Source organism: Parus major, chromosome 6, assembly GCF_001522545.3.
Source record: "Parus major isolate Abel chromosome 6, Parus_major1.1, whole genome shotgun sequence".
In the NCBI taxonomy this organism is placed as follows: domain Eukaryota; kingdom Metazoa; phylum Chordata; class Aves; order Passeriformes; family Paridae; genus Parus; species Parus major.
Genome location: NC_031775.1, coordinates 6,596,895 through 6,668,983, shown reverse-complemented (window position 1 = coordinate 6,668,983; position 72,089 = coordinate 6,596,895).

Here is a 72,089-nt window from a genome sequence, read left to right as displayed (position 1 = left end):
CCTTAGCAGTATCGACGTGTTCTCCCTATGCATCTCAAGCAGTTTAATAAACAAGTGAAGAGTTAAGAGCCTGTTCTGCATGCTGTGATGTATTCCTGCCTTACTCGTTCTGGATAAACACAGTGACACTTCATTGTACGCTGAGATTTATGATGGAACTACAGTGTGGGAGAGAAGGGGAAAGAGGCTTCTGCTGAGATGTATGGATAAAAGAGCAGGGCTTGACAGAGAAATGGGAGTAACATGTGCTCAGCAGAAGATCAGGTAGCTGACAATGACCTGACATGTGCTAAGTAGGAATCACTTTCAATTCCTTCTGTCTCATCACTGGGATTCTCAATGACTTTGAGTAATTCTGAGAACAAACATCAGTATACTCAAGGAAAAAGAGGAAAAAAAGAAGAAAAAAAAAGCAGATTCATGAAACTTGTTCTTTTTGATGTGTATTTTTATGTAATCATAATTAAGAGCACATGCTTGAATCATGTCAAAGTATAGTTCTGTGTGTTATGAGGTCCTTGACTATGCTGTGGCACTCTTTAATTATTAAAAAGACCCAAAACAAATAAAAAAAAAAAAAACCCGAGGAAACAATGGAGTCACCCAGAAGCCCAATTTCTGATAGTGTATAAAGTGACTTAGAGGTCTCCTTTCCTCCCCTTTCCAAGATATTGAATATCCATGGTTTTAATTATTTCTTGGCCAGCAGCCCCCATCCAGAAGTACGAGCCAAAGAGATTCCCATGAGGCTCTTAGGGCATTTTCTGGAACAGTATCCCTGTGAAAAGTGCAGGTTGAGGAAATGATGCTACAAGTTGAGCTGTCACTGCCCAAGGTTTTTGTTGGAACAGGAAGGGTTGGACATCTCTGCCTGGGGGCATTGCAGCCCAGCTGGCAGGTGTGGGGAGGGTGACGTGCAGCCCCTGGGAGCAGAGACATTGTGGGTCAGTGCCACTCACCAGCTGACTCTCACAGCAGTGCCAGGACCTCTGCCAGGCAGCAAAGTCCTGTGATGTCAGCCAGAAATCTGTGAGGAGCGAGAGAACAACCTGCTCTTCATTACCTGTCGTCTCCTGGGTGAATCAGGAAACAGATGTGACAAGCACAGCGCAGGACACTGGGCTCCTCCACCCTGCAGCTGGCTGGAGGTGCAGCCAAACTTTCCAGCTCTAATCAGCAGAGAACAGGCACCAGCTCTGAAGATGTCTAAAACAGGAGGTATGGAAAAAAAGTCCTTCCCAGGAAACGTGAAGCATTTCACCGAGCCTCTGTCTAAGCGGTAGGACCTGAGTCTGCAGGTCCCCAGTGGGTAGCAGCCTTTGTGAGTGGATTCCCTCCACTGAACAGCCATGAAGAGGGTGCCCAGATGCCATCTGGAACACCTGCCTGTTCCAGTGCCTGTGCACCAAGCATCCTGGAGCTTGACAAGCCACCAAAGGGCTTGGCAGCCTCGTGTTTCCTAATTCGTAACATATGTAGAACTCGGCTATGACACAATCAGTTTAAGCCATTAGTGGGAGCTGGATCTGGGCCTCTGCAGAGCTGAATGGACTATATTTTGTGTTTTAGGAATGCAGCCTATTCTGCTGCTTCTGAACAGAGGCTGCAAAGGTGCCTTTGGGTGTACCTCCTCAGGCAGCTGTAAGCAGCCCTGCTGCTGGGTGAAGTAGCCAACATTCTCACGACTCTGCGCGTGTGGATCACTCAGGAGTCAGAACTGTGCAGGCACAAGTGCCCTGAAACATTCCACATAGGGAGGTATTTCCAAGCAGACTGGGCTGGAGCACATTCCTTTATCTCATTCATCTCTTTTCCCCTTTTTAAGCATGTTCATTCAGGTCCCATGCAGAGACCTTTTAAATGACCTCCAGTTAATTTCTCTATCGTGAATGTGACTGTATTTGCACCAAGTTTTCCACATGCATCTTCACAAAATCATGGCCACTAAAATCAGCAATTGGAGATTTAAACAATCCCCATGTATGCTAAAGAATTTCAGTTCAATTTAAGATTTTGAATAATATTTTATACTCTAATTAACAGATATAAATAATTTTTGAAGTATATCCTCCTGAGTTTTAGACTTCTTAGCTGGTTTTATTTTACTGTCTTAATCTGTAGAAATATATATAGATATTAGATGTATTTATAGAATAAGTAGCTCTTACACCTGAGTAATTTATACAGATTTTCTACTTTAGATGTCATTAGAAAATCATAATTTTCTTTACCACGTCTGTGTCTTACTTTTATGTAACTATACATACTGAGTTGGAACTAAAAAAGAGAAGAACAACAAAACCCCTCTGTGAGTATCTCAATTTTTATTCAATCTATACTGATTAGTTGTGTTTGGTCAGATGTGTAATATGACATTGTTCTTCTGCTGTGACTGTATGAATGCACAGATAATCATGATATGAATCATTACATTTGCAAAGCAAAATCCATTTTCTACCATAATGCTCCCTTGACCATATTTTATAGAGATGAATTGCTGAAAGATACTATTTTTGAGTATCTTGGCCATTTTTAGCTGTCTCCCTTGAACAGCTTTAGCAATTATTTGCGCTTGATTTCCAATGGAGCAAAGGAACTGGGGCTGGGAATAGGTGTTGCTTGTCTGAGTTGAAGGAATGGAAGGTGATGAGGTGGGAGGAGAGGGCCCACCTGTCCCATCCCATCCCCTCCTACAGCCTGGGCACCAACCTGCTCCAGAGGGGCTCCCAAATTGTGCAGGGAAAGCTGTTGCTGTAACAATGCTTATTCTGTGCTAAGTGGAAACACAGCATAGGAAGTGATTTCCTACTGACTTCCTCATGGAGGGGGATGCTGGGACTGAATACTCCTATTTCATCAGAGCTTTCTGCCTGAATTGTCTTCAGTTTAGAGGCTTTCTGTCCTATTTTTGGGGATAAGTTTACCCTGAGCAGACGAGCTTGATGGCCTGAGCAAACTAAACTTGAACAAGTTTGCAGGACAGAAGGACACAGAAATCAGAGGGGTAGATGGACTTGTAGCTACTGGAGCTCACAAACCTGTTTCAGATGCTGTCTCTGGTTTCTTGGGTTACACCAGGCATGCTGGGGAGAGCTTCCCTCCTCTCAGCCTGCCTTGTACGTCTGTCTGTCTGTTCATCTGCATGGTCAGAGGTGCACTGTAATAGAAATTACTGCAGCAGAGCATCTGGTGCAATTGGGACCTGATATCACAAGGTGTGGTTAATCTCCACAGCTGTGCATGGATGTCCAAAACAAAGCACCAGTTAATGCAGGGACAGGGACACACATAGAATTATAGTGCTGACAGCCCTGTGCTGGTAGAGATTAATATCTCATAAGCCTCACTGAAAGCAGAGAGAAATTCTAGCTCTTGTAAATTATTTGTAATTCCAATGGCATCTTATTGCTATATTTAAAGAAAAAAAAAAAAAAGAGATGATAATTAGTTGCTATATAATGTCATAAATAATAGATGAAAACTTTGAGGTTTTATGGTGCCTGGAGGAAAGAGATGTGAAAGGGTTTTTCTGTGATTACACACAGTGGTGAAGTCATCACCTCATGGCTCACCCCAAAGAACAACGTCAGGAAACCAAGAACTTGAATTAAGACCACAGGAGTGGATTAAGGCTTTTGGAGATCTCAAAGAGAGTCAGATGCCTTAACCACCTATGGATTTAATGCCAAGTGAAGAACTTGTGGGTTTATAAAAGAATCCTTCTCTGATCGGGAAACTGGAGAGAGAGCGCACAGTGAGAATTCTCAGCAACCCAAGCTCTGCACAGCAGGAGAGTTTCTCTGGGTGGAGAATGTCCTGGCTGAGAGCAGACCAACACAAAGGAGTTCAAGACACTGATTAGAAGACTCTTCCTCAGACTTTCATGAGGAACAACCAAAGGAAAAAAATAATTTAAAAAGCTCTAGTTCTTGAGGTAGCAAATTAAATTACTGTTGGAAAAGAATAGTCGCTGGTAGAAGTGTGAAGTGTTGATCTTATGTATTTTTTGCACATTGTAGAGATCCTTAAAGGCTGTCAGCATTTTAATTAAATATGACAGCTTGACAAAAGGAGCAGCTAGGTGTGAAATGCATATACTGCTGGAGGGGAGCTTTCTGCGCAACAGTGACCTGGAATCGGGAAGTCACTGACTGTGACCTTCGCTGTGCTTTGAGGAGCAGCCAGAGCTGCAGGCAGGGTTGTCAGCTGTGCAGTCCCCAAAAGTGACACACCACATTCATTACTGCATGAGTCAGGCGTGGTGAGAGCACTGCCCCTTGCTGCTACTCCTGCTTGCTGGCTCAAGCAGAGAAAAGAGCTGACCCTTCCCCTTGAATGCAAGCTTGGTTTCCTCTTTATGTAATGGACCAGCTTGGAAAAGTGATGAGAAACTGCATTTTTCCACCTTCTTTCTGCTGGGGGAAAAAATCAATCTTAGTTCCAGGATTCTGACACTTATTTTTATCACCAGAGACCAGCCATGACTGTAGACTGTAAGAGTTCTTCCCACCATTACACGGCTTTTCCATTAACTGCTCCCTCTAGTGAAAGGCTCTCCAGCTCAGTAACACTTTGTTGCATTTCAGGCATCTCTATTATTCATTAATTTGCTCTTTGCTGTAATAGATCCCATCACAATTAATTTATTTAGCACAATATGGGTATTTCATGTCTTCTGATTATGCGTCCTTGACCGTCTTAAGGATTTCCAGGGCACCCTCTGACATCCTGACGCAGCAGATCCTGGCCTGTATTCTATCAGCAGCTTCTGATCTTTAAAGGCCCCCTCCAATGCAACCTATTCTATGAAGTTTTGTGACTCTTCCAGCTTCCCAGCTGCAAAATCCACAGCCAGGCATTCTCTGCCTCAATGAAACTCCTGTGCTCCAGTTTTCAGACCTGTATAGCCAGTGCTGTAACTTTCTTGAGCAGTAGGTTAAATCTACTTTCATGATATATTACACCGTAGAAATGTTATCTTTCATGTAATTTATGAAGAAAAATTTGATTTAAATTCTGAGAAAGATCTGGATTGTTCAAGAATAGTAGGTTGCACATTAACTTGTAGCTCAGGTTGGTCACTACTGTGAAAACTATTTTAGGTAAGAACTTCTATTCAGAGAGGAGTGCACATTCATTTACATCCTGAAAAGGAAGGAGGGGGAGATCCTGTACAGGAAAATTTAACAGTCATTGTACTTAGGTGAATATAAATTGAGGTCTACATCATGGTGCATGCCTTGGAGAAGCTGAAGAGTTCAACAAATTCTTCACAACCACACAGTAATTGATCATTCATTATTATCCCAGTGGATTTCTAGCACTCATTCTGCCATAATTTGTCACTCTCATATCCTTGAGCATAAACAGTCATCGATGCACAAAGACTTAAACAAACAGCCTTTGAAAGGAGCAAATTAAACATTAGGTATCAGTAACATTATGATTCAGTGATTATTACTGAGCAGTAAGTATGTTGTTTTGTTCCCCTACATAAACATATAAACAGGGTGATTAATGACAAAATCAAAAGTTTCCATTCTATTCATGCACTAATACTCATAACTACAGCAGCTTATGATTTGTTGCTAAAACTCAAAAAGCTGTGCAACAGAAACAGCTCCTGCTGTGATGTTGGTGCCGTGGAGATGAGGTGGATGGGGATGAGAAATGCACTGGGAGCTCTGCCAGTGGAGTTCAAGGTAAGCTGTGAACTGCACTGGTTGTGGAGACCCTGAAGAGGCTGGGCCAGTGCCACTGAAATCAGCAGGAACACTCACACAAAGCCTCAGAACTGTTGATTCAGCCCATAAAGCCTCACAACCATTTCAGAAGCTTGTACAGAAGTGAGTAATACTATAAACCCAGCATGGGTAGAATCAAAACAAAAAGTGTGTGCAGCAGGGTGACCAATAAATGTGCTGCAACAGGGCTTGGACAGCTTAGCTGGTCATTTTCTGACTTCTTACCTTGGAGAGAATTTTGGGGGGGAAAAAGCCCCACAAAATATCTCTTTTCCTAAACTGAAAGTAGACTCAAACTTCTAGTAAAAAAATGAGCTATTTCAACCATGTCAGCTTTCAAACAGCTGTAGGTTATGAATTTACCAGGCTCATTGCATTTTATTTTATTTCCTATGGGTGATTTTGTTGTATACTTCATGCATTTGTTTAAGGTGGCTGTGCAATTGAACAGCCAACCATTATCTAGTACTGTTAGGCTATGTAAAATAAATACTATTTACTGCCAATTGTTGTCATGAGCACAGCTATGGTGTGAGTTACAACTGCTGTTCCCTGTGGTAAAAGGGACCCCAGAAATCAATCACAGGCTGACATGAACTCTAAAAGCCAAAAATGCATCCCCATTTGTGTTTTACTCTCCTGCATCCTGTATTTACTAGGGTTAAACATAGATCACCATGGTTTGCGGGGTGGGACTTCCATTCTGTGGGGAGAGAGAAGTGGGAGTGGTTATATCCTCAGACTGAAACTTGACACATTCCCTTCAACTTTCAACTTCTAATGGTCATTTCTGTTCATTTCTGTTCATTTCTACTCTAGAAGCACAATTGAGCCTCTTAAGAAAGTGTATTTATAAAAAATATTGTCATTGGAACAGTAATATTTGAAAATAGAATCTATCCACTTTATCAGAAATCAAAAGAGCTCCTGAAGTGTTGACATGTGTATGTAGACATCTGAAAATACTGCCCTTCTGTTTTCTGCTTTCTTCTTAGAAAAAAACTAAATGGTGGAAAGGAACCCAATATGCTGTTTACAAAAGAAGAATTGTATCTCTTCAGATATAATTAAAAGCTACTGTGCTGTTGGTTTTATTGACTGTTGCTTCTGACCCAGAACACAACATATAAAGCACATAGGAGAGCTGTTATACCTGCCAGACTTTACCACAGGATTATTTGCAATAAGCTCTCCTTTGCCTCCCAGATTTCTCCCATATAGGTTTTCATTTAACTGGGCATGCTAAAGCATACATTCCTAGATGAACTCTTAGCAGTAAAGGTTTGGAAAAAATCCAAATAATTTTATACAGTTTAGAAAGGTATTTTAAAGCAATTAATTAATCAGAAATTGCATTACTTGCAAATTTTTTCATACTGCTCAAGATGATAATTTTTTCTTTCTAATTTAATAGTTTTCTGTCAATTAAAAAAAAAAATATCCCAAAAGATTCAGTGATGGGAATGCATTAGATTCAATAAAACTTTGATTTTTTGTTTGGACTTTTTTTTGGTTTCCCATTTTGTTAAGTCTAAACTGGCTTCTACCACGCATTTATTGGTCTAATTAATTCAGGGATTTTTGATACCTACAGCATGTTTGTTTCCTTTTCTATGTCTTTCTGAGCCACAATTTACCTTCCCAAGCCACCCATCTTCCATTACTCTGAAACTGGATCATTAAAGATCATAAAGAATAAAAGTAACTCCCTTGATTCCCTCATTAAGAGCATCCTCTGTCCTCCCCAAATAACTCGGTGAGGCAGGAGTGAGCCAGCACTACAGCTCAGTCTTTCCCCAAGCCCTGGGGAAGTGTATGGGGAAAGAATCCTATTCCTGCCATTCCATACAAGCTGTGGTTTGGACCTTCACCTTGTAGGTCAGCAGAAAGGATGGACACACCTGTAAAAAAACCCAAAAGTGTTTAGCAGTGCCCCAAGGGTGAGGGTCACTGTCCTCTGAACAGTGAGTCCTTGGTGAGCACAGCAGCAACTTAATTGTTGCTGCTGCTCTGGGCCCTGGAATTCAGACAGGAGAACATCCTCTGGAAGTGATTTGCAAGCCTGATGAAGTGCTACTTAGAGAGAAACCCCTGGCTTCTATCCTGATCTTGCCCAAAGCCTCTGTGCATAGCATGGTGGGCAAGGTGTTTCCAGGAGGCTGAGCAGAGAGCAGGGTCTGAATAATTTTCAAGGCCAAGGAGGGAAAAATTTCAGATCTGTATGCCCTTGATGAGTGAACTCAACCCTGTGTGATTTGAATTTGAGTTCTTGGTGAGGCCAGAAATAATTTTCTCTTAGAATATCAGCCAGAGATCACGTGAAATTGGGAATGATGGGTTAGAGCCCACCTCCGTCCATGTGAGCTCTGAGGAGTGCACCTGTGGTGCAGCACATCTCCTGACCTCGACCTCCTGACCTGGACTGCAAGCCCTGAACACCCTTCCTCAGTGAAATTCCAGCAGGGAACAGCTTCTGCTTTGTCTCTTGGTGACAGGCTTCTAGGAAAACTGGGTGCTAAACTTGAGCAGCCCTGCAAATGCGCTCCCCAGCAGCCCAGCCTGGCTGCAGCAACTTCTCCCTGCACAGAGGAAAGTTGCAGGATTTATCAGTGTGGTTTCACCGTGTCCCATTGTTCTTCCCACGTACAACAGAGTAATTACAACCTCACACAAAAATTGAACAGACCAGAGCTTTTGTCCTTATCTCTTCCTGCCTCCCTGTTGTTTCTCTTCCTACTCAATTGTGTTTGAAAAAGGGCCTTCCTTTAAACATTTCAAAAGCCTCCCCATCTTCTCCCTGAATTTTTTTAAAACATTATTTTATGAGAATCACCACAAATAATGTTGGTGGGTTTTTTACCCCCTGAAAGATACTCAGATTCAAAAAGAGAGGTCCATTCTGAAAAAATGAAAAAAATAAACCCTCTAGTGTTTGAAATTTCTGTTCAAATCTGCTTTTAGTGCCTGCAGTTCTCTCCCAAGTCAGGACAATGTTTACCCCTGAGACAGCAATTAAAGATGGAAACTTTAAGTGGAATTAAATTTAGTTCTCAGGAGAAGTCTGACTCTCTGAGTAATTCCCCATACTACTGGACAAGTGATTTCACAAACACCATTATTCTGGGTTGTTTTTCACAGTGATTGTATGTCTTTTTGCTAAAGTTACCATAGTGTTGCTCATTCAACATTCATTGTTTTCATCTCTCTAAGAACCACTTCTCTCTGTCAAACATCCAGTCACTGCAGGGAGGGGGTTGGGGAAAGTTTTACTGAGTGCTGTGCAAAGCAGGATGGAAACACATCTCCAAAAAACACCTTTACAGCAGAGGATCTGAAAACACTTCTGGGTAGCTCAGCCACTTTATAAACAGAAAAATAAGAGGCCACTATTGTTGTGGTCTAACCCCAGGCAGCAACTAGTACCAAAGTGGCTTTTTCTCTCTCATCCTCCACCAAATGCATCATCAAATGCTGGGCACTGCACACCCAATGTGCAATTATTTGTTTGGATCCCAAAGAAACCCAAGCTGTTTGAGATGCAATGTCCACAGATGTCAGAGGGAAGTAAAAAAAAGGAAAAGAAAATCCCTCCCTCATAGATGGTGAGATCCTGCCAAGGAGCTTGTGGCAGCACTAATTCAGTGCAGGTGTTCCCATACAGCCAAGCAGGGATGCTGTGACAGGATGCACAACTCAGAGTCTGCCCAGTGCTCTGTAGATGGATCCAGGCTGCTCCTTTTTCACTTATTTCAGCCTCTGTCCAGGCAATGACACCGATTTCCTCCCTGTAGACTTCAGAATAGTCTATGGTCTATCATTCCTCCTCAACCCTTAACGTATTCCTTCTTAAAGCCTAGTCTAAAATTATAAGGTCAGAGTTTTTACAAGAAACACTGCAGTTTCTGAGTTTTCTTTTGTTCCTTTTCACCGCTGCACTTCTTTAAATTGTGCATACAGTAAATATAAATGTCATCTTCTAGGCTTCAAGCAGAGACAAAGCTTAGTGCAGAGTATTTGGGCTTGCTTTCAGTTGAGTGGGCTAAAGAAAAAGCAATCAGCATCTATATCTGACTACTGCTCCTAAGCAAAAGCAAGCCTTTTAGGGGCTTCAGAGTTGTTAGGTAAAAGACAAGAGGTTTTCTGTGTTCTCTGGTTCTGCACACATCTACGTTTTCAGAAATCGAAATATCAAAATTCCTTACATGAATTCTCACCTGTCTAAAATCAGCAGCTTGAGATTCAGCTGCTGGACAGACAGTAACACAATTTTTGTCTGCAAACACAGCTCTCTGCTTTCCAGAGACAAGGAGACTGTGTGAGCTCAATAGCTATCCGGAGTTTTAGATGTTTATTCAGAAAGGTGCCTTTGAAATTCATCAGCTGCTATTTAGGATATGAGAGAGACTCCTGCTCTGTAAATTATGATGCCATACAGACAGACTTAAAAGCTTTCTTAAAAATCAAATACCAGAAACTTAGAAACATCATGAGGGAAAAGGGAAACCTAGGTGGAAGTATCTTTTACATCTTTAATTGCATCCCCTGCAAGAATTTGTTCCCATAATTAAAGGGCACATGATAATTAGCATGAAGAGGCAAACTACAAATGAAAAGTCAATGGAGTTTTGTTAAAGAAGCATATAAGGTTTTTGCAGATGCAGTTGGAAAGTCCTTTTTTTGAAGCATTTATTACAGAGCTGTAAAAAATAATCCATAAAAGAAAGCAATTTTACCAGGAAAATTATGCCTTAAAAACTGTTTCCCACTTTACAATCCAATGCTTTTCTTTTTTCATAATAAAAATGTTCAGCATCTTTTGGGGTCCATACTTATTTATCCCTTCCAAGAGTTAGGAAAGGTCAGTAGTACTCAGAAGGAGATGGAAATGTCAGCAGTGCCATTCTCAGCAGCCACTACACATTTGAATAAGTAATAATTTTTGATACCTCATCATAGAGACAAACTGGTATGTGAGCCCCTGCAAATAACCTGGGGGAGATTTTTACAGTCACCAATACCAAAATTCACACACCCATAAAACATCTCAATTTTTGACCACTAAATGTTATTAAAATCAGCCTTTTCCTTTTTTCCAAACAGATGGGGAAATACCAAAATGTTAAGTACCTTCATTTTCACCACGGGGTTCTTTCAAAGGCTTTAAAGTTTTGGGTGACAGCCAGATTTTCAGTTGGGTTTTTGTGCCTGTGTTCAGGCCTGGCAGCTCTGAAGGCATGAGAAAGGAGTTACCTTTAGCTTGCCCTGCTTGCATCTCTGCTGCTTGCTTAGTAGACTTTGCTCAAAGCAGGTTAATGTTCAATGCACAGCAGGTTCCAAAACCAAAGCTTGATTTTGACTTTTGTTTTTTTTGAAGGTTGTCATTCGTCCAAGGACTTATTCCATCTCTCTGTTTACCCACCACAGGACATTTTAAAATCAAAGTCCCAGGCACTATTTCTAGAATTCAGAGGAGTTACTTCAATCAACCATTTTGTTTTCCTGCAGTGACAATTGGGATTTATCTAATTGCTAAATAAGGCTTTGCTCGTGCGAATTTGCATGGGGAGTCATCCAAGAAAAACAGGAGGCAGTGGGACTTGCATCAGAAGGCAGGTGTATTTTTGGGTAGCTCTCCCTTAGCATCTCGCCCTCACCATTACACTTGTCTAAACTTTTCAGGCTCTGAAGACTTTGGCCTGGGCCCTGGATCAAGCCTTCTGTGATGGAAATTAAGGCAGGCAGGGGTCTGTCTGTGGTAAAGAGAGAGGGGAACACAGTGTGGAGGAGGCTGTTGGTGTGTGTATATAGGGTGGAGATATATATATGTGCATGTATAAATATATAAGGGTGTGTATACGCCCTTTCCTTCTTGCCTCTGAAGTTAGAGATACGTAATGCCCCCTTTCCTTTCCCTATGCAAATGTGATTCCATGCAGACAGGTTCCCTGGCATCCTGCTGGAACCACAGAACAGAATCCTGGAATCATAGAATGTCATGGCTTGGAAGGGACCTTAAAGAACATCTAGTCCCAACACCCAAATCCGTGCAGGTTTTGTTGCATGTGCTTTCTGTTACTTGCCAAAGCCACCTGTGCCCCCAGCAAGCATTTGTGACCTTCAGTAGTCTCTAAGAAGTATGCATAGAAGCTAATAACTGGATTTTGGGAAGACAGGACTGTGTCTCAAACTTATCTTTAAGGGGTAGGCTCATTTGTCAAGAAAGGGAGGAAATAACCAGTGCAAAGTGCTCTCCACAGTGTGTCAGGAGTTAGAAATGGAAAACTATTAATGCAAGTGTGTGGCCTGGAGGAATAAATATATTATATGAGCTCCTAAAGTATGATTTAAACTTTAACTTCTAACTTGGAAGGGGGAGAAGGGAGTTTATATTGCTTATGTTGCTTCAAGGTATTCATCTGATAATGATAAGTATTTCTCTTTCGGTGTCATTGTAGTGAAGAATAACAGGAAGTTTCTTCACCTGGGATAAGAAGGGACTTGATACTTCACATTTTAATATCTCTGCACTTATGAAATATGTTACAACTTGGGATGCTTCTCCCGAGAAGCTCTAGAAAGCAGCAGGATTGCTTTCAAAGGCAGGATGAGAGTCAAAAGTACCAGTATTAAAATAGCAATCTGTGTAAGCTGTTTTACAACTTCAGAGTTATGCAAAGCCGTAACTTCCCCTGGCCTCATGCCCCAGACCGCCTGTCCGTAAAGCACTGCAAGCCTGCCTTGACACATTTTATAGGACACTTCAGCTTGCAGGGGAATCAAGGAGTTGTTAAAATGCTCCTGCAATCCTGTGCTCTGTCCTCTGCCTGTGGACAAGCAGAGGGGCAGGCTGAGCTGTGTGTGCACAGCGAGAAGTCCTGCGGGCTGTGCTCCGTGGGCTTGTACCGTGAGCGAGGGACAGCCAGCTGTGGTGATGTGTAGGGTACAGTGCCCGTGGGCTCCCACTGCCTGGGAGGCAGCTGCCCAGGTCATTATTACAGATCTTTCTGGAACTGCTGCACTGTCTGCTACATTTTCTAATCATAAGTAGCAATAGTTGTATTATAACCATGATACCTTCAGCTTGGAAAGTGTGCTTGTTTAAGATGAGGTAATCAGGTTTAGAGGCAAAAATGGGACCTAAATCCTAATTCTTGTGAGTAACAATGAATAGCTGATGCCGCACATGCTGCGCAGTTTGCAGTATCTTAATTCTGAGCCTAAATCAGGACTCATTCAAATATCTGTAATTTTATGCATACAAAACCCTCCCAGGAGGATCCCACGGGTGCAGAACCCTGAAGCTGTGCAGGAGACAGGCAGCAAACCGTGCTGAGAGCCATCATGTGCAGGCACTTCCCTGGAGACACCTTGTCCTGCCCCCCATCCTCAGGGGTCTGCAGGTGGGAACCTCCCACAGCACTTCTGCGCTTTTATGTCTGATCCCAGATGGATCCCACATTACACGAGGAGGAGGGAAAATGGAAAACTAATGAGCAGAGGATCTCAAAAGCAAACTGCTTTTTATCTATAAAGGGCTTGATCCGCATTGCACTGACATGTTTCTTGCAATGCAAAGGAGGAGCTGATGTGTGAATTAGAGCAATTTATGCACATTTAAAGAACTTTACGATGCTGTAATTAGATGGGCATCTCTACAGAAAGTACATGTCAGCAGCCTAAATAGAAGAGATGAGAAAACTGTTTTTATGTTGCTCTCTCTGTGTCACTTTTAGGTCCAGTGCACTGTCCAGCTAAATGCTTCTTTGGTTTTTGTCCCTGTAAGACGTTCTTCATCCCACCAAGATGGCCTTTTAATTTTTATTTTGAGGTGTTTGTGTGCACTGGAATAATGCCACTCTATATATAGAATGCTTTTTTCTTTGATTTTAAAATAATTTTATGCTTTTAATGAAATAGTTTTAGAATAGTTTCTTGCTTTCAAAAGCGCAAAATACAGCTGCTACTAGAATCTGATTAATGCTTGTTATTTCATGATAACTGTAATTAAATCCAGCTAATTACTGCAATATTTATGGAAAACAAGGAACAAAAGCAGTATTTCAACACTTATGCTGCAGAGTATGGGGGCACAGGAGTGATCTGAAAAAAGCTGTAGGGCAGAGTGGTGACTCTGGGGAGACCTCAGGGAGCCCAGACCTTCCCTTTGCATCCCACTGGGTGATGTGGAGCCAGCACATGCACACCCCTCCCTCAAAACATCTTCTTCTTGCTTGCATTTCTCTTCTTTGCTATGAAGGATGTGTCAGCAGAGCAAATCAGTCTCCGGACTGTGTCACAGAAAGGTTTGCTTTGAACTGTGCCTCAGCTTCAGCTCTGTGGAGATGTCCCTCTGACTGGACAGCACCAGCAGGATTTACAGCCACCTTTGTCTGCCTTCAGTCTAAGATTTAAGGGAAGAACAGGAAACATCATTTCCCTGGAAACTCCTCTCTGGTGACAGCTTCTGAAATACCAAGCTCTGACAGATGGATGTGATGGCAGTTCATGGATATGTTAGTGGTTACAGCAGGGCCATTGCTCTCAGCTCATCACACAGACCTAAAGCAATGACAAAAATGTCTCCAGAACTGATTGTGGGGTTTTTTTGGTTTGGCTGTTGTTTTGGTTTTTTTCCAATGTAGCTCTACCTGTCCAAAATGATCACAGGAATTGCTGCAACCAGCTTTCCAAATCATTGCCTAAACCCACCTACCTGTCCTCATGACAACTGTTCTGCTAAAACTTTTTCCACTTTATATGCCCCCCCAAATGGTGGCATGGTCTGCACAATGGCAGACAGGTAGTCCCCAGCTAATGTGGCTGGAGGAGCACAGCCTGGGGGAGGCTGACTGCAGGCAGGTGGACAAAAGCGCTTGGACATCACAAGTGACTCAACCCTGGTCCTGCTGGCAGTGTTTGTTGGACTGAACACCAAGCACAAAACTGCCTATCTTGAGCAACAGGTCTGCTGCTCAGAGAACAAATACTGCAACAGACTATTAGAGCAGGACAACAGAGCACTAACTTTACAATTTGGATAAATTTAAACAGTGCCCTCTGCTCCACTGTAAGCAGCTGTGCCACCACACACCACCACATTTCCCAAGCTCAGAGCTCCAGGGTGTGATTTGTGAGCAAGCCTTTGACCTGGTCTCACCCAAAATACAATTTTTGTCTGTTCTATGAATGGTGGATGCAGCTTGAGGCACAAGCCGGAGAGATGCTTATCCTAAAATCAAGGGTGTGCTCATAGGCACACAGAGGAACAGCACATCCTGCTGGTTTCATGCTGGGGGAATATCTTGTCCTGCAGCAGCAGAGATGCCAGGGAGTGTGGTACTTGTGTTTCAGTAAGAGGGAATGGAGGACACACAGTGCAAAGAGAAAGCCTGGATTGTCACCGTCTGCCTGCCGCCAGTTCTTTCTCCGTGCTTCAGAGGAGATGGCTCAGTGCTTCAAATGCATCTTCAGCCTTGGGACATCTTGGATAACTTTGAGTCTTGCAGTAGATTTGTGGTACCAGTTGTCCTGGTTGGTGCAGCAGTTGATGTAGTATGGGGATTAAACACTAACAACATTTCACTAGGCAATTTCCTTATTGACAGAAACATCCTTTCTAGAGGAGAAAAAAATAACCCTACCACCAAATATTTTTGATAAATGTGACAGGATTAGAATAGAATATTTCAATTCTTAGTTTCAGTACAAGATGCTTTTTTTCAGTGCCCTACTTTTTTAGCCTTTTTTCTAATGTTATTTTGTGTGGCTAAGAGACAAGAGCTTTCTTGTCTTCCTCAAGTTATTTAGAGCTTTTCATTGACTAATGCCTTTTGTCACAAGTGACAGTGAAGGACCTGCTTGGTAATAGAGATCAATGGAGATGAAGGTGACATTTCAGAGCAGAGTTTTAAAACTAATGCTTTGCTATTTGTCTGACCAGGGCACCTAGGAACACTGTCTCTCAGTCTGAGCACCACAGCACTCACTGCAACTTCTGTCCCTGCCCTCCTAAAAATGCATTATTTCCTGTTTCTTTCACTCTCCTCCAACCCAGCTTTTCACATTTCTTGCCTATTTTAGAAAACTCTTTGTCAGTCTCCGGTCCCATGAAATTTTTATCAACAGACTTCTCACTCTCTCAGTACCTGTTGGCTGAAGTCGGGCTTTGTCAGCAAGTGATGGGTGACCTGTTTCCCCTGGGGAGCTGCACCCTGTGGTTTTTGCAGGGACAGAGCCTTTAGTGCTGGGGAGGTCCAAGGGCATGAAGGGTGTTACTTCCTTACTCCCTACTGAGAAAAGTGTGGTGTTGGCACTGAGCAAGTTAAGGAAGTGTGATTTCATGCTTTAGCTCTCTCTCTCCAATTCCAAATGCGCTAGATGCGTGTGAGAAGTGCTAAAGTGGCAGACAGTGGGGAACTTAAAGCCTCTTTCTGCTTGGAGAAGTACAGTAGGAGCTAATGGTCACCCTACATTATATACTGGAGTGATCAGCTTTGTGTGTCCAGTTCAATTCCAGAAAGCATTTAGAATTTAGTCCACACCTTCTTTGCCAAGAAATCCAGGCAGCTTTCAATCCTGCAGTGATCTGAGACCACCATACACTCACTCAAACATGTTTCGAAGTAGTGGTCACATTAAAGCCCTACTAATGTTGACTGGGTTTGAGTGAATATTTACCACTTTGATTCCAACTGCTCCTCTCTCCCTACTTCTCTCTCCCTGTAAGCTTTGCCACCTGCATCCAGAAATACTGGCTTTCCTGGCCTGTTTGCTTGACATCCTCCCCACTTAAATCTAGAATAAGAAGGTCAATTTAGATAAAGCCTAATGCAATTACGTCTCAAACACAATCTCACTAACTTCTGTACATAAATGAAATGAAAACACATTAATAATCTCGCATGCATCCTGCCTGGCTGTCTCTCCCAGTGTCATGGCAATGCATTTAGTACAGACCAAGTAAGAGAAAGACAGATTGCTTTCCCAGAATTCGCTCAGTTAATGGAGAAAAATCCACCCTGATCTAAGCTGGCTCTAGCAGTTTCTCAGAAATATTAATGTCTCAAGCTCTCATGGCCTTAATAAAGTAAAATAAAATCTATTTCAATAGAAAACAAATTCCCCATTTCTTTTCTCCTGGCACTTGGTGCAGCTGATAGCTACAGTGTTGGTTTCAAGCAGAGCATGCTGAGCTAATTATATTTCTTCTAAACATTGTTGATTTCTTGATTGCTAATGTGGTATTTGAGAGTCAGTGATTCTTAAATGTCAGCTTAAGAATCCATCTTTACCATTCTGAAACCCCTAAATGCAGATCTTGTTTAACCAATATTCCCAGTAAAGAATTACTCTACTGCTTGTCTGGCAAGTGAGACAAATAAAAATTTCCAAAGGCTGTATGTTTTTTTCTGCACCACATTTAATTGGTGGGAGCATGGAGGCACAGAAACATTTTCATTAATGCTTCATTATTAATCAGTAAAAGATGGATGTAACACTTGAGGGAAGCACTGACTGGTGAATTCCCTAATCAATTTACTGTAGCTTCCTTTGCCCTATTAAGGGTGAATGTTGTAACAGCACACTGTGAATATGCTCCTCCCTTAATGTGCTCTTTATGAAAAAGGAAAAAAATCCCTGTAACTGAATAAATCTAAACTGCTTGGTAAACAAACACAAATGATATTATTTTTCTTGATATTTCTAGGGTTCTGGTGGGCACAGCATTCTTACAGTTTTGGGATGATGAGTCATATAAATATTGCCTCTGTATTTTTGGTAAGTTTCTCTTTTTATTTATTTTGCTTGTGTAAGACTTTATATGTTATTTCTTTTTACATGTTACAGTATTGCAACATAACAGTAACTAAGCCTGGGTTTTGACTGGGGTACAGATATACTCAGATGTCCTGTAGAGAGGTTCTCCCATCATGAATCCTCCCAGGAGGAGAGCTTTCCTAAACTGAGGCAGGCAGCTGAGCAGAGTGCAAGGTCTCGAGCCCAATAGCTGGGACTGTGAGGTTCAAAGCCATATTTCTGTGGGAAAAATGGAGAGAGTGGAGACCGGTCCCCGATGGCTGGCATCAAAGAACTTAAAAAAAGGTTTGAAATTTGACTACGCAAATTCTTATCCAGTCCTTGCTAGAAATCTTCCTATCTGGGAGTCTGCAAAGATTAGCTGTGGGAGCAATACGTGAGTTCAGTTGCTCTTGCATGCAGAACTCTTGATTTTTGGGAACTTTTCAGAAAATACCCTAATTATGTAAAGAAATCCTTTCCATTAGCACTACCAGCAGTAATGCAGAGACTAAGGAACCCTGGCTTTTTTCTTTACTGCCTTTATTGAATCAAGACCTCTAGGCAATAACAGACTGATGGGATGTGATGGATGGAGCTGTCATCAGACTGAGAACCACAGGAGTGTTACTCCTTGGGTCCTGATGTGTGCCTGATCCCGCTGCTCCTCCCTCGGTTACCCAGCAGCAGCGCAGCTCTGCAGTCTGGGATCAGCCACAGTCTGCTGGGGCCAGGCAGGCTGAGCTCTGCCTTGTCAGCAACCCAAGGCCCGAGTTCGGGTTCTCCTGGAATCACCAGAGACCAATACAGATCTCCAGCACCTGGAACGCTGAACACTTCTGTCCCAGTTTATCTCTGTCCAGGGTCCTGAAACCTTGAACTTGTCAGCTGGTTGAACTGAACCTCTCAAACACTGCTGTCCTCCTGATGTGCTTGGTGCTGCACCTCCTCCTCCTGTGCATCTCTGCTTGAGTGCTGTCCAACTTGCTCTATTTTTTTCTCAGCTGATGCCTGTGAGCTAATTAGTTTCCTTGTTCATTCCAAGACATGGGGGAAGTATCCCATTATCCTCTTGCTCAGTCAAGTAATATTCAGACATAACATTGCAGATCTGGAACCACTTTTAGGACCTTGGATCTAAATCTGCTAAATCTAAAGTTTTTCTGCTTTTCAGAGCAGAAAAACTGAGGAAGGTAGTTAAATTGAAGTTATGGCACAGTATATTCTCACCCAACATGGAATAACATTGACTGAATGAAAAGAAAGTAGCAGATCTTTTTTGCTTAGTTTTCTCTCTCATAGGATTTACTTCCTCAGCAGTGCAAATCAAATCAGATACATCCATGAGACCATTTACTGCTTCCAACTCAAACTGGAAGGGCAGCAGGCAAGAACTGGAATATTTATTCTCTGTTTAACTCTCAGGAGCACATCACAAACCTGGGTCCTGTCACTATTGAAAAAGCAAGTAATTAGATAATGACACATTAGTAATGACATCACACACAGCTTTTTATTATGATATCTATGATAAAATATGCATGCTAAACAGAATTCTTATAGACCTATGAGTCTAACTCCCTACGCTTTAATTTGGTCACAGGGAAACCTTAAGCATTTTTAACATGATTTCAAAAATGCTTTAAACAAACCCCATGATAGGGCAAGAGCTTTTGGAGAGAGATGAAATTTTGCTTTGGCATTAAAGGAAATGTTTGATAAAGCACTTACTATGGTGTAAAACGTAAGTACAGTTTCAAGCTACAATGTCTGAGTTCTTTTTTTGTTTCAGCCTTTCCCTCCCTCTCCCTCTTCACCTTTGTGCCAGGTCATCAGCTCCTTCCTTTCACTCCAGTTCCTCCACTACATTTTAATATTTTCCACTGGCTGAAGAGGGATCAAGCCTCTGTGTTGTTATTTTGATGCTTCACCAGACATTACCCTCCCAGGTTTCTTAGTCAGCAAAGTCCCAGACTGCTGACCTTGAGCATCCTCCCATTCCTGTATCCCAAGAAGTTCTGGACTCTGGGACTATGCTGAAGCTAGCAAATGAGTGCAGCCCAAAGGGGCAGGTCTGAAGATGATAGGAGCTGGCATGCAGCTGGTAGTTGAAATCCACCCTGTGCACATTTTAGGAGATTTTGCTTTGGGCAGCTTCTAGCCTGGTCCTGTGGGGAGCAAGCAGAGCACACCTTTCAGTTTAACTTCATCTGAAGGGGGCCCAGTTTGCATGCCCTGCTCGCTGCTGGAAACCAAACCACAGGGATTTGCAGAGGTGCAAGGACAGTATGAACTGGAATGCTAACACAGGTTTCCTCTTTCCTGGCTTTGCATTTCACTCTCAGTACTTTCCACTGTCTCTTTGTCTGATCAAGGAACACTTTCTGTCTCCCAGGACCCATTTGAACTTAATGAGTGTCTCCCTTCCAGACATGAACTTTCCTGACTTACCCTTCTCCTTCTTCTCACTGTTCAAATTCCAGCAGGAAGAGGAGAGGATGCTCTTCCAGCTTGGCACTAGCCAGGAAAGTCCCATAGACCCAGCTCCGGAGCACTTGCCAGCATACAGGTATTATTTTCTCAGGCACAAGTCTAGGCACAGGATTTTTTGTATTGCTATTCCTTCTTCAAAATCATGAAGCATATCAAATCTCTTGATAAAGCAGTTCTTAAAAAAAACAGTTATAAGGAATAAATTTCTTTCCTTAATCTTAAATTTAGCCTGATTTTTAAATAATTGTTTTTCAATTTAGCCTAAATAAGGGAAAGTTTATCTTTGTCTCTAGTTCAGCCATAAAATGAGCCCTGGATGTACAAACTTATCATAGGAAATAACAGATGTCCCTACAATTAAGTATTACTACTCTTTTCCTTGTGCTGTTGCACCCTAGGAATACTCCAAGTGTCATAGCTCTAGCATTGAGCATATTTTTATTAACATTTATGCAGCAATATAAATACATGGGTTTGTTTGGGGTTTTTTCCCCAACAAGTCAACACATACAACTTTTCTCAGTTGTAAGTCTGCCAAAAGTCCTCAGGAGACCTGGACTCACGAGGCTTTGAATCAAAGGTGCTTACAGTAGAAGCTTCTTCATGAACATTACCTGAGTGACCTGCTCTACTGATGTCTGTGAAATTACGTGTACAAAGGGGAATATTGGAATGGTTTCACACAATGACAATCATCATGGGCCTCTGTATGAAGCACCTTTTCTATCAGCTTCCTTTTCTTGCAGGCCCTCCTGTGAGGGCATTCTTCTAGCACAGATCCAAATAGATCTTTTACATTTACAAAATCTCAGGTACCCATCTGGGATGTAAACAGCAAGAGATGAAGGGTGTCATAGCTACATGAAAATACAGAAAAAGGCATAAAACATTTACATGCAACAAGAAGAACCAAAGATCTTTGGGAATTACATCTTAAGTGAAAGTTACAGCATCATCATCCTTTGTGGGTGATAGTCATATTCTGTTATTTTGCTTTTTGGAACATCTGTTGACATATTTTGATATATGCCATGTAACAATTCTCTTTGTTTCCTGGCCACATACCGTACATGTGTGCTGTACTGGGAAACAAAGCTCTCAAACCTTGAAAAGAAATTTCACTTTCTTTCAATTCTTTTTGTGGGAATGGAAGATTCATATGCATTGCATATTGTCTGAACAGCCATTGAATAAAATTCACCAAGTGGCACCACTATGTATAACCTCTATGTATTCTATTCAATTGGCCTGCCCATATTGGAAGAAAATGAAGGGACAAGTAAAAGGCAAAAGCCTTAGCTGGAACCTCCATCTAAATGATGACTTTGTCATGAAAAAGAATTTTCTGAATCATCACTTTCAAACAGAGATACAGACGTGAGACAGGGGTACAAACCTCTGAGTTAAGTAGCGTCTAACTCTGTGTAAACCAGAAACCAATTAGAAATATTATAATCATCAAACAAAGCCTTAAAAAAACATCAAAACCATTTGTTGCTCTATATATTTTTCCATTATAAATGCTGTCCCATAGCAATTCTCCAGGACAAAATCTGTGCCTCTATACTCTAGTGAAAAGCTATTAGGAATATGTGAAATAAATATGGAAAGTTACAGGTGTCCAAGCTGCCTGTTCCCTTGCTATCCCTGCTGGGCCCAGGCTCTCTGCCTCTCCACTGATGTTTTCCTCTGCACACTCATATAGAAAATCAAGCAGAACTTAGGTCTAAAGTACATTCATTAGTGTTAAATTGGATTATTTAAACTGTTAGCCTAACGTACTTTATTTGGCATTTGTATTTTCCTAAGAGCATGGGTTTGGTTTAATTTGTTTCATTTCCTCCTGTAACCAGCTGTCTGTAATTGCAATACTTTTATGGTGACTTAGATAAATATTGCTAAATTATGGAGATTTTGTAAAAGCCAAACAGGTAATACCATTAACCTCAGCAGTCAAAACTAATCCTATTAAATTTCCAGTCAAATTGCCTTGTAATGAATGTGCAGTGAAACTTAAAAAAATTAACCATTTCACTGCAGATCAGTAAACCATGTACTGAATATTTTACTTCACCTGTTGTTGTAACAGCCTGTCACCACAGAGCTGTGAGCAGCCAGTGGATGGTGACACAGGGATTTTCTGTATCACTGTATTCTGAGGGCCACCTTGAGAACACTGGTGTTTTTCTACACCAGAATTGATGCAAATAGACAGCCACATTCACACTGCTTCTCTGGCCACATGAATGGCTTTTCCAAAAGCCTTGAAAGCTGATAGAAGACTAATTTTTTTTTGGCTCTTTTATTAGCCTCAATGGACAAATGTCTTCCTACATTTTGTATCTTTTCCATTCTGAAAAATCCAGTATTTTGATCACAATATACCTGCTTTTCTCATGGCTCTGTAAAGCTGTTGGATTAGGAAATGGAATCAGCACAAAGAATTTCCATGTGGATATTTCTATTAATAGCTTTGCATTTTTATTACAGCAGGATAACTCCTAAAGCCTCAGAGATATTGATGGGCTGAAGGGCTGAAGGAGAAGTTGGTTGGCAATTTCTGCTTTGCAGGGGTTTTCTAGGGGCTGAGCTCTGGCTGATTAATCCTGGATTGTGGGAGCTCCACTGCACAATGGCTGATCCAGCTGGTGCCTGCCAGAGCCTCTGAATGATACAATTCCCTGCAATCTGGCAAGTTTTGTTTCCTTAGATCTCTCTTAGGGCAGTAAGATCTCTTAACATAATTGGGAAGAACCACAGCTGATGTTCATAATGGGCAATTGTCACTCCAAAGCCTCTGGGCCCCTGGATGATAGCTCAATACATCAAATGACCTTCATCTCTGGATGAAAAATGTGAAATAATTAGCCTGAAGGAGCAGCATGTCTGAAAAATGTTCCAAATGCTCCAAATTCCCAAACCTGGCTACTACTGCCTCCTTTTACCAGGAGACCACTCCTGGATATTTCACAGTTTATGTCTGTGAGAAGCTTTTGGATCTGGGTCTGGGCCCTAGTGTGAACTTCCAACATCCACCCCCCTTACCCAGTGAACTCTGCACTCCTCCTCACCCCAGGGCACCCTCCTGCACAAACAGCTGATAAGGAGGCTCAGAATTCAGGCAGCTGCTCCTGCTCTCTTCAGCCTTTTCTTCACCCTGTTCCTAGCAAGAAGCAGCTCAGCCCAGAGCTTTAGCAGCACTGTGTACATCACCAGCACCTCTGGAAAAAAACAGGAGAGGGGAAAATACCTGGAAAATTCGATGCATTGGGAAAGGGAGTAAGAGAACTGCCAACAAGGAAATAAATGTACAAGAGAGGAGATGGAGAAAGAGGAATGAAAGCTTGAGAGAAAATAAAAACAGATATAAAGAAAAAAATAGAGAGGGAAAACCAAAAACAAACACAAACAAACAACAAACAAACAAACAAACAAAAGCTAAGAAAAGGAGAAATGGAAACACAGGCTGAGGAGGGGTATGAGCCACCCAGGAATTTTTCTATTACACTACTAAGGGAATTTAACAGAGAGATAAACATGGGGAATGCTGACTCAGGACTCTCCTCCTCTAAGCTGTTTGTGCCACAGATAATCAATGCCCAGCTTGCTTCTTACAATCTTTTCTAACCAATACAGTTTTCTTTTTGCCTGAATTGTATCTCCATTTGACATATGTTCTATTATTATTCTTGTGGTAAGTACTGTAAGTTGAAGACAGTGCTGTGCTTTCCTGGAGTGTGATTTTTATCCCTCTCTGATTCCTGTACAATATGCCAAACTGTAGCTGCTATTACTAGTGGAGAAATGTGGCTTTTGGTTAACTGATGGAAGCAGAGCAGCAAAATCTGCCTGACTGTTGTACATGTAGAATGAGCACACAAGGCCTCTGAAACACCTCTCTGGGATGGGAGTACAAGAGAGAACGAGCATAGTTTCAATCCACTTAAGTAGATTGTACTGTACTTTCAAAGTACAGTGCTATCCATTTAAAGAATACCCACCAGCCTATTAAAGAAATCCTTTATTTTAGTACACAGGGCAAAATATAAAAAACTGCACGAAACTCTCTTTTCACAAGCTACAAATCCTGTGCAGTATCTCTGCATTCTACAGCTTCCATCATGCTCAAAATGCTGTTGGATCCCAGCCTCTGTGTAATCATTAACCAGCATCCAACTTATTTTACCATGCTGGAAAAAAAATTAAATTCAGGATTTATTTTATCCATAGAGCAGCTCCATGAAATGTCACTCATCCTAGAAATCTTCATGTACTTAACATGCACAGTTCTTCAGTTTTTTGAGGGCTATTGAACATGACTGAATAAGGAACTGATGAACCTCTGCACCTAAGAAACACATTTGTTTATAACACGCAAATATAACGGAGAGGAGACAGAAAGAACTTCTTTCTCAAAGTGCTAAATGGTCAGCTGGCAAAAATAACTATATTTTCACTGCCTTCTGTTTTTCATAAAAGTTCATATTAAGTTTCATAAAGGTTCATCGGTTTCATAAAGAATCTTACCTTTGGGTTTATTTCAAGAATGACAGAAGCTTTTTGGTTTAATGATTTTTCTGTTTCAGTTAATTTAGTCTTAACAAACTTATTGGCCATTGCATTCCTCATTGCATGCACAGAATATGTGTACTTCTCACAGATTTATGAGTATTTTGAAACTCACACATTTAAACAAGAAAATAAAATCTGTCTGTTATCTGTCTAATGCCATAGGAACTGTCAGTGCCTTAATTAAATCTTAGTTCTGATATAACTCTGAAAAAGCGTAAGGGCCTGGTTTCCTGTAGGAGCTCTCTGCAGCTGCGAGCTGACCCAGGGAAGTGCTCAGCACCAGAAAGGGACAGCACTGTCTTCACTGGGGCTGGCCTCAGCTCAGGTGCTGCCTGCTCTGTGCTGGTTTTGCTCTCACTACAGCTGCCAGGGTCCCTGCCTGACCTGAAGCTTCCCCTTGCTCCAAGCCCCAAGCAAACCTCCAGGCAGACGTGCCTAACCTAAAGAGACAAGGTTGGGAAGAATTGCCACTACACACTTGAAAATACAGAGTGGGGGAAAGTAAATCTGCTGTTTAAGGTATTATTTGACTCCTAGTTTTACCTGAGGTGATATATGAAGTCTAGGGCAGAGCAGAGAGATGAACCTTAACCTTCCATTCAAGTGCATTTAACCATAAAACTGTCATTTGTCATGGCATGCATGATGAATGCACAAACACAATTGCTTTCCACATTGTTCCTTGTGGAGGATTTTACAGCCATGACACTGCACAGGAATCAACTGGCTTGATTTAGTTCCCTACATCTGCTGTACAGCCTCCTCAGTGCTGCAAGGAACCAGTCCTGAAGGCAGACATGCCTCTTCTGAGACACCATAAAAATGCACGTTTGTGTTTGGAAAGCTTTGTGGTGGGAGGATGCCAGCTCGATTGAGATAAATAAAGATCTTTAAATGGCTTTCTGAAAGCTGCTCCTGCAAAGTCTTTGCAGTATTCAAAAGCTCTCTTAAGAGAGCATCAACACTGGCTGAAATTAGGAAATTAAATTAAAGGTAGTAAAAAAGGAAAACCTCAAAACAAAACAGATGCCCCATAAGAGACTTGTGCCTCTAAGCTTTGTGGGTTTTAGACAGACTGGATATAACTTATACCAAAGGTCTCAAAATACTTGGTGCCTCATGGGATTAGTAGATTTTTGTCAGTAACTATGTCATAAAATTCCTGTGACGCCTACAACCTTCCTGCCTTTATCCCAATACTGATGTGAACTTCTGAACTTCCTGGAGACAAAAATCTTTCACTCCCTTCACTGGGTCAGTAGCTGGGTTCCTGATGGGTGCCCTCGCTTCTCTTCCATGTCTACTGGTGAGAGGCAGGGTGCTCCAGAGTGGGTTCTTTGAAGGATGCTGCCCATGTTGTGCAGCTGAAGCCCTGCAGCACCCTCCTGGCTGCTGACTGCCCTTGAGAAAGGAGGGAGATGGGTCACTGTCCTGTGCCTTGGCCAGCCTGGCCTTGGGCTGGGCCATCAGTGAGGGGAAGGGACCTGGTGGCTCAGGAGCATGGCCAGGAGAAAGCAGGCCTTGCTTTAGCAGCTCTAAAAGGGTTTGCTTTTTTAGGTTTTGTTGGTTTTTGGTTTTGTTTTTTTGTTTATTTGTTTTCTAGCACATAGATAGGAACCAGGAGCACTGTATTAAAATGTTGGAACTTTCCAAGAAGCCATAATTAAAGGAGCAAACGCCAGTCAGCTCTTCCCTTTACACTGGTACCACATGGTCATTTTGGATTTAATTCTGCTGGTCTATTTTGCTCCAGTGTCCTATCTTTTTTACACCCAACAGTATTTTCTTTCAGATGCTGTAGTTTAACAGCTTACCACTTCACATTATGTGGTATTCAAAGCTTTCTACATGATCTTATTGTAACTTCAAAAAAAGGCGAGTTATTCAGTATGTCAAAGGAAATAGCTTCCATCCAGTGCTGGGGCTGAAGGCAAAGGTTTGTAATCTGTCCTCAACTTTATTAAAAAACATAAGGCATCAGCCTTCATGTAGCTCAAATACATTTCCTTGCGTGGTGACAAACCATGTCTGATACCGTAGAATGAGCTTGATATGAATTTCTATTTGGTGCGCTCAGCCTCCTGAACATTATTTAATTCTCCAGTGCAGTGTGATTGAACACACTGATCATGGAAACTGAATGCTTGCTCAGTCTTGCACTGCTTTGCTTTGCTCTCTCCTGGGGTGTTTTGTTGTGATGTTTTTCCCTTCCCGTGTTAGAGGGTTGAACATTACCTTCCATGAGCAAGGAGATTCAACTCAGACCTGCCCTTGGTCCCAGGATTGCACAGCCCTGCCTTGCCAATAGCTCAGCAAATGTCTCAGCAGCCATGCCATGCTCTCTTTACATACATAAATAGAAATGCAGGAAACCTGGAAGTCTAAATGCAGCTGAGGTTTCTGTTTTGGACTGTCTCCAGGGGCCTTCTGTGGCAGTGGCATGGGGGCTCTTGTGTCGCTGCTTGGTCCAGGGTCTCGCTGACACTCGGTGACATTCCCCCTCTTGGCTCTCAGGGGTAAGTGACTTGCTAGTCTTGATATCATTACATTTTGACTTGGGATATGTGCCTTAAGATTTAGAACAGATACTAAAAAATTAAGAAAATCAGATGATTTTATGTAATTGGGGCAGAAGATGAAGAAGTATGGAGGTTAATAAGGGAAAGAGGTTTTCTGTTCAAACACAAGGCCCTTATTCTCAAGTGAATCCAAGCTATCAGCTTTCCTATAGCAAATCTCCTCCTATGTACATCTATTTCTGGGCTACCTGTGCCTGGTAGCTTTGGTTTAGCAGTTACAGCTGGCCTAGAGGAATGTGGGACCTGGGCAATTTACAGGGTATCAGCGCCTGCATCTCTTTCAGGTGTTGGGACTGGAGAAGCACTTTATTTTACAGGGGATAAAATTCCTGCACTCTCTGTCATGCCTTGTGCAGATTAAAGGAAAGATAAGCTGCCCAATCATCATTATACGCTCAGAAGCATAACTGGAAAAATCCATGCGTATCGGCTCCGTCAGTCTCAAGGAGATCTGCGGAGGAAGCAAATGACCCACAGTAAAAATGGATAATGCCTCACAGAATTGGTACCTGGGAGCCATGTGGCTAAACTAGCAGTAAAAATGACCCATTCTTTTCAACATGAAATTAGTTCTCTCTGGAAGTATAGTAAAGAGATTTTTATGCTGTTTTACCACCTGCTCCTCGTCCCTGGAATCTGTGTATTCAGTTTTGATTTATGAGGGAAAGTGGGGGGAATCAGATGAATTTTGACTGGCATCTATCAAGATCATAGTGGTTTGGGGTTTTTTCTCCCAGGCTATATATTTTCTTAATCTATTTTTGTAAAACACCACAATTTTTACTTCTTGTAGAGCCAGAGAATTTTTGGTTACTTCTCTTCCAATATTTTATCCACTGCTCCTCTGTCAAGCATCAATTTTGCTAAGGAATAAAAGCAAGTTATTTGATATACGGTGGGACTTGCCAGCAGATAATTCGACCATAGGTCAGCTCAACTACAATAATTTCTCTCATATTTATGTTAATAACTTGTATGAATGTGTACAACTGTACCCATGGGTGTATTTAATACTTCCAAAAAATGTTAATTTAACTGCTGTAGCATCAGACATGCTGGGCAGCAGTGAAGTAATTTTGCCATTGCTCTTCAATATGTGAAACAGAGTATGCTGAACCCATTATAAGGTCATTAAAAATTAGAAATAATATTTTGGCAAGTTCTTTTTAAAAAAAATAAAAAAAAAAAAAAAAGAATAAAAAAGTAGTCATCCTCATGGAAAGCCAGGAGCCTCAGTGTACAATTTGCCCTCAAAAATTAGGTCAATGAACTGCACACTTCAGTCACTGAGGAACAATGGCATCAAAGTCTATTTGTTAATGCCTACCAGGAGAAAGAGGTAGAAGGGTTTTGGAGTCAAAGTGTGGCAAATGGAGGCCAAACTCTCCATACAGGGGAGAAAAACTGCAGATATGTGCAGTGTGAGTATATCTTCCTGTTTAGAGCTTAGAAATTACATGTACAGTTTTTAGAGTCCTTACCCTTTCTGGACCCAAACTGCTGGTTAAGAGGGATAAAAATGGAGGTGAAAAAGAAATAAATAGAAATCCCTGTTTCTGTGGATGTAATTACATTAGCTGACATCGAGTTTAATGACTGATATTTTTAGGCAATCTGGGAAATTTGGATATAATTGATATAAAGACTCAATCAGTGGTTAACACTACTGGGTTTTGGAGATAAAATTTGGTGCAGGTTTTTACACAAAACTTTGTGAAAAAATACTATTGATAATTCTGCTGAAATATTTTATTTTTTCTGTAACTTTTATTGTAAAAACTTTTTTTTAATAAACTCACTGTTTGTTACTGAACCTTCCCCTACTGTAGTCTTAATTTAAAGCTTATATTTTCAATTTTCAACTCAAATTGCATGTCAGGGGTAATTATAATTTTTTATATCTTATGAATAGAGATGTTTAATGAATTGGAAGAACAAAGTCTTTATAAAGACTTACTTTTAAATACAAGATCACTGTGTATTTTTCCAAAAACCCCAATTTTTCTCACAGTAATGATGTTTTTCATGTTTCTCATTAAAAACATCCTGATGGGTAAAAATTACTCTCCCAATCAAGAGGTCAGGAAACAGAGAGAAAGAATGAAGAGCTCCTGCCCTGAAGATGCCTCTATAGATACTAAAAATAAAGCAGTCCTCTGGGTATTTTGTGACTAATATCTGCTTTTGAACCTTCTTGTTGAATGTCTTGTCTAACGCCAGATTTAATTTCATTTGAAACTGTAACAAAGGAAGTATTTTTAAGAATTGTTGTTTTTCCTTCCACTTTCCCATATCTAGAGATTGTAGACTGCATGACAGAAGTGGAAGTCCAGGGTGGAAAATACGTAAAATTTATGGAAGTATCTTTTCTGGAGAATAGTGCCTTTTGTGCTACTCTTTTTCTTTTTTTGTTTGTGAAAATTGTGATATAGACAATATATTTAAGGAAAAGCCTTAGCTGGAGAGTATTAATATGAGGGATTTTTGTTTTTAAAAAGAGAAAAGCTTTAAAATTATCCAATTTCAAAATTCTGTCTTTGAACAAGCGTAGAACTCTACCTCTCCCTAGTCTTCCCTCTTTTTACTTTTCTTTTTAATATATGTAACGCCCATATATATGCTGTTCTTTGAAACTCTCTACAGTAAATGTATTTTTCACATTAATCATAAATCAAAATCATTCTGGACACTGAACTTTGCACTGTTCCTCATATACACCTGGAATTACTGTTATTGAATTAGTGTAGAGAGAGATATTTTACTTGAAAAAATGGCAAAATACAAGAGCATTAAACTATACTAAAAAAATAATGAATTCCATTTAGCCTGTTTGTTTAGACAGCTATGTTTCTTACCATGGGTAGAAGACTTCCCAAGGCATGAGTTCCTGCTCAAGAGGTGTGGATTCTGATCCACAGTTCTGGATGTGCTCCAAATGGTACTGTTTGATCAGAGAAACAAGCTATTATTTATAAGGGAGGGCTGAGTGTAGAGAAGTTTCAGGATGAATGAAATATACTCATCGATTTCAGGGGTGTATAGGACCTGAGTAACACCTGAAAGAAAAACAAAAAGAGTTTATACAATAAAACAGAGAAATTTGGATTTTCACATTTATAGCCAAGGACTCCTCCATAGTCTTTGAATAAGCAGTTGGATTTAGTCCTGACACAAGCCCTGGTTGCTGGTTTGCAAAGGTCTTCTCCTTGGGGAAATCATTCCACACTTCAGCATCTCTTCCAGCTGGTTCTGGTCCCACAGTCCCTGTGGTTCATCTGGATCTCTGCTTTTCCAGAGGATCCAATGCACACTGTTTCCCGTGGATGGGTTTTCTGGCTAAGAAACAGGGCATGCAGAACATGCAGCTTGGTTTGACTTGGAGATTCTTGTTCACACAAACCCCTGTTCCAGCTTCCTCAGGCTGGCTGGAATTAGCTAAATATGACCAAAGTCCCACAGATTCATTGCAGGACCTAATTCAAGTTTAATTTACTCCTTTATTGATCTGTATTTGGTGTCGTTATCTTTAAAAGTCAGGTCCCTATTTTGGATATAAAAACTCATCTTTCATAGTTTTTCTACCTTTGCTCCTACTTCTTTATCACCATTTATCTTTATCAGTTTCTGTAGCATTATGTCCACAGCAGTGCACAACAAAGGAACAAATCCAGTCTGTGATAAGCAAGTGAATTCTACTACAGAGGGATGCAGAAATTTATAAAATCATTTGTTCACTCTCAGCATTTCTCACTTTTAATGCTATATTTTTTTGAGATATTGTGTAGCTTTCAGAAACAATGTTTTCTCTATTTTATCTCTGTTTTTTTTTTACCAGATATAATGTACAAGATCCATACTGTACTTATGAGCAGAATGGTAATGCACACAGAAGGAGTTATCATTCTAAAGCTGGATGTCTGTTTGCTCTATCCAATTACCATTAACATTGTGCTGCTTTAAGCATTAATGAACGAGAACTGAAATTTCTAATTGTGATGAGACTTTCTATAAGAGGATAGGTAAATAGTGAAAATTGAAGGGAAAAACAACTGATAGGCAATGTTACATTACACCTGAACTCTCCTAAATGGACTGGTTACTATTATAATTGGGCATGTTATTAGACATCATCGTTTATACAGCCACATGTTCTCTTTTTCTCAAATGAAAGAAAACTACCTCCTTCAATATATGAAGAAAAGACCTGAAGGGCACCTACTCCTCTCCTAATGCTGTTGCTGTGAGTTAAAACCAGCTAAATGTAGCTTCTGTGCTGCCCTGTGCTTCAGGGCCTCAACCAGCTGTGGCTGATGACGAGGGTGCAGTAAAACCCTTACAACAGCTGACAAGGTTGGAGGTTAATTGCATTAATCCTTAAAGGATGGTTGTGACTCCTAAGTGTCCAGTATTGGAGTCCTGCAAAAGATCCTTCAAGACTTCTCACTTTTGTCTCTTCTGGTTTTGTTTTTTTATCTCAGGAGATTGTTGTGGGGTTTGGAGGTTTTATTTTGGTGGAGTGACATTTTCCTCAATCCTTTTGGATCTTGCATCAGTCATGAGGACATTCTGCTGCAGATTCCAGATTATCCATTGAACAAATAAGCACCAGATTTGACAACATCAGGATAAAGAAACACAGCTTAGCAGAAACTTATGCATGATAATTTTCCATAGAAATCCCGGACAGTCAAACAGACTTGAAATTGAATTTTAGAGTACCCAGAAATTAGGTGCCTTGACTCTTTACTATTAATAGATCTATCAGACTTTGAAACATTCAGATGAAGCACCAGTTCTAATTGATAGCTGTGTGCTGGCAGAGTAAGTATTTATTCCAGCTCCTCCACTGGAGACATTGGCAGTCTTTGAGAGAAAAAGGAAAAATTCTATTTTTCAGGGTAGGATTGTGATGGAAGGTGGTGCATGTACAACACAGGGGGACCAGGGCTGCGTATGGCTGACGGCAAGCTGGGACAAAGGTTCAAGCAAGAAGCCTGGGGACAGTTCAGGCTGCATTTTGGGGACTAATACTAAGGCAGAAGCAGGATCTGGTGCTGTGGAATAGGCAGCAAATATCCAGGTTAACTGCTAGGGCAAGCAAATAGGCTTGGTGCTAGGACTGAAAGGAGGGAGATGCACACAGAGCTCAGGGCAAGCAGCAGCATCCCTTCACAGCAGTGTGTGGTGCCAGATCTTGAGCTGCTGTTCAGGAGCACAGCCACAAAGCCAGGGCACAGCACAGCCAGCCCTTCTGCAGCTGCCCTCACTCGTTATGCTTGGAACTTCTAATCAACAGCCACAGGTCCCAAAAGACAAATAACAACACTGTAATGTACATCAGCTGGCAGGTTCCCCAAATAACCTTCTTCACCACAGCTGAGAGGACAGAAGAATGGATTTCAAGGGTGTTTATTGGATGTATTCATGCTTTCCTCTCCTAGAGCAGTCAATACGTGTAGGAAAAAAATCAGTATTTACACACCAGAAAGGCTTTTTGATGCAAAGCAACTGTGGTAATAAGAACTAAGTATCCACCTTTTTTTTTTTTTTTTTTTTTTTTCCTGGATTTTTAAGCTAAAAGTCAAATATTTAAGGCACAGAATGTTGTGTTTGTAATCGTGCAGCCCAGCTGGATGTTTATACCAGCATATACTGGCTACCAAAACCTCATGTGAAGTGACATCCAGACATCAGAATGAATTACCACCTGTGTTCACTGAGCTGATACCTGCCAGAAATGCTGCTGTCCACGTATTAGTTGTCATTTGGGGGAAATTAAGTCTCAAGAGCAGGATCTCAAAGCTCCTCTGGTATTGATACCTCCCAGCTGAAGAGGAATAAAAGAAAAACTAAACTAAAAAGGGAAAAAAAAGGAAACCAAAAGGGAAAAAAATAATCTTTTCTTATTCATGAAGGATCCAAGAAATTGAAAGAGTTAATGGCTGGATCTGCTGTCCTTGGAATTGCTGGAACAACTCATTGTTGGTCCCACTGAGTGGGAGTCAGGTCCTGTGTGACTCATGCAAGATAATGAATGGGCCCAGTACTGCCTACAATTGATTCTTGCACTACTTCCCTTTGCTCCTGGGGTAAAGGGACGGCTCATTTCTGACAAAACTGCCCTACTTCACAGCCTGCTCTCAACCATCCCTGGAAGCCCTGCTTCCCTTAGTTTGCTGCCATGTGCTGCAAATCTAATGATTTACAACACTAAAATTACAGCCTCCATGACTCACATTGCTGGTGCTCTTATATTAGTCTAATCACCAATGCACATTTTACAAAAAGTTGACAAATATGTCAGATTATAGAGGTTCATTTTAGCTTTGGCTATGGATGATTTAATACAGAAGAAAATCAGGTTAGGGAAAGCTCTGAATATGTATTTTCCAGGGGAAAAAAAAAAAGTTTTTCTCGCCTCCTCTCACTGCTTCTCAGTCATCGAGAGAGAAAGAAATGATGAAAATGACACATGAGCTGCTGCAAAGCCTAAAAATAAAACAGCTTTTATTTTATATTTAGAAAGGGAGATAAGTTTGTTCTGTGGCTATTTTTCTTTTTATTATTTTTTTTTTTAATCTTTAAACAAGGAGGTATTTAAAGTAGACACTCACCACATCAAAAGAAGCAAACAAATTTACTGCATTTTATCACTGGTGAGGTGGATAATGGGAAAAGATGTGAAAAGTGAGGGAGAGTGTGGGAAGTGGGGGCACTTACAGGGAAATGTATTTGTGTGGGTTGGGTTTAGCAGTTTGAGACAGAGAAGTACTTAGACAAATTGCTTTGCATCTACACTCAGAAATGAAGAATAGCCTTTCTCTTAAAAGGAATTACATATGAGCCATTCTTGAAGCTGGTATTAAGTAGGCAGGACTGAGGATGCAGGCAGGAGAAAATGTGGAAGTGCTAATTAAGGCCAGACCAAATGGGTAACCTTCCAGGTCAGTATTAGTAGAGGTCCTGAGGTTAAAAAAAGAGGACAACTGACTTCTAAGAGACTTTTTATTTTATTTTATTTTTTAAACTGAAAAAAATAAGTCATGGTCCTTACAAAGAGTTTTGACATTGGCCTCAGACACAAACTGCAGAATTAAAAAAATAAAAGCCATTGAGTTCATGCTTTGAAGTTCACTAGGATTAGCCACACAAGAGCAAATTCCAGGAAGGGAAGGTAATCAAAATGCAGGCAAGCAATTAGATCTGCATATTAAGTATGAAAATACACAGTGCTGGGTTGCATATTAAGTAAGTGCAGTAACCTTGTGCTTCTGGAGCTGCTCAATGAGGTTACTGTGCAAAGGAGCTCAGAGGACTCACCTCCTGAGGGGAAATTTGCCTTTCTTTAGCTATAACCACGCATATGGTGCTGCAAATGCACTTTATGTCAGATCTTATCACAAGAGGGCTGGGGATGGTGGGCAGCAGTGAGCCCTGCCCGGCCTGGTGGGCAGGACTGTGTGAGGTACAGGGGCTGGAGAGGGGCTGGCCCTGGGGTGCTGCCAGCCAGCCAGGGTGCACCACAGACTCCTGAGCCAGGGGCCTGGAGAGGTGTGCAGGGCAGAAACTCACCCCACGCTTGACTCACAACTCTACTCTGAGCAGCAGACAGGGAATTTTAAAATTTTTATTATTGTAGTGGGATTTTGCTGGAGTAGAAGGAGCCTATTCTAATTTTGGAAACCAGCACTTTCTGAACAAACTACATTTTATCTGCAATTAAATTCTTTTCCTTCTCCCTAAAACTGAGGACTGACATTTTCAAGAGCCTTTGCATGGCACTGGGCCTGCCCTGCTCCCTGCTGTTCCTCACTGGCAGTGGCTCACAGAGCTGGGAAAAGATCTGACATCCAGGCACCCTCTGGTGCCTTGCTGTTCAGCATTCCCAGCACAATTCACGGGTGTCTAAGGCTAGTTACCTCAGTCGTAAGGTTTCAGCATGGAGATGCTACCCCGTGCCCATCTCCTGTCCCTGACGGTCTGTCTGTGCACACTCACTGAAAGCCAGATGTGGATATCCCCCAAACTAGAGGTTTAGATTGTCTAAGGTTTCTAATTGCTTCTATTGGTTGGGACTCAAAGGCAAGCCATGAACTACAGGCTGCTTGGCTCAGTAATTGCTTTCTAAAATCCTGTTGACCTCCAAGGGAGACTTTTCCTCATCTTCTCAAGGAAGATCACTGGTCTGTAGTGAGAAACATGAGCACAGCACAAGTTTGAGGTCACCTGGCAGTTTATGTGACATGGCACATACAGAATAAAATAATTGCCTGTCTTCCTCTCCTTCCTGTCCTTAATTTCTCTGCATACCTCTAATTCTTCCATTTATAAAAGTCTCTTGAAGGTGAGGTAAGGCATTCCAAGTGTTGGGTTTTGTTGTCTGTTCTTTTCTTCAAGGAGTTTCATATTGTGGGAGGGAAAGAAAGTAATAAGCAGAGGATGGGGAAAATGATCACCTCTAAGGCAAAGAGCTTAATATTTCAGGAGCCAGGCAAAATCATTTTGGATGAGCATCAAACATACAACACAGCCAAGATGTTTTATTGTTCTCTTTTTCCCTAGCTAAAATAGCATGTCTGAGAAACTGTCCCTTTAAATCTACCCTTAAGTGTCCCACTTCACCAAGCTGGAATTTGCAGTGTTTTTCAGCCCTGTGTTGGCATGGGTGTCAGGAATATGCAGGTGATGTCATTTTTCATTCCCTCACACAGGGTTTAATTGGCAATATCATTCCACACCCCTCCTCCCACCCTTCTTCCACCTCTTCAGTTTAAACCTTGTTTTCCCAGGCCTTTTGGGCCAACACTCTTCAAAAATGTGTTACCTTCATCATTTTAAGTTTTCTCTAAGGCAGAGAATTTTCATGACTTCATTTTTAAATCGTTCTTGGTACGGAGATGAAAGAAACGCCCAATATGAATTTACTGTAGTAATCCTATCTAATAATAATTTCTTTGGCACACAAAATGGAGAGCTCACTGTTGATCATAAAATGTGGCCATTAGTATACTTTGAATTATGAAGATTTGTTGCCTTCATTTTATTATCTTTTTAATAAACAAAACATATGCCTCCTGAATTATCTCTTCCTCATAGCATTTGGTGTTGGAATATCTAGTTTTATACAGCCATATTAAATAAATCATGGCAATAGGTCCTTTGGTGAAGTATTTTATCATAGGTTTTTTAATCAATTCAGCACAGATTCCAAGATAAACAGTAAAAGTTTTCCATTTTTTCCCCTCTGTGGGATGCAGCATTACTATAAGAAGTGCAAGTTTAGAAGAGGCTGAAAGATATAGAAAAAAAAAAAAGGCAAGAACTTAATTGCATTGAGAGAGAAAAGGTCTCAGTGGCCTGACTCCTCTCTTTCCAAAGGATCTTCCTGCTCATTCCATCCAAGGGGATCTTCTGGGACAAAAGCTCCAAGACCAGCAATGATCCATGGACTCCTCACAGCCAAGTGTCCTTGGGACTGTTCTGGGAACCAAAAGTCAAGCTGTGAGCAAAGCTCTTCCTCTGCCTTCTCCTCACCCACGTGAACGGTAGCATTAATGTATTCAGCTCTTGTTTCTTGTCCCCAGCTTCCTCTGACTCATAAATGGGAATGCAAAGAAAACCATCTCCATATTGCAACAGAGCTGTGCCTGGGAGGGAACAGGTGATACCTAAGGCACTGGAGTAACTTGGGATCATAAGCCTGCCCTTTCAAAAGCCAGGCTTTCAGGCTTCTGAAGCTGTGAGGCAAAGCCACAGCCTAGCTCGTAGCCCTACACCTTCACAGCTCCACATTGTGGCTACAGAACAGATAGTTGTCTGGGGTTACTTACTGAGTCAATTAATGAGATAAAGTGTGAGTGAGAGCGTATTGGGTAATTCAGAGGTTGAAAGGCTATATTGAAACACATCTGATGATAATTAAGTTTAACTGTACAATTTTATCTGGCCAAACATAATTACTTGCGATTAAATGTATGTCAGTGCAGCTGATTGACACGTACACTGTACAACCATGGCATGCAAAGGACAAGGCTTAGGTCAGTTGCAGGAAAAAGTAAAAGAGCATCCTTGCAGGGATGAAGCAGGAGAAAAAAGAAAAAAAATATTGGCAATTAACTTCACACAGAGTTTAACACCCATTTTTAAGGAAAATATGTGTCCCAACCTAGAGCTAGATTTTCTTTAATTTTCTTCTGGACTCTCTCCTCTGTCAGGTTAAATGCAGGTGTAACATACAGGTATAGTGATTACAGTATAGTCCTTTATTGTGGTTAATGCTATGAGTGGAAAGAGTTACTGAAAGGAGGAAAATGGTGGGTTTAGTATGGGCATGACAGGAATCAATAGAAGTGTCTGATGGTATCCATAGGACCTGGTGATTTGCCAGTGTTAAACAAATGCTGAAGCTGGCTTGTTTTCATCTAGAACTGCTACTGATGTGTACTGCTTCGAAAGACAATTCTACCAACAACCAAAATAAATCTTCTTGAAATGTGGTTTGAACTGACCCTGAGATTAGCTCAGTTGGTTTGAGCCTGGTGCTAATAATGCCAAGGTTTTGGATTCAATCCCTCTATGGGCCATTTACTTTAGAGCTGGACTTGAAGGTACTTATGGGTGCCTTGCAACTCAGAATATCCTGTGATTCTGTGAGTGTCTGTAACCACTGCTTCTTTAATCGTCTTATCTCTCCCTGTACTGCTGTACTGACCTATTACTCAAGAAGGGTTGCAGCTGTGCAGCCCTGTGTTTGTGGGTGTCTGGCACAAGGAAACTTGAAGACTTGCTTCAGAATTCATCAGGTCTTGGAGAAAGGAAAGTCTTAACTGAAAATTGCTTTTCATTTTTCCTTGCCAGGAAAGTCTGACTTCCCACAGGTGCCGTAATTCACTGTGGGTCCTACAAGGATGCCAGTTTTACTGAAAATTCAATCTCTTTACTACAATAGAAAGCCAGCTGAGCTGCCACCCACAGCAGCACTCAACTAATCCAGTGCCAATAGTGTGTGATTCATTGATTATTTTCAAATGAACTTTCACTTCTCGCTTCAGGAAAGAATTAGAGAGAGATGAAACTCACTGTAAGGGCAGCTGAGCAGACTTAGTTGTAACGATGAAAAGGAATGATTACAACTCTCGTCTGTACCAAGAAACACTTGGGCCTATGCTGCTTTTACTTTACTTCTGCAATTTTGTTTACAACATATCTCAACATAAGGTGCCATATGGCAGTAGAGGAGTGGGTGGCTAATAAGAACACATGTGAGACAACTGTGTCTCTGTGTACCCCCTTCCCAGCATCCCAGGAGCACTCCGAGTTGAGACTTTAGCTGGGAGGCAGCTGAAGTTTGCTCAAGACTTCTGGTTTCAACTCAGGTGTTTGTGTGGCCATCTGACACATTAATAAATTAATGAACATTAAGATTATTCCCAGCCCACGTTTTTCAGGGAGATGCATCACCAGGATGCTTTGTGGTACTGTTGATCACTGCAGAGCACCTGGAGGTTTTGGATCTGGGATGGTCAGGGCAGGTAAGGAGGTCTGCCTGCACTCACTCCTCACCCCTGTTTAGGTGACACAGCCGATGCACAGCGATGAGACTGGCTGCTGGCTGGAACTGCACCCTGGCAAGCCAGCTGAGCATGGGAAAGGCTGCGACACTCTGTCCCTGTCCCTCCCAGCAGCACAGCAACAGCTGGGCTGACACTGCCAGCGCTGGCCTTTGCTGTTGTTTAATTTCCCTCTTCAATCTCTTGCTCAGTGGCTGTGCCCATGCCTTTGCTGGGGACTGTGCTGAGCACAGCCTTTGCTTTCTGTCCCTCAGAGCCCTCCAGGTGCAGTGCTCAGGTATTGCACACGTGTGTGCCTGAGACACTCCACATGTCAGCCTGACTAAGGTGAGCTCTGTGACCTCTCTGTTTGCCATGGCTTGAAACCATATAATATCTATAATAATATATATTATAATAATACATAATAATGTTAATCCTGTTGGAAGGTTAACCGGGTGTAGTCCACACACACACAAATGATGAAAATATTTCATCATTTCTCAAGGAAGGAAGAATTCAAAATGGAGATAAATCAACATCCAATGGAAAGGATATTGATTCATTTCCTCACCTTTGGAATGAATACCTCCCCCCAGCCAAAAAGCTATGAAAGGGAAGCCATAATTCATCTGAAACAAGGCTCGATAAATCTTAATCTTGCTAAAAGATAGTTCTGAGAGGAGACTAGATAAATACAGTTTAGCATTCCTGCACCCAAATATGACATTACCTTTCTCTTTTACCATTGATTCTTCTACTTAGGGTGTGTTTTTAATAAAAAATTACTTAAATGTAATGAAAAAAATTGTCATTTTAATAGCAAAACTGTATTCATATTCTTCCATTTGTTCTATTTAATCAGGGGAGTTGCACGTTTATCTCATTGAATATCTGACTTTGGCCTATGGCAGTACCAGAGGCCAGAGAGTGCTTCAAGAGCTTCCAGCAGAATATCTCTGGTGCAAGCTACCTGGTAGGGCTGTAACCCACAAAGTACTCAACTGTGGGCTGAAGACCTAGGCCTGGCTCAGGAATCTGAGGAGCTGCAATCAATGCTAAGTGATGTGGGTGAGTGTCAGTAACTCCCAGATTTGGGCCTCTAGTTCATGCTGGACATACTTCCTCTGAATATTTTATACAACCCTTTTGAAATGTATTCATTTTGCACCAATTCCTCTTGTATTTGCTTCCTATGAATATTTATGGAGCTGGCATTGCTGCCGTACAGAATCTGCATGGAAGGTATTTTAAATTGCTCTCTGGGCCAGTCACAGTGGCACTACACTCGTGAGGTTCCTTGTGGGAACACCACAGTGCACAGGAGAGCTGGAAGCCTCCTTGGGCAGGAGAAGTTTTTTGTCAAATGCACACAGATGTTCTTAACAACCCCACATGCCCAGGCAGACAGCACCAACTCTGCTGGTACAGCATCAACATGCAGTGACAAAGGAATGACATTCAGAACCACTGCAATCAGACAGGCCTTGGGACTTGGGTGTGTTGGGAGCTGCCTCAAAAAGGGCCCTGGAAGCTTTCTTCTGTAACTGCTTTGGGACAGTGTCAGTGTAAAACTATCTCAGCTGTGTCTGAGTCGTGTGCAGTAACCCACAGTAGTTATTTTCTTGCTGCTACTCAGTCCTTGTTATTCAGGAAACCTCCTTCCTAACAGGCAATTATGGAATGACCTGTGTGGGAAAAATTGCTTTTTATATCAATCTGTGTATCTGTAGAGCATAATGGCATCTCTTCTCTGTATGTCATATATATAAATATCTGTGTGCGTGTAGGGTTTGTGTATTTTATAAATATAAAAATAACATGCTTTGTGCATATATTTTTGAAATATGCATTTTAGACATACAGTTCAATATCCGAACTCCATAGAAATATACTCACAATCTAAAATCATATAGAGATTACATAATTACACCTAATGTACCTATGGAATTTTTTCTCATTCACCTCAAATTCCTTTATTTCTCTCCTATATATCTGTTACCTGTGACCAAAAAGAAATTTGGCATTAATATAGTAAGTCTGCATTTGCATTTAAAATTTTGTTTTAAATATACATGTACCTAATAGCATTAAGTGGGCATACATTGTACATATCATACATAATGTACTGTAATGTACTGATACATATATAATGTATCACAATGCAATATAATAAGTTAATAATAAATAAAATTTAAATAATAATAATAAATAAACTTAAATAATAAGTTAATGTGGTCCAGTATCATACATCAGAATACTCTATGCCATATGGCACATAACATATGTGACAGGTAACATTCTGTAAGTTGTGCTATGCTATAGTGTAGAACATGTGACGTGTAACACGTCATGTAATATGATGTTTATCATGTATGATCAGTGCAAGCTTCACAACTGCTGTTACCTACCATAATTAAATCATGTTTTATTTCTTAAAATCTCATTAGAGAAGACCTTTCTGAGAACAAGTATGCTGTTAATTGCTTTGTCTAACAGGAGCTTGTTCTGTCTGATTTATCTCATCCATGATAAACAGGTACTATCACTTCACATTCTCTCCTCATGAAAGCTTTCCTACAGAATCAATCATTTTATTTCTGGGGACTTGCTTCTGCTCTCCATGTTTTTGAGATGCAGACAGCAGAACATACTATCGCAGGTGAAGAACCACTGATTTCAGAAATGACATTCTGAACTTTTTCTATTAATCTGTATTCCCTTTTTAGCTGTGTTATTGCCATCCCACACACTTGTACACTGAGTAAAATTGTTTATGACTCCAGGTCCACTTCCTCAGTGATCACAGTTAATTGAGATACAAACAGGAGATGGCCACAGAAGTGTTTCCTGGTTGGTGTAGCTCAGGATGAAGCACTGAATATCTAACTGCCAAACACACTGGGGTTGTATTTTTTACTGTTCATTTCAGTCTGCTCAAGTGGTGATTGATTTGAAATAAAGATATGGTTTTTATACTGCTGCATATTTCATGGGGTTTTTTTGGGAAACACGATTTTCAAACTTGAACATCTTATTGAGGCTACTGGTATTTGATTTTGTCCCTCTCTCTGTGAATTCCTCATCAGGGTTTAGGTGAAAATTGCATTTTGTTTTTCCCCTACAGTGAGGTGCCAAGACCACTAAGGCCTCTGAGGTGGGAGGAACAGACCCTGCGTGTGTCTGGCACAGAGGCACTGAGAGGTTTCACTCACCAGCTCCCAAGGAGAGGCCAAGAGACCTGACAGCACCTGAATTTCCTATTACTGGCACACTGAGGGCAAAGGAAGCAGTGGCAACAGCTCCAAAGCTGCATTTGCTAACCTCAATGGCAAAATGAAACCAAAGCCTCTTAGTGAGGTCAGTGCTGCAGTAACAATATTGGATTGCTTCAAGAAATGGACCTCGGTGTTTACCTCCCCTACAACAGTAGCCAAAAACCACCCCTCTCTGTGTTCAGCATTGCCAGGGACAGGCCTTACCCATCCTGTTCATAAACCAATGGACTTAGAGTGTTTTCATAAAAGAAATCTGCTCACTGGTTAAGTTGCCCACTTCAGTCTCACAGTACCTCACTTTTGCTGCATGACTCAAAGACCCACCCCTCTGTGTTGTGGGGGTTATTTCTATGTAAATTGGGTGTTGTGTATATCTAAACCTGTATGCCAGAGAGAAACAAACCAAGTAATGGTTAAAAGGCAAAAACTAAGGAAAAAGACCCATCAGTCAAGCAAACTCTAGGCTCATTTACATACCTCAGTGATGCATAGCAGGGAAGTTGTCTGTGGTTTGAAGCTAAGAGATCTTTGAAAAAGTTATGGACAGATTGTAAGGCCTCGATTCCAACCCCATTCTTAGTTTCCCTTATTTTAGGCACAGCAAATGTTTTGATATTCAGTGCTCAAGGGAAACTAAGGTATCCCTTCCAGTCAGGGTAAGTATTCTAAATGACCCATTACTTCTTTACTCTGCTCCATGCCTGGTTCAGGCCACCTGCTGGGGGAACTGAGGTTGCAAAAGACAAACTTCCATTTTCTGCACTTCAGGCTGGCAAGACTTTTTGTTATTTTTCATTTTAGAGAGGCACTGTTTTTTTTTGTGAGTGGGTGTTTGTTTTTGGGGTTTTTTTTGGGGGGGTGGTTTGGGGTTTTTTTGTCTGTTTTAGTTTTTTATTTCTCTTTTTGCAGAGTTTACATTACTGTCAGTTTGAATACTAATGGACATCAACATAAACATAATCTCCAGGGCTGTTCATTGAAACTAAGGCAGATTGTCTTGAAATTAGCTTGACTCATATTTGAAAATTGCCAGTGATTAGGTGATTATGGTTTGAATAGAAGTCAGATTGCTAAAGAAGCCACAAAACGTCACCCACGGATATATTCTGTTAAACGATGCCTTGGATGCTTCAGTTGTTACCAGTGCTTGCATTAGGGATGAAGGTCTATTACTACCTCACATTGATGGTAGTCATCTTAAAATCTGGATCCTGCCTGGGGAGAATCAGTCTCCTGGGGAAAATTCTGTCATTTTACTTTTTAATCTATTCACTAAGAATAAAAAAAAATTAAAAAAAGAAGAAAAAAAGAGACATCACAAACAGCAGAACAAATTAAATTGTTCTCCCCATGAGAGAAGCTTGTTCCTCTTCTGTAAATACAATTATTATAATTACAGAGTGATTCAATCCTGGTGCCTTACTAGAAATCATTCATTCTGTACTTAGAGTATGTGACATTTAACATAATTTTGAATAAATCAAAGGCCAAGTGTTAACAATGCTGATAGGTGTTAGGTTTATTAAGGAAAAAAGAAGGTAATATTTTGCCATAATTATAAAGTTTGGTGAGCACTTCTGGTTTGATTAAGTTCTCAAGATTTTAGGACTTTGATACAAAAAAGATAGGACATTTTCAGTTCCCCTGTCCAAAACTACTAAGACATTAATTTGTCACATGTGTCTGCATTTCTCAGATTTGAAATAAATACAATACTGTTTCACGAAAATAAGCAAGTCCTTTATTTCAAAACTTACCACTTCTGAGCTGTGCCTCTGCATGGTTTATAGGCTGCTCTGCTCTCCAGTTCCTCACTATTTTTAATTCCCAGAGAAATTTCCCTTACAATCTTTACCTGTGAAAATATATTTGAGCTCCAGCCCTTGTTGCATTACCAAGCATATTGCACAGGGAAATACTCAAATAGAATCTACAAGGCAGGAGTCACATTTAATTCGCGTAAAAGTGGGCAACAGGATACTGCCATGCCATTTCTGGCAGGTTTTTGATTTAAAATACTCACAATTGGTTCTCATTCTTTTTTCAGTGTATATTTGGCTTCCCACCAGAAATATAAATTCTTACTTGGTATCTCTGATGATGTGTGAGAATGTTAATGAGATCCTGCACTAGAAACATTTACCTGTGCTGGGATTAGGAAAATAAGGACACTGTCACAGGTGTTGGTGGCAGAAGCCATCATGGGCCCAACAGCTGAACACCAATTGCTCAGAGCCAGTGGCAGCCACAGCCCCAGAGATCCCAGCAGGAAAGGGTCTCAGCAGCCACCCCTGCCCCAAACCCTGCCCCGTGCCAGGCAGCCAGGGGACAGAGCAGGTGGCTCAGTGGTTGTCACCCACCACAGCAGTGGGGTGTCTGCATACCTTGTGTGTGCAATCCACAGCTCTGGCACTGCCCAGGGAATAGAAACTGGAAGGTGCCAGGCTCTGTGCCAGGCTGAATTTTTACTAGTTCCTGGCTGGATCTTGAAGAACATGCTCAAGAGGCTTAACAGGTAGGGGATGACAACTGCTCATGACAGTAAATGCTATTCTCAAAGGGAGAGGAGCACACATTCAGAGCCACAGAAAGAACCACTGATGTGGTGACTCCAAAATTATTAAAATATTCTTATTCTTAAGATATTAAAAAAATGGCTGAGGAAATTCAGTGACAGAAACAAACCTTTACCCTCAGCCCCCAGACAGCTTTTCACATGAAAAGACTGCCTCTGTAACCTCTCTAATGACCAAGAAAAGCCATACCTCGGAGCCAGCTTTAGGGCAGCTTCAGCACAGTGCTTGCAGTCAAACAGCAACAGAATAAAGGAAAACTGATATGAGCAATCCTATGCTGAGCACAGAGACAAGCCATCATTACAATACATAAATCTCTGCTTCGCTTACTGATTTTGCTGCTTGCTGTGCTGCTTTCTTCCCTCTTTACCATCTCATAAAACGGTGTAGAAAAACAAAAGGTGGTTCAAAGGATGATCAGATATCAACCAGTTTCTCCTTGGTGGACTAAGTTAACAAGACCACCTGTGTGGCTGAACAGGACTTGGAAGAGGATGATAAAATTTGGGCCTTGGGCAAGGGTGTGTGTCGGGATTAGTCCTTGCTATCTCTGCAGCAGTGATTAGGAAAAATAGAAGGATATAAGCAAATGGTTGCCAGTTTCAAAACAGAAGTATTTCATCTCTTGTTGTGGTGAATTTACTCAGAGAAAAAGCTCTGCTTTTAAATGGCTGCAGTTGAGAGGCTGCAAAGAATCAAAAGCAAACAAGACAAAGCCATGGAGAAAAACAAACACCATGGAGGACACGGAAGCCAAAAGATAGCACATGTGGCTCAGAAATTTGCTGCCATAGATCCTTTAGGGATAGTAGAATGTTCTGGGGACATCAGTCTGCCCTTGCCTTGTTCCTAAGCTCATAATCAGATGTCTTCTGGAGATCTGATGAGGGACATGGGCTGATGCAGCTTCGCCAGCGAATAAAAGGGCTTAAAAATATTCAGGTTGCTCTAAGTACTAAAGTCTGCTAGCACAGAATCTGTGCTTGGTGATACAAGATTTGAGAAGAAACATGTGATGTCTGTGTTGTTAAAAGCACAAGGTGGACCTCTTAAAAAAACATTTTATAAATGTGTTCATGCTACTTCACACCTAAAACAGAATTCTAAACTTAGTTATGCAGTACGTATTGCTTCTCTGTCTGCTTGCAAACAGTGACTAATTATTTAGGCTTTATGAATAATTCAAATTATTAGAAACTCTCATGTTATATTCAAGAAAATGTGACTGTCCCCCAATCTTCATTTTTAAAAAATGAGTTTAAAAATCATTGCTTTCTTCCTACATGGTCTCCAAAGATTTAAGGTGCATGAAAGAAACACCCCAAAAAACAAAATCAGAAAACCTGTATCTAGAACTTAAGCATCTGTCTTTCAAAAAGCTAAAGGCTTGCAACAAAGATGAATCTGACATTCCCAGCCTTTTCTATTCGGCACCATGGTGGCAATAAACTGGTACTCAATTTTATTATTTCTTCATTTAAAATTTAAGTTCTTGCATGCAGAGTACCCTTACTGCCTTAAGGACTTTGAAATTATCTACACAACCCCCCATATAATTAGAAGAACAGATAGACGCATAAAATTCACACCTATCTCCATGCAAATCAAAGAAAGAATGCACTACTAGGTTGACTCTCTTACCCTAGTGACTTTCTTTCATTATCTCATTAGAGAAGCGAAAGACAGTCTAAGAGATCTCAGGTAATGTAGAAAGCATATTCATTTTTATGGTACTTCCAGAGGTAGTAGCCAGCTCCAGAAACTCTTCTGCCCAGCCAGGACACCGTGAACAAACCTCCATGGAAATTCCTTGCCTGTGCAGTACTGGGATGCTGGACTTGCTGTCAGAGTGGTGGCAGCACTAACGAAATAGCGAGGAGTTGAGAACCCCTCAATACCAGCATCTAACTCAGTTCTTCTGTCAGTACCAATCACCTTTACTTTGACAACTAAACCAGGGTGGCAGCCATTTAGAAAGATTAAATATTTTATTTAGGAACAATAGTAGGTCATTTAAATAATTAAATACTAAGGAACACTGAGATAAGCCCACAATACCAGAAGGATTTCATTCTGTCTGACGTAACTGCGCACATTCACTACAGGAGCACCTGCAGCTGTTAGCAAAAGTCACTTCTCCCAACACCTACACACAGAGGAGTACACTCAATCAAATAATTAGCAGTCAACAAATGGGTTTGATATAAACATTGCTGACATCAGTTTAAAAGTTAACATTAACAACGTAGTTATATATGTAAACTACTTCAACGTGCCTAATTATTGTTTCCTAAATAACTAGAACCAAGCAAGTAAATAATATTTAGGATCATGATCCCTTAGCTTTTGTGAAGCAAATCACCCCAGGTTACATAGGCTGTGCAGAATTTTGAACCTCTGGTGTGAAGCTTGGACATGGACATAGAGCTGCCGCTTTAGCTACCTGCAGGCCTGAAGGAAAGCTTTTGTGCCCTCATTTGAAATACTGGTTTTTGGATCAAAAGTGCAACAGTGAGGCAAAGCTCTGACCTCCAAAGCTATCTAATGCATAAACAGATACTGCCATTTTGATGTAAGGCCCATCTTAATCTAACATATTTGCAAAAACCTGCTTTTATATGCTGAACACATTAACTTTCAATAATGAAAACAATATTGTTGGCAGTCCCAATCTAATTTACTTCATTTCTATCTGTTTGATTGAGAAAATATGCACCTATGCTGGTTCTTTCACATTTCCCACCTTGATGTAGAGCTCTCTGGGACCCCACACTTCTCAGACGTCTGTCGTGGCGCTGCACCGGAGCTCTGGCTGGCTCTACGGTGTTCCTTTGCGCTCCGGTGCAGGTGAGCACCGAGAGTGGGGAATCCCTGGGGAGCAGGCTTGTCCCTCAGTGAAACCCCAGAGTCTCGGGCCACCCCAAGCTCTGCGGTGCACAGCATCAGGGGAGGAGGCAAGAAAGTAGAGGAGTCACTCTGGGATTGAAGTTCCCAGCAATGGTTTTATTAAGCCAGAGAAACAAGATAGCCGCACCAGAAAGAGTCAGGGCCCCAAGCACTGCCGTGCATGGGATTAAGTACAGCCGGATCTCCAGGGGCAGGTACAAACCGTGGGCCAATGGGGAATCTCGAGGGGAGGAATAAGGGGAGGGGATCACAAATTCAGGGCCAATAGAAATACACAGAGAGAGGGAACAAGAGACACTAACCAGTGGGGCCTCAAAGGACAAATGATTGACACAGAAGGGTCTGGAAGAAGGGGTGGGGTTAACAATGATGGATAGGGAGTAGGGGGCGGGCTAAGGTGACTGGCAGGGAACATTCAGGAAAAATAGGAGGGGTTTACATAACTGACAACTGGGACGAAATCAATATAATAAGTGGGGGGAAACAAGAACATACCAACAAGCTTTAATGAACTTCAACAAAATCAAATAAACACAGCACAACAGATGTCCAGCAAGCCTGACACTTTCCCTGCCTGGAGGAGGCCATGGGCCTGGTGCTCTCTGCTGCAGCCAGTGCAGTCTCATTTCCTGCTCCTGGAAAAGCACAGACTGCAAGTCAGTGGAAAGGGGGGCTGCTTATTTCCCTGCTGCTGTGGACAGCTCATCAACACTGCACCCCAAGCAGCAGTCCTGTCCCCTGACACTTGGCAAAGCTGCCTCCAGAATGATTTCAGTTCTCTTCCTCCTAGGAAATAACCCCTTTCCCTATCAACTTCTTAGCAATTGCATGTTTTACTGTACATTCAATTAAGTTCTCAGAGAAAGAACAAGTGATGAAAGTGCCTTTTGGAGGAACATCAAATGCTTTCCTTGATGAATTGCTAACTGGTAAACTATTTGGAAGCTTTTGAAATGTGAAATCTATTACACCTTTCAATAAAATAATTCTGTAACATAGTGTACTTTTTTCCCCCTCCAAAGATGGCAAAAATAAAAGATCACCTATTACTGACTGTAGCTTGTGTTACTCAGTGGCTGTTTCTTTTTTCAATTCCACTTTAAATAAGATCTCAAGCCACCAATTAAACAGAACCCACCAAACTCTTCAGTGCACACCTAAGTAACTGCTAACAAGCTGTTTTCTCTCTAAGCTGAGTGGATGGACCCATTTTCCTGGGATCCCTTGACAAAGGGCACTCATCCTGCAAGTCCGTTCCTTAATGCAGGTGAGCTCACACCTCCCAGGAATCAGCCACAGCCCTGGTGGCAACTGCAGTGCAGATCCTGGCATATAAATACTTATTAAAATACTGTTTGCTATCAGCTTTAAATACAAAGAAATAAATATGTCTAAGCCTAGCTTAGCTGCAAGATGTGACCTTATCAAGACTAAATGGCTATCAAAAAATTATGAGCAATTTTCTGCAGTAGATAGAGAAATTACACTTTGTCATTTTTCAGCTTCTGTTGTGAATAAAATTCGACTTGATATGGAGAGAATCTCTGTATCAGGCAATAGACTAGAACCTCAGCTCTAACAACTTTTCCCTAAAGGAGAACGGCAAATGTTCTTAACCTTACACTCAACAAGGTCTTTACAGTATTTAGAAGTACCTACAAAATTAACCACATCCTAATGTTGGCTTCTCCAGCATGAAGTGAAAAAATCCCCTCAAACATAATTGCTAAGATTCCCTGCAGTGCCTGTGACTTTACTGAAGAGTGGGAAAAGATGTCCCATTCCTTGAAACATATTTGTGAAACGCCTTTCTTAAAAGACTTTTTTTTTTAATCGTGCAAGAAACACACTTGAAATCTATTTCCTCATTTACTGTGCTTCAAGATGGCTTGGGAGGGGGTGTTTTAAAACTTTTTTTTTTTTTTTTTCCTAAAAGGCCATTGAATTAAAACTGAATAAACACAGAAACTGATAAACTGCTCCTGATAGGGGCATTACCCACTGAGTTGTGGAGCTTCCCTATGTTCTCCATGTATTATCCAGGTTAGTACTGCTCTTCAGAGAAACTTGAATCAAGACAAATTGCAATCAATCTCTCCCAGGTTCAGCTGCTTTCAGGATGGTGTACTCTTCCCAGGTAGCATTCCCATTTTCCCCAAACATATGGCTGGACTGCATACAGCAGGAAAGAACACTTCAAGTATGTCCTTAGCATTGCTGTTTTTGAAGAAGGTGAGGTTTCCACCTGCATTGGAACCAGCAGAAATAATCATCCTTATGCACAGGAAACTGTGTGAGGAATTTGCTGTACAGTCAGTCATAACTTTCTTCTGACCAGGTCAAATACTTTCAATTCATATTTGAAACCCCCTGTCCAGAGATTCCTAACTACAATGGCCATAGGTTACAAAAAAATCATGATGCAGGCAAGGCTTATAGGTCTCTAGAGAAGTTCCTCCAACACACTGTGGCACAAAGAAAAAAAATTAGATACATTTGGGTAAGCCTCAAAGAATAAAAGAGAAATAACAAAATCAAAACATTTTGCAAATAATTATGTAGGACTGCTTCCCAGAAGAATGGTGTTCTGAAAGCAGTTGCTTGGTGGTCTAATGTCTAACAGCATTTTAATTTTTATTCTGTTTGTATACCACAACAGTCAAGTAAAAATGATAGAAAAATCAAAGCACCTGTAATATTGTACTGTAAATAATTTACCATGAGCCAGAGAAGACACACATCAACCTATAGACCCTATGTAGAATCCAGAGATTAAATCACTACAAGATCTTTCTTTGAAGTGGCTGGGTTGTGATCCCCCGAAGATCCAAAGTTTTTAGCTCAAAGAGGCGCAGAATGTCACAATGTCATTTTTGCAACACTTGATTTAAAGTATCCTAGATCAACCAGACAGTTATGGGAGGAATAGGCAAGCAAGCAAACAAAACCTGCAAAAATCCTACTAGTATGCTTAATATGCTTAGCCAGGACAAGCCAATTAAGACCTTTTGAAAGCAATTTCAGTTTACACCAGTAAAGCTTGCAGTCCACAGAGTCACAGCATAAGGGAATCGTTAGAAGAGGACACATTTATCACTTTTTTTGATGACCAGGGAGAAAAAGGGGAAGAATATTGTGGCAAGGTGCACTAGGAAAGAGATGAAAATACATATTCATTTACATAAACATTCTACTCAGCCTTACTCTGAATTGCCTCCAGAGCTCCAAGTCTAAAGTAATACTGAAAAAAGGGGGAAGATCCACAAAAATATGGAACTGCAAAGCAATAGACACCTTCTACCTGTTTGCTGTTTATTTGTTTTCTTCAGAACGAATATTTTTACAAAGAAGAAACTTCTTGGTGAAATGCTGCTATTTACCGAAACCTCAAAGCAACAAAGAGCCAGTATAAATAAACTCTGGAGAGAATTTCCTACTTAGCTTGTAAGAAGCAGAGATTAATACACTGGGCTAGACAGCAGGGCCTCTGAAAGTCTGTCAGGTGGGAAGGAAAAGCCTTTCTGACTACACTTCTGTACTCAAGCCATTGTATTACTGGCTTTTTGGGTCCACTAATAAAAAACTGTATAACCCCACATGTGGTGTGGGAGATGGCAAAGAAGGAAGCAACAGTAAAAAAACCTTCTCAGAATTTCATAGACTTGGATAGAGAACTGGCATTAAAGGCTATTTCATTGCTACAGTACCTTCTATTATTTATAATAATTGATTTTTTTGTTTCTGTATATACTGATGCCCTGTTCTCTCATGCATTGTTTTCTCCTGCTTTCACTAAGAAGAACATTGATTAGGTTCTGCTAAACATCTTAAAACAGAGCTTCTGCTGAGCTCATTTGAGATTGTTAAACAGAGCCATGCCCACCAGGGCATGCTTGTGCTTTCAGCTTTTGCATGAAGGCTTGTTCATGAGGTCTGCTTATTGTGCTCAAACCCAAGACATAATTTAACTCTGAGTTAAAATAATTACTATACTCAGGAACACAATCACGTCTATGACGCTGCATGATGGAAATATTGAAATAGCTATTTATATAATACTATGTTATATTTATTTAGACATTGATGGAATAATACAGATGATGCTGACTAGAGAGGGCATAAGCTTATATACATGTGTGCAATAAAATATCTTAAAGTGATCAAAGGTGACAGTTTTCTTCCTGAAGAAAGACCAGAATGAAGATCCAGTAGACCACCCCCCAATCTCATGACACAAAGATATTTTATTTTGAAAAACCATTTTTATCTTAAAGATATTTTGAAATATTGCATTATTTTAAAAATACTGATCACTTTGTGTAAAAAAAAAAAAAGCTGAATTAGATGCTTTTTAGGAGCACCCAGCATGTCCCCCAAGTTAACAACTTCTGCAGGCATACTTGAAGAACACCAGTTTAAATCAAACATCACATTTTTTGGATACAAACTCAGATTGCCAGTGTTGAGGCTTAAATCAATATGAGTAATAATCATTATTATCATAACACTGAATGAATGATGTGGAAGTTTCATGCAAGAATTTTACATCAGCTCTTAATTACCAGTTTTGTCAATATAGACATGAACTTCTCTTACAGTTAAGTATTTTTGAGAAGTGCAAGTGAAATACTAAAAAAATACAAAATAGCTGTTGCCAGCTAACTGTAGCTGTACTGTAAAAGTACTTCACAGAAGACTTTAAGGGATTTTATAGAAAGATAAAACTTAGAAGAAAAAAGAGTATGTTCTCCTTTTATCCGCTGTCTCTTGCTGAACAAATTTGCAAAGAGCAGGAGGAAGAAACATTGTTCTCTGGAGTCACAGAACACAGCAGGGCTCAGGGAACCTCCTTCGTTGTGGGTGATACCAGCTGAAAAACACTTAAAAGGAGGAGAGGAGTTCGCCAGCATTGGGATTACAAAGCCAGCTTCAGAGGCATGGTGGAAAAGCAGAAACTTTTCAAAAGGCTTTGGACTAGGTGTGTGCTGGAAAGTCCTCCAAACCTGCTGGAAGAAGAGCTCTTGATTCTGCAGTTAGAATTCTTCAGATGGTGGTCAGAAGAGAACTCATTTTCAGGCATTCTATTTAGTTAATCTCAACCATGAACCCAATATACAAAGTGGTATTATTCTAATTTGTTCTCTGATCTTACCAAAACCATATCTCTAAAGATGAGAAAGTGCTTGATACAGGGCCCATTGCAGCCCTACTCTTCAAATGAGCTTGAATTTATGTAGTGTGGAGCACTGACAATTATAAATTATTTTATAGGAACTGATCATTAAAAGAGAACACTTAAAAAAACTCAATTTATTTTAGAGGTTAAAGTGTGACTGGTTGCTTTAATTTGATTGGTAATCTTCAAAGAGGCATTTTAATTTAAGGGTCAACTTATTCTGAGAGGCTAACCAATCATGTAATCTAGATAAGTCTCAGTCTAAAAAGGGTAAAGATGGCTATGCATGATTAAAGTATTCAAAGGCACCTTTGTCAGTTCACTGCAAGCTTTTGGAATGCCTTGAACCATACTAAAGAAACACTCATTGAAGCAAACGGTTTGAGAGATGTATCATATTAGTATGGGTAGTGAATCCTGCTTTATACCAAGAAGTAATTTTAATATAATCATCCTTACATGATGAGAATTTGTAAAACAGATTAACAAGGTCTGATTATCTCTACTTCAGAAAACTTGAAATGTTCCATGTTAAATTTGCAAGTAACTATTAGCTTCTTACAACTTTTTTGCTTGTGCTTCCTGTAGTTCCTTTTCTACTAATGTCTCTCAATAAAGCACAGCCATTCACATAATTCTGCCTTTAACTAAACACCACAAAATTTCATATGCTAGTGAAGAATGTTTTATAAGTTACCTTTCATTTGCTTTTCATTACAAAGTTTTCTTAGGTACTTTGCACATAAGTACCCTACTGTAATGTACTGTAATCCTTTTTCCTTGTTATTTTTACTCAGAAAGAAAGAACTGTCTTGGAACAAAAAAAAAAACAACAAACAACAAACAAACCAAAACCAAGCATAGAAATTATAGGGTCCCAAAAATAGAACTGTATTTTCCTCTTCACACCCATAAGCCACTGCTGGCAGCACACCTACCAACAGATACCTGAGTGAGCACTTACTTAGTCCTTCATCTATAAGCAAATTTAGTGCCCATTGCCCTGTTTCATATGCAGTGTGCTTCATTACTGTAGGAAGTGATAGAACAGTTTCTTCCTATTTTCAAAAACAAATTAAGAAACTTGATCCCAGCCCTCTGGCTGAAAGTAGGAGAGAATAAACACATGCAGTGGACCCTTGCTGGCTGCGCAATTACAGCAGTTTGAATCAGACCTCTTGACCAATTAATCTAAGTCCTGGAGCCTCAAAAACTAATTCCAAATCTGCCTCTCTCTCATGAACACGGCAGCAAGAGTGTCTGCCAGCCCTGGAACAAATGCCTGCTGTGACACACAGAGCAGGATCTGTCTGATGCCATGAAAGAGGCTGTTGACCAAAGAGGGAAGGTTTATCTCTGAACAGAAAACACAAATAAAATACCAGAACAAGGTCACAGCTAGCAAGGCAATTACCTGGAGATTACCTGTAATCTGCCCTGTAATTCTCTGGTTTTTGTTTTCAGGAGAAGAGATGGATAATTTATGCAGGAGACATTATTTGTGTTTGTGGTTAGCTCCAGCAAGGTAATTTTGGAGGGGGGCTAAGACGAAATACCAACACTCACCCCTGATCCACCAGCATGGTTCTTGGACTTCCTCCATGAAAGCCAAAAACTTTCTGCTCTTTCACAAGACAATGTAGAAATAAAACAAGATTTTCATTAATCAGAATAATGTTCTGTATTTGCACATTTTGCTGATAAACAACACCGTACCAGAGCCACTTAAATTCAAACTAAACATTGACCACCTCATCTCTTTGCTACCCTCCTTCCTCATAGTCAGGCTCTATGGCTTCAGAGAGAGAAAAAACATCACATTTGACCTGTAAATTCTAGTTGTGCAGGCAGAATAAACATGGTCCCTTATGAAGGGTTGACCAGAGACATGCTCAAGCCTAGTTTTATACTTAAATGAATTTAACTTGTATGAATGAGCATGATATATGGAAGCCAGGTTCATACTGGGAGGTGTTAGTTCTCCTTAGGCCAGCTCATATCATCTGAAAGCACAGAAAAACCTAGAGGTCCTTTTTCATATCCAAAAACTCTTTCTGAGGTAAATTGAATTCCAAACCAGGCTTTGACTCTGAAATTATTGTGCTTTATATTGCTCCTTGCCAATGTTGTGTTTGATCCTGAGCCTAATTACTGATCCATATGATATGGTTCACTGTAAATTAAAGGAACACTTAGATTTTAAGGTACCAGAAACAAATTAAATACTGCAATAATACAGACTCATTTCCCTAGTGGTCATTTTGGGGACTTCCGTACTCAGTTGATAGAGCAAAATCTGGTACAGTGAACAGTTCATATAAATTAATTCATATTACATTCACTGATGTAAAAATAACTACAGTTACACAACTGAGCTCTCTATGTTAGCAAGATTTATTGTAAGAAGTATTAACTCTAACAGGTATTTTATCTAAAGCAATGTCCATGAAATAGGATGACCTTTTATCTATTACCTGTTGGGTTTGCAGCACCTATGAATTATAGATTGATGAGTTTCCCACTCAGACTGATTTCATTATATGTTCTATTTATATCACCCTTTTCCCCCTCGACTGACAGGACAGAAAAAAAACACCAAAAAACGCTACCCACACCTGACATGTTCATGGCATGCAAATTTGATCAGCTAACTACAGTGATTATCAAATGAACACTGACTCTGGGCCCTTGGACAGAGGAGACAAATCTCTGAACCTCCCAACCCAACAGGTTAACAGTGTTATATATTGTATTATTTGTCATAATACATTCATTTAATGCATGAGGAGATAAGGCTCCAGTGGTTAAAAGTAAAGACATCACAGGGATGCTTGTAGCCTGAAAGGACTAACAATAGAAAACTTTAGTTTATAAGGCTACAGCCACAGAAATGGCCTAAGCAAGCACTGAAACATTCAAAACACTTCCTGACTCACAAGGATATCACAGCCTAGGCTGCCAGCTAGGAGTGGCATCAAAAGATCATCAAAACAAAGACCACCTCTTATTTTGAGCCCTGAAGAAACAGCTGGAGTTTCAAAACTCAGCACCATGTAGATTCCAAAGGGTACCACAGTCCCATGGTAATCAGAGTGAAGGATGCTGAGCCAGATAAAAGCCAAATAAGAAAGGATTACTTTAAATTCCATGATGACTGCTAAATTAATTATGGTGGCTGCTAGAGCACAGAGAGAAGCTGTATCCGCTTTGCCATGTTCTGCCCTCAGAATACTGCTCAAGGGCTTTCAAACCTGGTCTCACAACACCTCTCAAAGTGCAAATAAATTATAGAATACAGCAGTCATACTATGGTGGAATCATTTTAAATAAAATCAACCATTAAAATTATCCAGTCTCTTAGAATATCTTTATTTCCCCTCTGAGCTCTACAAGTCACACCTCTTTCTGCTTTTCTCTCAGCCTTTCTACTGAAGTACAAAAATCTTGTACTGGATTATTATTTGATCCTTTATAGGCCCCAAATTAACTTTTGTTGACCTCTTAAAAGTCTTGAAATCACAGAAACACAGAAATCACAGAAACATTTCTGGACATCACTACGAAATAATTAATAGTGCTGAAATTTGCACCATCATCGTTAAACCTCAGGATTAACAGCCAGCTGAGATAACTGAGCATTTTTGTAATTTCTGTAGATTAATGATTTAAGACTTCCCATAGTGGAGGACATATCAGGCTGCATCCCTCTGCAGGTGGAGAAGTAGCTTCATGATAAACACAACCAGAATTTACTTTCCTTCTTCATAATGTTCTGCTAAACAGTGAAAAATTATGAAAAAAAGGCAACCCAACTACACATAGAAAAAAGTTCAAGAAAACAAAGGAAGTCAAATATTTGCAGAGAATCTGAGCAGCACACATAGAGTGGCGTATGGAAAGAGCTGAGCTACTCAGTGACATTCTTGCCTCAATCTTCACCAGAATGTGCTTCAGCCACAGAGAAGTCACTGATGGCCCATCCCTGGAAGGGTTTGAAGCCAGGCTGGATGGAGCTCTGAGCATCGCAGCCTAGAGAAAGGTGTCTCTGCCTATGGCAGGGGGGTTGGAGTTGGATCTAGATGATCTTTAAGGTCCCTCCCAACCCAAATCATTCCAAGACTTTCTGAAGCAACCTGGGAATTTCTAGATCATCCCTGTTTGGCCACCTGCTCTGAAAAAAACACCTTCCTACACAGTTTCTCTTCTTTTTTTTTTATAAGACTGCTCTCAAGGAAACTGTTTATTGTATAATCTGCAACAAAAGCATCTGGCAATTCTAACCCCAACAACTGGCATTAATCTTAGTATTATTTTCAGGTACAACACCCCAGTGTGGATAGAGCCTGTTGTTTCTCACACACACCCCTGTATTTAGTCTGCTGTGTCTTTATTTTAATGCTTAAATTAATGGCTTCATATTCAGAAGTTCTGATTACCTAGCAGTAGTTCATGCTGGCTTTTAACTCACTTTTAACTTTGTGAAGGCCTTTATTTCCACACTATTTCTTTTCTTTCTAAGCAGTAAATACTAATTTTTACCATCCACACTAGTAGTTATCATTTTATGCATTGATGAGAGCCTGCTTTGTTTAAAACCATACCACTGCTCTGTGAGTATAAAACCATGGAACTTTGGGGATAACTGATTACTTCTAAAGGGCATCACAGCTTCAGAGATTTCTCTCTTGCTAGCAGATGAGTAGAATCTGCATAATTTGTAGTTCATGACAAAACAACAGCTCACACTCTGAATTAGTAGTGTTATACTCTGATGCATGTCAGCAATAGCAATGAAGTGCTGGCTGGTTATTTAATAAAGAAATTAATTTGTAGCTGTCAGTCATGTTTTCCACATTTGCTTAGATTCTGAAATTTATTGACAAGCTATAATAACTGACATTTAAATTGTCTGTTCTCGTAGAAGCAAACATGAAGCGTGGACCTAAAATATGACATTTAGTTCTAATCCCTGTTGCAAATAGAGAAGAGAGATCACTTGCTGCTTCTGTAATTCTTCTATTTAAAATGAGTATTCTCAAATGGTCCAGCATCCTTTTAAAGCAGCATTTGAAAATCTTAAATTTACTTCTTCTTGAAATATTTATATCTATTTCTCAAATTCCTTGAATGCAGTTGATTTTATTCTGTCAGACAAGTGCAAAAGGCTACATTCATCCCTCTCTGTTCCTATACCACTGGCTCCTTCAAATCCTAATTAGCAGGATGATGTGATGGAGAGGACCTGGCTGCATCCTGTTTGTTGCTGCCAGATGGGAATAGGACTTGCAGCTTCCTGTGTGTCACTTTCCCTCTCTGCATGTCTGCCGTGGTGCTCACACACTCAGTGATGGGGGGAACAGGGACAAAACCTCCAGCTTCCTCCACTCCTCCAGCAAGGTGCTTGAGGGCAGGGAGCAGCGCCTTGGGACAGCTTTATCCCATAGGAGTCGATCATAACTCAGCCCTGAGGGCACCTCGGGGCAACTGTACTGTAAAACAGCTACAGTGCTGCTGAAAGAATATTCTACCACAAATCTTTAACAGGAGAAAAAACCCAGGCATCAGACCAAACCCCACAAATTATAAACCTTTCTTCTTCCTCTTGATGCCAACCAACACCCTTTAAGAGGAGCAGCTTGATGAGCTGTCCACTGTCTTGTGTGTCCATCTCAGGCTGTTGCCTGCTTCCAGAAATGTCACAACCAATAGGGAAATGTATGTTTCTTTGCTATTTTGAAAGAAATTATTCACTAACTAGACCAATAATACCCATTAGAAGTCCATCCTTCCATACTGATTCAGCTACAAATCATCAGACTCAAGCACATGCAACTGGTGGTGTTTGTTACCAGTTGGAAGGGATTGAGATTGAGTTTGGCCCTGATGGTCTCAGAAGCTCCTTTGCACAACAGGACTTGAACCCCTGAACAAAGTACTCTGACAAGGCTGTGAAATCAAATGAAAACAATCACAGGAATGGAATGTTCTTCCTGGATTTTGAACACTGGAATTTTACTGCAACCTCAGACTGTACACACAAAGCAAAGAGGAAAAACTCAGACTAAATTGCCCAGGAAAAAAAGAAAACAACAAAAAACCCTGAAATTAGAACTGGGAGATGGGGGAAGGCTAATGCCTGACCTGCACAATGCCTCCTCTCCACCTGTCTGAAAAGCCTTTTTGATGGCTCACCCTTTCAATCCTTCTGATTGTAACTGCCAGCACATAAAATCAGCCACTTGTGTAAATCACTTTTAGCTGATTATTTTAAAGAGGTTCCACCTCAAATAAGGGGTTAAATCTTCTTCCTGTTACATGATAATGTTTTTTTTCAAGGGGTTTGATTGGCCTGGTGCTCACACATTCACTCTGTGGAGAAGGACTAGGGCAGTGATTGCAAAAATGACACCCAGCACAGCTCCAGTAAATCTACTATTGTGTCAGAACACAAAGAACAAAACTAGCTCCTGGTTGCCTTAAAACCTAGAAGTAATATTTTCTTTTATTACTGGACACATTTTTGAGAAGCAACAACAGCTGATGTTTTAAGTCCTTCACTGGTCCCCTAACGATGACTGACCAGAAAAGTAGAGCATCCTTGGCTTCCCTTCAGGCCTTTAACTACTCCAGCTGGCCACTAACTGCTCTCTGAAAAGGCCTCTGTGTGACACATTTGTACACAATATGGATCCTGCAGGTTTCCCAGCCCCACAGTACCAGTTAGGCAAGCACTCCCTCCATGTGCTGGCTACATCCTGCCTGACGGGCATGCATCTATATATTTTTCCCTTTTTGCCAGTTTCTCTGAATTCTATTTTTAATATTCAGTTAACTTTGTAGAAAGTAATTATATTCTGCTCATTCTACACCAGCTGGTATTTACTTCATCCTCCATCAGGCATCAACAGAGCATGGGGCTGCAAGACAGAAACATTACTCTGGCAAGCATAAATATTTCATTTTTCACACCACAAATGCGTTGATGATTTATTAATTAGCCTAAAGGCCTGCTGCTGCTTCTGCATAGCTGAGTAACAAAATAACTCAGCTATGATGACTGGGAAAGTCTGCAGCTTGCATCCCATTGGAAAGCTTCGACCAGCAGCATGTCTGAAGGCTAAAAAACATTTCCAGTGGGCAGGCACTAAAATTACCAAGATAAATCTTGGACATCACAACCTTTGGACCAGCTTTGGAGAGATGCCTTGTCGAATTCCAAGCAGTAGCAGCTCGGATGCCGGCCTCGTGCTGGTTCTGCAGAGGGAACCTGTCTGGCTGCTATCAAACATTCTCAGCAGAACTGATACTCTATAGCGGCCATAACACTCCAGCAAGCCAATAGAAAGCAGGAAACTGAGCAGCAGTGTGTTACTATTCCTTGGTGTTCATAATTTCAGATTCAGGCTGCCAACCACATCTGTCTTTTTCCTTTTAACAAAAAAAAAAAATTAATATATATGTATCTTGAAATTCTACTTTAAAAATTCAAAGGATCATTTCCATGCCTTAATTTTACTTTCAGAACAGCCAAGACAGTGCCTACTTAATTTTGTTTAAAAATTCAATAATTCAGAAGTTGATTCTAGCGATCTCTGAATTTTAAATGAAAAGCAGAGAAAGGAAAGATGACTATATCAAAATAACTTACACCAGGTTAAAGCATGCTGAAACACCATTTAAATTCTGGAAAACATGCCAGTGTTCCCATTTCCATTCTGTTTGCCTTCACTTTTAATTAAATTAGAAAGAATAATTCTTATAATCACTGTAATGATTGTTTTTGGGCATGAGTAAAAGTCTGAACAGGGCTGAAGTGTTTGGGTGGGCAGTGGCTCAAACCAGTGGCATCCTTAAGAATCAATACAGGGGCACCTCCACCAGGGAACGAATAACTGGGAAAAAAAAACAGGGGAGCCTTAAGGAGCTCAGCAAAGGAAAATGCGTGTCCTGCACCCTCATCCTGGGCAGCTTTAGCAAGGGAGCCGCCAGCAGGCTGGAAATGAGCCACTGGAAACCACTAGGCATCAGGAAGGCTCAATCACATGTGCAGTGCCCAAAATCTGAGGTCCCTCCCTAGGAGAAGGGTATGGATACCCCCATGGAGGAGGATGGAGCACACAGCTCAGGAGGGGCCCAGGGAGCTGGGCTTGCTCAGCCTCCAGGCAAAGAGAAAGGGGGACCTGCCAGTCTTCAACTACCTGGAGAGCAATCCTGAGAAGATGGAGCCTGACCTTTCTCAGCAGCGGTCAGCAAAAGATTGAAGAAATGTTCATAAATCACAGCTGAGTATAAGGTGAGAGCTGAAAAAAGCCAAACAGAACAGCATGAAAAAGTTAAGCACTACAGAGGTTGTCCAAAATGTCTGTGGGGCCTCCATCACAGAGCTGATCAGGGCAGGGCTGCGTGAGCCCCTCAGCAAGCTGACTGTTCAACCCTCCCAGCGGCCCCTTCTAATTAAAATTACTAAACGATTTAATGAGTGAAAGAACTTGGTGGCAATTGTTATTTACACAGCCTGCTTAATAATGAATGGTATTTGATGTTTATATCATAGAGCCTTGACCCTATTAAAAAAAAAAACTCTGTTTTGTTTCCCTGCAAGGAATTATCTTGTGTACTCTGAAGAATTATCTGACTACCAAAAACTAGAAACATTTCAGTTCTGAAGTTCTCAAAATGCAGCCTTTGTCAATTTTGGGTTGAAAACACATTTTAAAAGAGCAGAAATTTCCATGGAGTTAAGTTCTGCATGGCAATTGTTGTGCATGCACACACTCATTTTGACTCTTGCTAAAAGAAAGCCTGTGCTTTTCACTGTCTACCCCTCTTGCCATTTATTAAGGCTTTTTGGTAGAATATTTTGAAAAAAAAATATTGATTGGTCTTATAGCAATTTCCATTTAGTTTTGTTATTTGTCTTCTACATGCAACCAGAAGACCCCAGTAGAGACTTGGTAGGTAGTGTAAAATTTTGAATCAAAGAGCAGAGAATTGATGCCCAAGAGAGGTGGTGTATGACAAGCCAGATACATGGTGGAAGGCTTGGAAAGGGATGAAGAGTGGTAACAAAAACACCTGAGCTGGGAATACAGTCTGGCTCTCTGGGTCTCAGTGTAGTGCTATCTGTTAAATAAAAGCTGGTATGAGGCAAAATACCATATCAAAGTCTCTTGCTGACACAGTCTGCCTGAGGTTAAAGACAGAACAAAGCCAGAGTTAGACTTCTTCCTGAGAGTTATTTTTAAGGTTACTCTGGCTCAGCAGATAAACATCACAAGCTGGCACAAGGGAAGAATCATGGGAGGCACGGATGTCTGCTCGTTCTGTGCTGGCAGCAGGAGACAGCTTGTGGCTGGGACAGTGGGAGCAGCAGCACTGTCACCCTGGGGAGTCCTGGTGAGGTGCCAGATGCCAGGCAGAGGTGCCAGTCACAGCAGCACCTGCCTGGCAGAGGGGCTGGCACAGCTGAGAACCAGCTGGGCACAGAAAAGGCCTTGGCAATTAAACCTCAAAAAACGGCAATGAGAGGGGTTCGCACGTGTGACAAAATCAAACGCAAACCCCTCCTTCTGGAGAATATCCTAAGTGGGTTATGCCCTCCAGAGGAGTCACCACTGCTAGAAAATTCGATGTCTACCAAGACTGGACACTCAACACTTTGTCTAAAGTGTGTCTTGGGCAGCTCTAGGCCCAGTGCTCCCATTCAGGCTGTGAAGCCCATCACAGAGTGTGCCCAGCCGAGCATCAGGAAAACTACTGGCCTGTGCTTCAACTCCATTAATTTGTGAGAACAGGATCTCTAATAGCATGCTTATTTCCTAATTTTATAGTCCATATTTTGAAGTAAATAAAATAAATTTGGGCAATAATATTTTGCTTCAGTATGGTGTTAGCATTAATACTCATCCAGAAAGACCCCTCACAGCTGTGTTTTAACATAGCAAGAATTGATTTACACCTGGACCCATTTCTCTTGGACACCTTCTAGCAGTTCCTGTCAAATACTGCTTTAATATCTTTATATTATTTCACTTTATTCTGCATTAATAATGTATGCTTTGTTATTAACAACCTTGGTATTCAGCAAATAAATGTGGCTTTACTAAATTTTTCATTAGCACTACAATGAATGTGCATGTTTCTGTAACTGCAATTGAAGATGTTTTTTAGATGGACAGCTGTCCTAATGGACAGCAGCCTATGCTTCTGAAACAAGGATAGCACCACCTCAAAAGCTTCCCCAGAAAAACACTAAAGATCCAATTTCCTAAGACAGACATTTTGCTTTCCTTTTTTTTTTTTTTCTTCTTTTTAAAAATCATCCTGGCAGTTCTGTGCAAAATAAGGTGCAGTATACAAGTTGTTGTTGTAAGAAAAGAGGTAATGGAAATTTTCTTGGGGTTTTCTCCTATTTGAAAAATTCCAGATTTTTTCATTTCAAATTGTTTCACAAAAACATCAGAGATCTCACATCACTCTTCCTGCCAATATTTACTTAGAAGACAGAAGGAAACCAGCAGAGGAAATAGGATGGTTTATTTGCTTTTAACTAAAAACATCAATAAAATATGATAATCTCTGAGAAAACTGTGTTTTTACTCATTTCTAGGCAAATCCCTCATCCCATAATGCATTTTCAAGAGGAAGGTAGCATAGGAATAATTCTCTCCTGAGCACTTTTGCCAGTACTGTCAATCCTTTGGTTGCCTTACACCCTCAAATTTTTTTGCCTAAGTAAAGAATTCAAAGTTATCAATTGCCAGTGTGCTGACTTTTTTGGGCTGCCTTGAGCATATGCCACTTAATACAATATATAAGGCACTTATATTGTAGCTGTGAAATGGAGCACCATGGCAACAAGGGCACGTAGGAGAGGGCTGTTAAACCAGAGGAGTAGGTGTGACAGAAGGCCTGGGGTTTGTCAGTAATTCAGACTTTATGGCAAGAGGAAATTGATAAAAGGCATTTAAAGAGAGTTAAATCTATTTTATTTCTGTGATCACATAATACATCCTTCATCAAGATGTGAACTAACACCTCTAATGAAAGGTAAAGGACACACAATTCAGTAGATGATCACTTCAATCCCATTTCCATCCTGTTCCACACAAATCAAAATAAATGCTCCCCTTGAAGGAAAGACACTGTAAGTATCTTCCCAGGAAAAGAAGGGACAACACCCAACACAAAAAGGACAATAACGTTCAGCACTCCTGGTCCTGATTGCCTCAATGCCTCCCTCACAACTCATGAGAGTGCTTGGTCTCTCAGAAGTGAGGCTGAGGGGCCTGGGCAGGCAACAGCCACATCAACAGTGACTAAATCCTTAAAGCCTTTGCCTCTGACATGGCAGGACCTTAAGTCACATTGGTCCACAGCCAGATGAGGGAGAATTACCAAAAAAAAAAAAAAGTTTTATGAAGGAAGGAAAGGCTGCTAGCCAAATACAAGGCTTGCAATGTAAAACCAAGGATATGAACAACCAGTGTAAACCTAAGGATTTTTACTCAAATGTAACACTAACTATTGGCTAGAACTCCCTTTTTGCTTTGATATTTGTTCTGTTTTAAAGTCTTCATTGCATCATCTGAATATTTTTAAAAGTAATAAAAACCAACACTTATTATAAATTACTATTAAAATATTGTTCTAATCTACTGTTCCAATCTAGAATAAAAATAATTTATGGATTTATTTTAATTGGCATCATCAAACAGCTCAGAACTTTTTAATCTGAGATCTTCCAATTTATGTTGGAGTAGCACAACTACCACCATGTGCTAAGAAAAGGACAAAAACCCAATCTGAAATGCAATCAGATAGGATAAATACTTCTTTATCCTCAGATAAGATTGTGAACTTTCACCCTCCAAAATTAATACTACTGCATATAAAAACCCCTAAATCAAGCTTGGTTCGTCCCCTTACACCAGGGTAAAATACAAAGGTATATTTCCAGGTGTCATGAAAGCTTCTAGAAAGCAGCTCTTGAACATCCTATAACTCACAGCTGTTAATAACTTCAAGCAGTGCTTCAAAGTTGAAAAATAGTCACTTTAAGTCCCATAGGAGACAAAGTGCTGGCCTGGGGCTAACAAGGTGTAGGGGGCTCTGCACAGGTTCCCCGAGTTTATTTCTGAGATGCAGCTACCTGGCACACAGGACACTCGGATACACCCAAACTGCAAATCCTCAAATTATTACTGAGCCCACTTGCTATCCATTCAGGAACAGGGAAAAGGCAAGGGATTTTGTTGGTACAGGAACCACACAATAATGGGACATGAACCATGCCCATATTTCCTGCCCCTCAAAGGTTGGGAATTCCCTGGGAGTTTGACAAAAACAGGGAGTTAAAGAACAAAGGCTGGCCCTTTCCAAAACCCAGATGATGGTCTCTGCAGCTGTTTTCTGCAGGTGAATCCTGCCAAATACTCAGTGTGGGGAAAAGGGGAAAGGCTTCAAGGGGAAAATGCAGAGAAATCATTTTGGTGTGTGCAGAGTCAGCAAAACACTCTGTCTATAACCGAGTTTAAAAATGAATTGACCCAAGTGACACAAGTCAAGAAGAAAACCGTTTCATTAGTTGTGCTTGCTCAGGAGTTCCCTCTGGGACCACGGGGGGCCCATTCCTCTGGAATTACCCAAGGTCTCCAGCACATGAGGGTGAAGAGACTGTGCATTACCCTGCAGCACCATCCAGCCTGTATTTTATAAATTAAATCAGCCAAATTTTATCAATAAGGATTTCATTGAAAAAAATCCGCAAAATCAAATATCGGAACAGCCACAATCAGTCAACATCGAGCCAGGGGTCTGCGCTGGGTGAACTCCAAACCAACCTCTATCACACTGGTTCCCCCAAAGCTCACTTTGGAGAGCCAAATTTTATACAGTTTTTTGCTATGCAGCTTCAGTTTGTTTGTCCTTCTCGTGTTACATATTCATATTTCTGCTGCCAGTCTGTTGATGAGATTTCCAAGAAGGGAAGAGAGTTTGAGTAGATTTTTGGGAACTGGACATTAAGATGTATGGTCCTGAGGAATTAGACTAGATCAGTATCAGGCGTTAATCACTGGGTCATTGGTAGGCCCATCATGCCTGGGGGGACTCATCCTCTCCCAGTGCCATCCTTGTTCTCTTGCACATTTCCCTGTTTCTGGGTTCTCGGCAGCAGCTTTTGCAATCCCAAGTTGTTTGTGTTTGATACATGAAAAATGCTTTATACCTGATTTCATACATGTACAATAAAACGCAAATTATACCACATATATTATACCATATATACTACAATCCCTCCCCTTCAATATCACCATTATAATTCATGATTTTGTTGTACTATTTTGCTAAGGTGTATTAAGTCAGAATCCTTATTGATTATTTTATTTTTGAATCTTACTTTCTTTTGGACAGTGTCATATTCTAATAACAAAAGACTATTATTCTACATCTAGCTATTTTCTTTCTCATCTCATATTTTAGTGCAATAGCTTTCATATTCCCCTTTGTCTTTCTTTACTTGAGCTTCAAATTTTGCCAGAATTGTTGCTGCCTTCCCCTGTTTTTCTCCTTCTTTTAACTTTAAGATTTTCATTACATTTGAAGTTTTTCTCAAGCCTCCTGTGGCCATTTCGGGATCGGTAGGCAGGGCTATGATCTGCATACCTTGAACTACAGAATGTATCAATTGGATAAAACTGGGTATCAGGGTAACAATACAATTCCAGCAACCAAGCAAACTATGAAGAATATTATTTTCTTCCACCATGCACCCTCAAACAAATGGTCCCACCATGATGCTTGCAGTATTGAGTTCCATGTTTGGACTGGGATGTGTGCTACCTTTTTAATTGCAGCTGCTAGATTTTTTTTTAATTGTGCTTCCATAGTCATCAATCTCAACACAGTATTCAGACTCATTACATTTTCCACAAACTCCACCTTCTTCAGCAAGCAAATAATCAAGTACTATTCTGTTTTGATAAACAAATGCCCACAGCTGGGAATGTTGCTTTGCCAGTAGTTTGAGAGCATCTGATGTGTGGTTAGACACAATTTCTACCACCACCTGTAATCTTATAAATCTGTTCAGGAGGTAAATTTGGGTTCAGTATCCCCAACTCCCAGCCTGGGCCCAAGTTGCAGGACCGTAGTGTTCTGTTATTCTTTCTGCTGGCCAATCCTCATTTTCCCACTTTTGACTTCCTCCCACGATTGGGAGTATTTTCCTGATTTCTCTTTTTTTTCTCTGTTTAAAGTCTCATACAGGGGTGCTCACCACAGATTGCTCTTGGTTTTCGGCAAAGTAAAGAAAGAGGGTCTAATCATCCCTAGAGTGCAGGAACCTTTCCATCCATTAGGTAGCTCACTAAGTTTTCTTTCCACAAATCAAATATATTCCTCTAGGGGCATTCCATTTCATATTGCTGTTTTCTGCCTTGCTCCAATAACTCTTTAGATCATCTATGGATTGGTAAGGATTGGCTCCAGCACACCTGTACCAGCATAATCCTACAGAATAAACCCACTTGCAGTTAGTCCCCTTTACAAAGCTCCAATAGCCCACAGGGGCTTCTGGCTGCCAGACCTTGGTTTTGTTACTTATTTACAGGAATTTACTGCTAGTGTGGATATACTCAGGGTGTATCCCACTACTTCAGTATATTCTTTCCCTTCTCTACTAATACAGAGGGTCCCAATGATTCTTTCATCTAAAACCCATTCCTCAGGTCTTGGCATAGTTTTTGACATTTGAATATTATCCCATTTAAGGAGCTGTTCTGGAGTCAATCCTTTACCCTTCCATGCCCACTTTTCTGTGGATTTTAATCCACCACATATCCAAGTCTGTTAGTCCAAGTTCTGTAGCAATTTATTGCGTTAGATCTTTGAATGAATTCTTATTTGATGCTGGTAAGCCCCAATCATTATATTGCTTTTCCTAATTGCTTATATTGTTCACTTAGAGTCTGTAATCTTTCTTGTTCTATACTTTTCTTTCTGGCTTCTGACTCCAGTCTTTTTAATTCCATTGCTTCTGTTGCACTTTTTTTTCTGGGTCCACCCCTTCATCATTTCTTGAAAAAAAAAAGTTTCTTCAAACTTTAAGCACACCCTTTTGTCATCATCTTTTAGAAGGTCCAAGAGTATAGGTTCATTATTAAAAAACCATGTCATATTTTAAATTCTTCCCTACCCAGTATGTTTTCCTGTTCATCACACACATATCTAACTTATTTTTATCATAACATAAGTTATTAACTTGAAAATATGACACAAAGGTGGAGTCTTTTCTACCTCCAGTCCAGACCATGAGATTACAATGCTGACAAACTGGGATTTTCAGCATCCACTTAATATCCTGTTCCTGTCTCATATGGATCTGGGTTTTTTCTTTCCTCAGAGAGAAGCTTGACCACTTGTTCTTAGGCCTTACAGCAGGGTTATGACATATCATTTCCCCTTCCAGTTTGCATATCTAAAATGAGTACCATTATATGTACAGTACCTGCTTTTTGCATTATCCGGGCAATACTCTTGGGCTTGGTATATTTTTCTTTCCATCTCCCTTTGTCCCTTCAGGATTGTTCTAAAGCACCATTCACACTTATCCATTGGGTTCTGCTTTTCAGTGCTGGGCAGCTTTGCTGAATGCAGACTACCTGCTGGGCACATGGCTAGGCTCAGGGTCGTCAGGATTACCCACAAGCATATTCCTCTGCTCATCCCTTCGCCCACCAAGTTGCAGCCAGCAGCAGGTCAGACCATCTTCTCGGCAGCAGGAATATCTTTCCAGGATTTCCTGGCCCAACCAAGCCTGCCTTTTAAAGGTGCCCCACCGGGATAGCTTTACAGTGTCTGTGGAGCAGGGAGTTTTACTTTCCCTTTGGCGCTCGATTGCTAAGACCTGCGCCCACGAGTCTAATTTTCCCCTCATCCCTTTTTGGTGTAAAAGGTACCACGCCAGGGAATCTAATTCTGGTAGGCCCGAGGCTGTGGCAAGTTCTAAGACACAGCTTAGCTTTGCTCTTCTTCTAAGCACTTAGAACACAACCCTTTTGGTCTGTATCCTCTTTTACAATGCACAAGTCAAATTTCACAACAGTAACCACACCCAGAATGTATACATAGATAACAAAGGCATTCAGGTTTTAAACAACTTATTGTGTTTCCCTCAGGCATTAGTGTCGAGGAAGCTTTATCTTCAGGTCTCCTGGAAAGGAGGTTATCTTCCACTCAGGCTCCTCCTTCTGTTCAACTTTCTTCACTCATGATGCATGAATCCAACCTTTTTCTGCTGTTTGAATGGCAGTGTCAGTAGCCAGAAGAACAAGAAATGGGCCTTCCCAGCAAGGAGCTAGCTGGACCTCCTTCCAGGTTCTGACCATCACACTGTCTCTGGGCTGCATCCGGTGTATAGAAAATCCCAGGAGGGTACTTCGGGTTATTAGTCCGTGTTTTTGCAGTTCCTGTAGTTTTTTGTTAATGGTTATTACACTGGGTTGCAGTTGGCTGACCTCTATTTTAGGATGATCTACTGGCATCCCGTGCTTGTAAGGCATCCCATATTACATTTCAAATGGAGACAGTCCCAACTCTGAGTGTGGCTGTGTCCTAATATTTAAGAAAGCCACTTGACCCAAGACATTTTTGCTTCTAGTATTAACTTTGATAATTGAATTTTTAAAGTTTCAAATTATTCCCCCTAGTCCAGAATAGGATTCCTACCTGATGTACATGTACAATGGAGATTGCCTTGGGACCTTTTATTGCTTCTAGGATTTGTCTTATCAATTCTTCATGTACCAGACCTCATCCACGAGTGCTGACCAGTCCCCTCTCTTCCCAAATTTTTCCAAAAATATGTACCACTCCAAATGCATATTTAGAGTCTGTGAACACAGTTCTCCTTCTCCCTCTTAACCATTTCAGTGCTTGTAGTACCGCATACTGCTCACATTCTTGAGCCAACCAACCAGCACTCAGAGGTCCTGGTTCTACCACTTCACCTGATTTACCATCTACAATGGCATACCTTGGTTTCCTCTTTCTTTCAACAACCTTTGCTGAGTCATCCACAAACCACTTCTCACCTTCCTCTAATTCTCCCTCTACTAGATCGGGACTTATTTTTGTTTGAAGCTCTATTATTTCTGTGCAATCGTGACTTGGACCCTCCAATGCTTCTCCAGACAAAAACTGGGCTGGATTTAGAGTTGTTGTGGTTCTTAACTCCAGCCCTGGAGAGTTAATTAATATTGCTTCATATTTAGAAGTCTGGCATCTGTGAGCCACTTATCTGCTTTTTGCTGTAATATGCTCCTCACATTATGGGGAGTATATACTATCAGGGGAGCCCCAAAGGTTATTTTCCTTGCCTCTTCTACTAACAGGACCACAACCACAATTGCCTGGAGACAGGTTGGCCATCCCCTGCTCACCAGGTCCAATAATTTGGAAACATATGCTACAGGTTTCTTACTCCCTGCTCAATCTTGTGTTAACACTCCATGGGCCGTATGATTGTTAACATCTATGAACATCTGGAATGGACTTTTCACATCTGGTAAATTTAGTACTTGGGCTGTTATTAATCCTTCCTTTAATTCCTCGAGTCCTTTCTCATCCTGTTCTGTCCACTTCAGCTTCTCAGTAGTCAGTTTTTCGTACAGGAATTTTACTTTCTGACTATACCCCTCAATCCACTGCCTGCAATAGGTGAATAGTCCCAGGAATTGTCTAATTTCTGTTCTGGTTTGTGGGGGAGATAGTTCTGTGATACCCACTACCCGTTCAGGATCTAACTTCTTTTTCCCCTTTGTAATCTAGTGCCCCAAGTATTTTACCTCGGGCTCTGTAAACTAGCTTTGATTTGGAGACATTCAACCCTTTGGAGATTAAGCAAAGCCACAGTGCAGGATCTCACCTCTTATTCCTTTTCTCCTGCTATTAACAAATTATCCACATACTGTAATATTTTGATCCCTTCAAGTGGGGTGAACTGGCTTAATAGTTGCTCCAAAGCTTGGCAGAATAAATTGGGGCTCTCAACAAAACCCTGTGGTAGAGACATCCATTTGAGCTGCTGCTTTCTGTGTGTCTCCAGATCTTCCCACTGAAAAGTGAAATAGTCTTGGCTGTTCTTGGCTAGGGGGCACTCCCAGAAAGCATCTTTTAGATCTATCACACTATACCAGGTGTCCTCTTGGGAAACCTGGCTGAGAAGCATGTGGGGATCAGCTACCACGGGAAACCATGTCCTGGTCCTTTCATTTACTGCCCTGAAGTCCTGAACTAACCAATAATTTCCATCTGTCTTCTGTACCACAGGTATCAGGGTATTATACCTTGACATGGAGGATCCTAGGGTTCCTTTTTTTTTTAAGTCATCAATTATAGGCTTCAGTCCCTTCCTTCCTCCCCTCCATGGAGTTAGGGTATTGCCTTATCCTTATTGGGTCCTCTGGGCTCTCTATTTCAATCACTATAGGTTCCATTTCCAGCCTCCCAACTTCCCCTGGGGTATACCAAACTCTGGGATTTATTTCTTCCTCATTCTTCGTAGTTAACTTATATAAATTTACCACCAACTGTGAATCTCTTACAGTCAAATTTATACCAAGGGCAACCATAACATCTCCCCCTAACAAATTATAGTCAGCTTCTTACATCTCCAATGTATCTTGATCGGTATGTGTATGTATCCAATTATACCCGGGGCAGTTGGCACTTCCTTTAGTGGGAATAAGTTGTGTCTCATCTTCATTTTCACTGTCTTCATCAATTGTCTTTTTTACCTTTCATTGTGTTCTCCTAAGGGGTGGGGTAGGGATTGCAGTCTGTAGGCTCAGTGGTGCAGCTTCAGTTTGTTTGTCCTTCTCGTGTTACATATTCATATTTCTGCTGCCAGTCTGTTGATGAGATTTCCAAGAAGGGAAGAGAGTTTGAGTAGATTTTTGGGAACTGGACATTAAGATGTATGGTCCTGAGGAATTAGACTAGATCAGTATCAGGCGTTAATCCCTGGGTCATTGGTAGGCCCATCATGCCTGGGGGGACTCATCCTCTCCCAGTGCCATCCTTGTTCTCTTGCACATTTCCCTGTTTCTGGGTTCTCGGCAGCAGCTTTTGCAATCCCAAGTTGTTTGTGTTTGATACATGAAAAATGCTTTATACCTGATTTCATACATGTACAATAAAACGCAAATTATACCAAAATATATTACACAATGTATAAGCACAGTAAAGGACACAGCTTTAACACTAACATTTTGTGAGCTCATTTTTAAAGTTCTGAATGAAGTTACATTTAGGGGAGTTCTGGTCTGCACACCAGCCATGCAGGCTTTTAGAAGCAGCCTGCTAGAACACTCTATGCTGCTGAAAAGCTACCTGTAGTTTCAAGTATCTTCTTAGTGC